A 72,089-nucleotide genomic window follows, 5' to 3' on the forward strand; every position below is an offset into this window, starting at 1 on the left:
ATTTCACATGACAATGTATCACATAGTCTGTTAGATTAAACACCAATATGACTTGCAGGAAAGAGCAAGTTTTACCTGCTGCTGGAAGATGTGTTTCAGTTCATAGTGTTCATCCTCACACACTAAATATAGTGAGAACAGTCTCTTCAAAGAAGCACTCCGTCCCATTTCAGAGGTCAGTAATGGAACAGCACAGCACTGCACTCTCCAACTAGGCTGAATCACTATATTTAAATAAAATACTAGCGCCATCTTTAAAAATACAGTCAATGACTGTGATGAACTAAGACAGGCACTATAAAGCTATCTGAACAAGAAGCCAGGAAACAGACACGAGGCCAATTGAAGTAGTAAAGGAAGAAACTACAGAATGAGCAATGTGACATGAGACAATACCTAAACCCTGTCAATCATACTGATTTTATATGATGGCACTTGCTCTCTTTCAGTGTACAGCAACTGAAATTACAAATGTTCTCCTCTTCTGTCAGAACATTGGATTGGTGTAGAACTTCACACCAATATATCCAATGCAAATCTCCATATATGACACAGCCAGGAAATTACCTGTCCCCACTCCTCTCCCCACTCAATATTTTTTGGAAAATAATTTCAATTTTTTGAGACCTAGTTTCCTAAAAATTACACCACTGAATGAATATTTCCAAGCTTAACAAACTACACATACTGAAAGCACTTGTGCAGCAAGGATTAATGGTCCGTGGCACCAAATAAAATAATCTTACATGGTTCACTAAAAATACAATATTGCATTAAAATAGATTGCATTGATAAAAGTGGTGAGGGACTGTAAGCATGAATCTGCCTGGTTTCGCTATAAATTTGTAGGTGTGGCTAGGAGGCAGACGGCAAACAATCCAATGCCATTCAACAATCACAGTACTATGTTGATGAAATGACCTTTCGTTGGTTGGCTGTTTTGGAGGCAGGAGAAGGATGAAACTAAGACGTCATTGGTCCCTTGGCCCTAATAAAACAATGCCACAAGTGTCAGAATAAATTGGATGAAACATAAAACACAAAACGCAAAGAAAGCAAAATCCACAAGAATGAAAGGAAGGCAACGAACACTAAAAGGAACAAAAGGCGACAAGAAAACGGACGCTAGAAACAGAAGAGAGTAAACCATGAAAGCAGATTAAAGTGGCTGGCTAACCACAAGAATAAAAAGGGGAAAGCCAACCAATTTGTAATTCATTAAAATCTCCACCTTAAAAGCACTATGCTGGAGGAAAGAGAAAGACAACGGACATGCGCTAAAACCTAGATAGAAGTATAAGACCACACCCACAGATAAAACGTAAAAGTAAATCAGCTGTTGAGGCATTGTCACCCAACACCGAAGGCAGGGTGCTAGGAAAGTTAAAAGGCTGCCGTAGAGCGACTAAGTGGGAAGTCCAGCAAGAGGTGGAAGACTGTCATTTGGGACCCACAGTGACACTGAGGTGGGTCCTCACAACGGAGTAGGTAACCATGTGTTAGCCATGTATAGCCAATGTGGAGTCAGCAGAGGACAACTGATTACCTGCGGGAGGCCTACATAGAAGTCTTCACACATTGTCTCATTGCAGTTCGTTGTGCATACTGTTATGCCATTCCGTCTCCCAAAGCAGGAAAACAATATGGTGTAAGAACACAGCTCACCTTCGGAGACGCCTATCTCCTGAAGCAGTTTCCACTTCGCCTCTTTGGCCAGCCTGTCGGCAAGTTCGTGTACTCGAGTCCACACAAACACGGGATGGCGGGACTGTTCCAGGAGATAAATGGACTCCGGAATGGACGCTACCAGTGGGTGGTGAGGTTACATTGGTCGATAGCTTGTAGGCTACCTAATGAGTCAGTACACAGGATAAGTGACTTGCCACGGCATGAGCGGATGTACTCAAGAGCACGAGGTATGGCTACCAGCTCAGCAGTGAAAACAGTGCTGCCAACTGGCAAGGAGTGCTGCTCAATATGTCCTCCATGAACATATGCGAAGCCTACATGACCATCAGCCATTGAGCCGTCGGTGTAAACCACTTGAGAGCCCTGGAACACGTCAAGAATCGACAGGAAGTGACAGTGGAGAGCGGCGGAGTTAACGGAGTTCTTTGAGCCATGCAAAAGGTCCAGACAAAGCTGCGGCCAGGGCGTACACCATGGAGGGGTATGTGAACAAACCAAAAGTAGAGGTGGGAAGGACGACAGTTTGGAGAGAAGGGACCACACACGAACCGCAATCGTTAGCCCCGATCTGCGCCACTGATGTGGGAGATGGACTGCCGCAGGCTGGAAAAGGAGACGGTAATTCGGATGTTCAGGGGATCTATGAATGTGTGCTGTGTAACTGGCGAGCAGTTGTGCACGTCCGATCTGCAGTAGAGACACCAGCCTCCACCAGTACGCTGGTAACTGGACTCGTCCGAAATGGCCATGTCACTAATGAAACCCCACAGTGGAGCAAAGAGACGAGTAAATACAATGCTGAAGGCGCTGCTGAACCATAAACCACACTCCCATAGTCAGTTCGGAATTGGACAAGGGCTCTGTAGAGCTGCAGCAGCGTTGGGCTATCTGCACCCCAATTGGTGTTGCTCAGGCAATGGAGGGCTTTGAGGTGCTGCCAGCATTTTTGCTGAAGCTGACTAAGAGCAGGAAGCAAAGTCAATCGAGCGTCGAAAATCAGTTCTAAGAGTTAATGATGATCCACTCACTGTTGTGGAGACTTAAGGTAGTGTGGATTCCGGATGAATGGTATGACGCCGACAGAAGTACATGACACAAGACTTTGCGGCTGAAAACGAAGCTGTAGCTCCCTGGAGGCGCCGCTCAGCAACAGTACTGGAGCAGCAGTACGAAATGCAGAAGTGGTCTGCATGCAGAGGTGAGACAGAGGGCCTGATACTTGCTGCTAGACCGTTTGACAGTTAAAAACAGACTCAATACAGAGCCCTGCAGGACTACATTCTCCTGGATATGGGTGGAACTATGGGAGACATCAACTTGGACACAGAAAGTACGGAGCGACAGGAAGTTTCGGATAAAAATCGGTAGTGGTCCCCGGAGACCACACTCATACAATGTAGCAAGGACATGATGTTGCCTAGTCGTGTCGTATGCTATACACAAGTCAAAAAAGATGGCAATCAAGTGATGCCATCTGGAAAAAGCTTTTCGGATGGAAGACTCGATGCACACACGATTATCCATCGTAGAGACCCTGGCGGAAGCCACCCTGGCATGGAGCCAGCAAGCCACGAGACTCCTGAACCCAACCCAACCGCCGACATACCATACGTTCCAGCAGCTTACAAAGAATGTTGGTGAGGCTGATGGGCCGATATCTATCCACATCAAGCGGGTTTTTACCGGGTTTGAACACCAGAATAATGGTGTGCTACCGCCATTGCAATGGAAAGACGCCATCGCACCAGATCTGGTTGAAGATGACGGGAAGATGTCGCTTGTAGTCAGATGAAAGATGTTCAATCATCTGGCTGTGGATGTGATCAGACAGGAGCTGTCAGGGCAACTTGCTAGAGCACTAAGGAGCTCCCACTCTGTAAATGGGGCGTTGTAGGATTCACTGCAACGTGTAGTGAATGAGAGGACGTTCCCTTCCAGCCACTGTGTGTGTGCAAAAGCCTGGGAGGGGTGGGGGGGGGGAGATTCACCGACGCAGAGGCTCGGGCAAAGTGGTCGCGTCGGTACATAGCTTGCCATTTATAGTAACACTGTGGATAGCTGTTGGGACCTAGTACCCGAAAAGACGTTTCATCTTTGCCCAGACTTGCGAAGGCGACATACGGCACCAAATGGTCTCAACATATCTCTCCCGTAACTCCTGCTTCCATCGTTCGGTAAGTTGGCAAACGCGGGCACGGAGCTGTTCAAACGCTGTGAGGTGCTACAAGGAAGGGTGCCACTTATGTCGCTGTAGAGCTCGTCGACGCTCCTTGATTGCTTCAGCGACTTCAGGCGACCACCAAGGGACTACCTTACGCCTCGGTCACCCTAAAGAGCGAGGGATCGCATTTTCTACCACAGAAACAATTGTGCTAGTCACCTGCTCAACCATCACATCGATGTTACCGTGTTGGGGAAATTCAGCGGTGGCAGCAGAGGTGAACGTTGCCCAGTCTCCCTTCTTCAAAACCAATCTGAGCAGATGTCCGTGTGCTTGACGCTGGGGCAGTGACAGGAAGATGGGGAAGTGGTCACTACCACACAGGTCATGTGCTCTCCAGTGGATAGGTGGAAGTCCAGGACTGCAAATTGATAAATCAATGGCAGAGTAACTACCATGAGCCACACTGCCTCTTGAGTACTGGGACCGCCACACATTTCAGAGGTTGAATTGCGACAGTGAAGTTTCAACATCTATGCCTTGGTCAGTAAGTTTGGTACTACCCCACAAGGGGGTTACGGGCATTAAAATCTCCCAGAAGTAGGAAAGGTTTAGGGAGTTGATCAATCGGAGCAGCAAATACATTCAGGGGTACTGCACCATCTAGAGGAAGATTTACATTGCGGACAGATATTTCTTGCGTTGTACTTACTGACAGTCACAGCTTAAAGAGGGGTTTGATGGAGCACATGTCCATTAAGGACTAGTTTAGGACATAAACGCAAACTCCACCTGACACTAGATTATAGTGTATATATGGATCCTGTAATATCACTTGCAGCTGTGGAGGGCAGGGGTCGGCGTTGCTGGGAACCAGGTTTCCTGGAGGGCAAAGCAGATAGCAGGTGTAAAGCATAACATTTGTCTTAGCTCTACCAGGTTGTGGAAGAAACCACTGCACTTCCACTGGAGGATGACATGAGATTGGGAAGGCATGGAACATCTATGAGGCAGTTCACGCCTCTGTCACCTGCTGCCACTGATTCATTGCCTGAGCAGTCTATATCCATTGTGTCTGAGGATCTGGCGAGATCAGGTAAACTAGAATCTCCACCCCATCCTCAGCCACAGAGCTTCAAGGTAGCGGTGTTGTGGGTGCCACCGCAATTTCCTTGGTCTTAGGGTTTTCTTTCTGGCTTTATCTCGCTTCCGATTGGGTTTCCCTGGCTGGGAAGCTTCCTTGGCTCAGTCTCCAAGGATGAGAGTGAAGCCCTATGACCAGCTGCTTTTGGGCTCTTCAGCCACTGGCGAGTTCCATCTTTCCCACTAGAAGAAACCTGGGAAGGGAGTAACCAAGGGACCCCTTCCTAGCGAGAGAAGCTGAGGATGACCTACGCTTTTCTGGCTTAGAAGCCCCCACCATCAAAGGGGCATGTGTCTTCTGGCTCGGAAAGGTGACATAGGTTGGCGGAGCTGATGGTGCCAGAACTGTAGAGGCGGCGTAAGGCGATGTCATACGTACAGGGTGCAGGCGTTAAAATTTTCTTAGTCTCAGTGTAGGTCAGTCTGCCCAGAGTTTTTCACTCCATAATTTTCCTTTCTTTCTGGAGAATCCTACAGTCAAGCAAGCAAGGCGAATGGTGCTCTGTGTAGTTGACACAGATGGGAGGCGGGGCACGTGGAGTATTGGGATGTGATGATGGCCGTCCACAATTTCGATATGTGACGCTGGAAGTACAGCAGGAAAACATACGGCTGATTTCAGCCACTTAAAGCACTATCAGGGGAGGGATATAGGGCTTTTCATTACACCGGCAAACCATCAAATTGTCATTCTAGGGCAATGTATCACGCTCAAAAGCAAAGATGAAGGCACCAGTGGCAACCAGATTATGCCTCAGTCCCCAGTGGACACTCTGGATGAAATATACTCGCCGCTCTAAATTGGCGTGCAGCTCACGTCGGACTGGAAAAGAAGAGCTCTGAAATGATACCCTGGACCATATTTAAGCTCTTATGGGGCGTGTTACAGAAAGATGGCCCAGGTTGTCAGAAACGAGTAACTCCCATGACTGGGCTGAGGATGCTGTTTTAAGATTGACGCAGATCTCATTTTGGACAAGCCCTCCACTTCCCTGAACTTGTCCTCTAAATGCTGAAAAAAAAAAGAGGATTCATCGTCATGACTACGCTTCATCACATGTCATCAGCCCTGTTGCCGCCCACCCTGAGCAGGGGCCCTCCCTTCAGGCGCCACCCAGCTGCAGCAAAGGCCACCTGGCAGGATAGCCATTGCTGGGAGTACCGATGCTCCAGCGGGATGGGCATTTAACCGTTGGAATACATGGGTAGTAAACGGTGCAGGAATCAGCAGAGCAATTCCTGTGTGGTCAGGGGGCTACTACCATCAGGGTACATGGCCCCACCAGAACGGGTTGGCTACCACGCTCTGTATCAGGTGCAAAGTAGTTCAGTCATAGTCAGCGCAAAAATACACTGAATAGTTCCTGGTGGAAAATGCGCCTAGGAAGGTGTCCTTGCCCAAGAGCAGGACTGCAGTGCAACGACGAGGAAGTGGGCTAAAGATATCAATGCACGATGGACACGATGCACCTTGTAAAGTGCCCTTCCCCATTTGGCTTCCCCCCTGCGGGTCCGGGGATTAGAATAGGCCCGCGGTATTCCTGCCTGTCGTAAGAGGCGACTAAAAGGAGTCCATCCCCCTCACGGGGGTAGTTAGCGCCTGCGTCCGGAGACGGACGGTTCCACGACCTATAATCGTGGTCTTTTTGGTTTTTCACTTCTCGTTTCTTCCTTCCTTCCTTTTGTTGGTTCCTTTCCTTGCTCTTCTCGACCTCACTGTCTTCCTTACTCATTCCCTTGACTTCTCCTTGCCTTCTCATTGCCTTTTTCTCCTTGCCTTCTCATTGCCTTTTTCTCCTTGCCTTCTCATTGCCTTTTTCTCCTTGCCTTCTCATTGCCTTTTTCTCCTTGCCTTCTCATTGCCTTTTTCTCCTTGCCTTCTCATTGCCTTTTTCTCCTTGCCTTCTCATTGCCTTTTTCTCCTTGCCTTCTCATTGCCTTTTTCTCCTTGCCTTCTCATTGCCTTTTTCTCCTTGCCTTTTTCTCCTTGCCTTTTTCTCCTTGCCTTTTTCTCCTTGCCTTTTTCTCCTTGCCTTTTTCTCCTTGCCTTTTTCTCCTTGCCTTTTTCTCCTTGCCTTTTTCTCCTTGCCTTTTTCTCCTTGCCTTTTTCTCCTTGCCTTTTTCTCCTTGCCTTTTTCTCCTTGCCTTTTTCTCCTTGCCTTTTTCTCCTTGCCTTTTTCTCCTTGCCTTTTTCTCCTTGCCTTTTTCTCCTTGCCTTTTTCTCCTTGCCTTTTTCTCCTTGCCTTTTTCTCCTTGCCTTTTTCTCCTTGCCTTTTTCTCCTTGCCTTTTTCTCCTTGCCTTTTTCTCCTTGCCTTTTTCTCCTTGCCTTTTTCTCCTTGCCTTTTTCTCCTTGCCTTTTTCTCCTTGCCTTTTTCTCCTTGCCTTTTTCTCCTTGCCTTTTTCTCCTTGCCTTTTTCTCCTTGCCTTTTTCTCCTTGCCTTTTTCTCCTTGCCTTTTTCTCCTTGCCTTTTTCTCCTTGCCTTTTTCTCCTTGCCTTTTTCTCCTTGCCTTTTTCTCCTTGCCTTTTTCTCCTTGCCTTTTTCTCCTTGCCTTTTTCTCCTTGCCTTTTTCTCCTTGCCTTTTTCTCCTTGCCTTTTTCTCCTTGCCTTTTTCTCCTTGCCTTTTTCTCCTTGCCTTTTTCTCCTTGCCTTTTTCTCCTTGCCTTTTTCTCCTTGCCTTTTTCTCCTTGCCTTTTTCTCCTTGCCTTTTTCTCCTTGCCTTTTTCTCCTTGCCTTTTTCTCCTTGCCTTTTTCTCCTTGCCTTTTTCTCCTTGCCTTTTTCTCCTTGCCTTTTTCTCCTTGCCTTTTTCTCCTTGCCTTTTTCTCCTTGCCTTTTTCTCCTTGCCTTTTTCTCCTTGCCTTTTTCTCCTTGCCTTTTTCTCCTTGCCTTTTTCTCCTTGCCTTTTTCTCCTTGCCTTTTTCTCCTTGCCTTTTTCTCCTTGCCTTTTTCTCCTTGCCTTTTTCTCCTTGCCTTTTTCTCCTTGCCTTTTTCTCCTTGCCTTTTTCTCCTTGCCTTTTTCTCCTTGCCTTTTTCTCCTTGCCTTTTTCTCCTTGCCTTTTTCTCCTTGCCTTTTTCTCCTTGCCTTTTTCTCCTTGCCTTTTTCTCCTTGCCTTTTTCTCCTTGCCTTTTTCTCCTTGCCTTTTTCTCCTTGCCTTTTTCTCCTTGCCTTTTTCTCCTTGCCTTTTTCTCCTTGCCTTTTTCTCCTTGCCTTTTTCTCCTTGCCTTTTTCTCCTTGCCTTTTTCTCCTTGCCTTTTTCTCCTTGCCTTTTTCTCCTTGCCTTTTTCTCCTTGCCTTCTCCTCCTTGCCTTTTTCTCCTTGCCTTTTTCTCCTTGCCTTTTTCTCCTTGCCTTTTTCTCCTTGCCTTTTTCTCCTTGCCTTTTTCTCCTTGCCTTTTTCTCCTTGCCTTTTTCTCCTTGCCTTTTTCTCCTTGCCTTTTTCTCCTTGCCTTTTTCTCCTTGCCTTTTTCTCCTTGCCTTTTTCTCCTTGCCTTTTTCTCCTTGCCTTTTTCTCCTTGCCTTTTTCTCCTTGCCTTTTTCTCCTTGCCTTTTTCTCCTTGCCTTTTTCTCCTTGCCTTTTTCTCCTTGCCTTTTTCTCCTTGCCTTTTTCTCCTTGCCTTTTTCTCCTTGCCTTTTTCTCCTTGCCTTTTTCTCCTTGCCTTTTTCTCCTTGCCTTTTTCTCCTTGCCTTTTTCTCCTTGCCTTTTTCTCCTTGCCTTTTTCTCCTTGCCTTTTTCTCCTTGCCTTTTTCTCCTTGCCTTTTTCTCCTTGCCTTTTTCTCCTTGCCTTTTTCTCCTTGCCTTTTTCTCCTTGCCTTTTTCTCCTTGCCTTTTTCTCCTTGCCTTTTTCTCCTTGCCTTTTTCTCCTTGCCTTTTTCTCCTTGCCTTTTTCTCCTTGCCTTTTTCTCCTTGCCTTTTTCTCCTTGCCTTTTTCTCCTTGCCTTTTTCTCCTTGCCTTTTTCTCCTTGCCTTTTTCTCCTTGCCTTTTTCTCCTTGCCTTTTTCTCCTTGCCTTTTTCTCCTTGCCTTTTTCTCCTTGCCTTTTTCTCCTTGCCTTTTTCTCCTTGCCTTTTTCTCCTTGCCTTTTTCTCCTTGCCTTTTTCTCCTTGCCTTTTTCTCCTTGCCTTTTTCTCCTTGCCTTTTTCTCCTTGCCTTTTTCTCCTTGCCTTTTTCTCCTTGCCTTTTTCTCCTTGCCTTTTTCTCCTTGCCTTTTTCTCCTTGCCTTTTTCTCCTTGCCTTTTTCTCCTTGCCTTTTTCTCCTTGCCTTTTTCTCCTTGCCTTTTTCTCCTTGCCTTTTTCTCCTTGCCTTTTTCTCCTTGCCTTTTTCTCCTTGCCTTTTTCTCCTTGCCTTTTTCTCCTTGCCTTTTTCTCCTTGCCTTTTTCTCCTTGCCTTTTTCTCCTTGCCTTTTTCTCCTTGCCTTTTTCTCCTTGCCTTTTTCTCCTTGCCTTTTTCTCCTTGCCTTTTTCTCCTTGCCTTTTTCTCCTTGCCTTTTTCTCCTTGCCTTTTTCTCCTTGCCTTTTTCTCCTTGCCTTTTTCTCCTTGCCTTTTTCTCCTTGCCTTTTTCTCCTTGCCTTTTTCTCCTTGCCTTTTTCTCCTTGCCTTTTTCTCCTTGCCTTTTTCTCCTTGCCTTTTTCTCCTTGCCTTTTTCTCCTTGCCTTTTTCTCCTTGCCTTTTTCTCCTTGCCTTTTTCTCCTTGCCTTTTTCTCCTTGCCTTTTTCTCCTTGCCTTTTTCTCCTTGCCTTTTTCTCCTTGCCTTTTTCTCCTTGCCTTTTTCTCCTTGCCTTTTTCTCCTTGCCTTTTTCTCCTTGCCTTTTTCTCCTTGCCTTTTTCTCCTTGCCTTTTTCTCCTTGCCTTTTTCTCCTTGCCTTTTTCTCCTTGCCTTTTTCTCCTTGCCTTTTTCTCCTTGCCTTTTTCTCCTTGCCTTTTTCTCCTTGCCTTTTTCTCCTTGCCTTTTTCTCCTTGCCTTTTTCTCCTTGCCTTTTTCTCCTTGCCTTTTTCTCCTTGCCTTTTTCTCCTTGCCTTTTTCTCCTTGCCTTTTTCTCCTTGCCTTTTTCTCCTTGCCTTTTTCTCCTTGCCTTTTTCTCCTTGCCTTTTTCTCCTTGCCTTTTTCTCCTTGCCTTTTTCTCCTTGCCTTTTTCTCCTTGCCTTTTTCTCCTTGCCTTTTTCTCCTTGCCTTTTTCTCCTTGCCTTTTTCTCCTTGCCTTTTTCTCCTTGCCTTTTTCTCCTTGCCTTTTTCTCCTTGCCTTTTTCTCCTTGCCTTTTTCTCCTTGCCTTTTTCTCCTTGCCTTTTTCTCCTTGCCTTTTTCTCCTTGCCTTTTTCTCCTTGCCTTTTTCTCCTTGCCTTTTTCTCCTTGCCTTTTTCTCCTTGCCTTTTTCTCCTTGCCTTTTTCTCCTTGCCTTTTTCTCCTTGCCTTTTTCTCCTTGCCTTTTTCTCCTTGCCTTTTTCTCCTTGCCTTTTTCTCCTTGCCTTTTTCTCCTTGCCTTTTTCTCCTTGCCTTTTTCTCCTTGCCTTTTTCTCCTTGCCTTTTTCTCCTTGCCTTTTTCTCCTTGCCTTTTTCTCCTTGCCTTTTTCTCCTTGCCTTTTTCTCCTTGCCTTTTTCTCCTTGCCTTCTCCTCCTTGCCTTCTCCTCCTTGCCTTTTTCTCCTTGCCTTTTTCTCCTTGCCTTTTTCTCCTTGCCTTTTTCTCCTTGCCTTTTTCTCCTTGCCTTTTTCTCCTTGCCTTTTTCTCCTTGCCTTTTTCTCCTTGCCTTTTTCTCCTTGCCTTTTTCTCCTTGCCTTTTTCTCCTTGCCTTTTTCTCCTTGCCTTTTTCTCCTTGCCTTTTTCTCCTTGCCTTTTTCTCCTTGCCTTTTTCTCCTTGCCTTTTTCTCCTTGCCTTTTTCTCCTTGCCTTTTTCTCCTTGCCTTTTTCTCCTTGCCTTTTTCTCCTTGCCTTTTTCTCCTTGCCTTTTTCTCCTTGCCTTTTTCTCCTTGCCTTCTCTGGTCTCCGCCTCGGCGTTTGAGACAGTCTGTCCTCTTTCTCCCTCTCTCTCTTCTTTTTCCTCTTCTTCCTTCCTCCCTGTGCGTGCCTGAAGGCCGACCCACGCGTTCGCACGCGTAGCCGGTGACGGGGTAACGCGTAATTCCCCGCCCTGGGTAGACATGTAAGGCACGCGCGTACCCCCTGGTAAAGGCCAGGCCCGGGGAGGGGTGATTGCCTGAGCTGATACCTTCTGACCATGCCGATTGGCCCTCCGTCTGTTACTCGGGAGGTGTGACCTGAGGTGTAAACATTCACCTAAGGCGGGAGTGCCCTCTGAGAGGGTCCCCACAAGGAAGGAGCGCGCCATCGGGGACGCTGGCAATCATGGGGGATTCCTCCGCAATGGATTCTACTCCATCTCTTTCGACTTCGACTCAAAAACGGAAACGTGACCAGCCAACAGTGACAAAAGTACTACCGCCTGCCCCACAATTCCTCGTAGTTTCTCGATCTGAGGACGGACAGGATTTTTCCTCTGTCAACCCTTTCGTTATTCAGAAGGGCGTAGATGCCATAGCCGGATCTGTCAAATCTTGTACCAGGTTGCGAAACGGCACCTTATTACTAGAAACTGAGAGTGCCTTTCAGGCACAAAAACTGCTTCGGGCCACCCTCCTGTACACGTTCCCTGTCCGGGTGGAGGCCCACCGAACTTTGAACTCGTCTCGTGGTGTAGTGTATACTAGCTCCCTCGACGGATTGACTGATGAGGAGCTTCAATCATTCCTCGCTGAGCAGGGCGTGACGGCTGTCCATAGGGTCATGAAAAAGGTCAACAATGACCTTGTACCGACCCGGACAATTTTCTTGACCTTCGATAGTGTTAAGCTGCCATCGCGCATAAAGGCGGGCTACGAGGTTATTTCTGTTCGCCCCTATGTCCCGACACCTACGCGCTGCTACCAGTGTCAGCGTTTCAATCACACTAGACAGTCTTGTTCCAATGCGGCTAAATGTGTCACTTGTGGCAGGGATGCCCATGAGGGTGACTGTCCACCTCCGTCTCCTCGTTGTGTGAACTGTCAGGGTGACCATGCCGCATCCTCCCGCGACTGTCCTGTCTATAAGGAAGAACGCTGTATCCAAGAAATTCGGGTCAAAGAGAAAGTGTCCACCTCGGCTGCTCGCAAGCTATTGGCTAGTAGGAAGCCCATGCTGCTCCCAGCGGGGAAATACAGTACTGTCCTCGCCTCTCCTCGGACTACCCGGGAGGTAGCAACCCAGACATGCGATCTGACCTTCAGCACCACGGTCGTCCGTTCGGCCGGTGCTAAGATCGCGCGGTCGACGTCTCCTCTTCCTCCCATCACCCCACAGACACGAGCACCTTCCTCAGCTTCTGCTAAGACGAAGACATCGAAGTCAGATGCACGGGCCTTCAAGAAGGAACCATCCCGTGCAGACTTCCTCCGTACCTCGACCTCCCAGCCTTCGACCGGTACTTCCACTACACGTCCTTCTAAAAAGGCGCATAGGAAGCACAGTTCTCCTTCTCCGCCACGGCGCATTCCTTCTCCTGCGCCACCCAGCGGTTGCCGCCCCAGGCCGTCATCTGTTTCGCCTGGCCGCACCGCTGGTAGCCGTACATCTGGCCGTTCACTGGCGGAGGCAGCTCCCCCTCCCGGCCATCCTCCCGAGATGGCCGATGACCCTATAGACCACATGGACGATGACTGTCCGCCTACTGATAGCGGCGGCAGTGCTCGCTCGAAGCCAGGCCCTAAGCGGCCTTCGAGGTGATCACTTCTCTCATCTTCCTTTTCTTACGATGGCACTTATTCACTGGAATATTCGCAGCATTCGCTCGAACCGAGAGGACTTGAAGTTGCTGCTCCGCTTGCACCGTCCACTCGTCGTAGCCCTCCAGGAAACGAAGCTACGCCCATGCGATCAAATTGCCTTGGCACACTACACCTCTGTGCGTTTTGACCTACCCCCTGTGGTAGGTATGCCAGCTCATGGAGGGGTTATGTTGCTGGTCCGGGATGATATTTACTACGATCCCATCACGTTGCACACCGGCCTGCAGGTAGTGGCCATCCGCATTACTCTCCCCACTTTTACGTTTTCCTTTTCTACCGTTTACACTCCATCTGCTGTTACCAGGGCAGACGTGATGCAACTTATTGCTCAGCTACCTGCACCATTTTTGTTAACTGGAGACTTCAATGCCCACCATCCCCTTTGGGGCTTTCCAGCATCCTGCCCGAGGGGCTCCTTGTTAGCAGACCTTTTCAACCAGCTCGATCTTGTCTGCCTCAATACTGGCGCCCCTACTTTTCTTTCGGACACGTCTCACACCTATTCCCATTTAGAACTCTCTATATGTACTCCCCAACTTGCACGCCGGTTTGAGTGGTATGCACTTTCTGATACATATTCGAGCGACCACTTCCCGTGTGTTATCCATCTCCTGCAGCATACCCCATCTCCGTGCTTCTCTAATTGGACCATCTCCAAGGCAGACTGGGGGCTCTTCTCTTCCAGGGCGACCTTTCAGGATCAAACCTTTACAAGCTGCGATCGTCAGGTCGCACACCTCACGGAAGTCATTCTCGCTGCTGCTGAATATTCCATCCCTCACCCTCCTTCTCCACGTCGCGTACCGGTCCCCTGGTGGACCGCAGCATGTAGAGACGCTTTACGTGCTCGTCGACGTGCTTTACGCACATTTAAACGCCACCCTACAGTGGCGAATTGTATCAATTATAAACGATTACGTGCTCAGTGTCGTCGTATTATCAAAGAAAGCAAGAAAGCCAGCTGGGCTGCTTTCACAAGCACCTTCAACAGTTTTACTCCTTCTTCTGTTGTCTGGGGTAGCCTGCGCCGGCTATCTGGCACTAAGGTCCACTCACCAGTTTCTGGCTTGAAGGTCGCGAATGACGTCCTTGTGGCCCCTGAGGCTGTCTCCAATGCCTTCGGCCGCTTTTTCGCAGAGGTTTCGAGCTCCGCTCATTACCACCCTGCCTTCCTCCCCCGCAAACAGGCAGAGGAGGCTAGGCCACCTAACTTCCGCTCCTCGAATTGTGAAAGTTATAATGCCCCATTCACCATGCGGGAACTCGAAAACGCACTTGGCCGATCACGGCGCTCTGCTCCAGGGCCAGATTCTATTCATATTCAGATGCTGAAGAACCTTCCTCCTGCGGGTAAAGGTTTTCTTCTTCGTACATACAATCGCATCTGGATTGAGGGACACGTTCCCGCATGCTGGCGCGAGTCTATTGTTGTCCCGATTCCTAAGCCGGGGAAGGACAAGCACTTGCCTTCCAGTTATCGACCTATCTCGCTTACCAGCTGTGTCTGTAAAGTGATGGAGCGAATGGTTAACTCTCGATTGGTTTGGCTGCTCGAGTCTCGACGCCTACTTACCAATGTACAATGTGGATTTCGTAGGCGCCGCTCTGCTGTTGACCATCTGGTTACCTTGTCGACCTTCATTATGAATAACTTCTTGCGGAAGCGCCCGACCGCGGCTGTGTTCTTTGATTTGGAGAAGGCTTACGACACCTGTTGGAAGGCGGGCATTCTCCGCACCATGCATACATGGGGCCTTCGCGGTCGCCTCCCTCTTTTTATTCGTTCCTTTTTAATGGATCGACAGTTCAGGGTACGTGTGGGTTCTGTCCTGTCCGACACCTTTCGCCAGGAGAATGGGGTGCCACAGGGCTCAGTCTTGAGCGTCGCTCTCTTCGCCATCGCGATCAATCCAATAATGGATTGCCTCCCAGCTGATGTATCAGGCTCCCTTTTCGTGGACGATTTTACCATCTATTGCAGCGCGCAGTGTACACGTGTCCTGGAGCGCTGTCTTCAGCGTTCTCTTGACCGTCTTTACTCCTGGAGTGTCGCCAATGGCTTCCGTTTTTCTGCCGAGAAGACGGTCTGTATTAACTTCTGGCGCTACAAAGAGTTTCTCCCACCGTCCTTACGACTCGGTCCCGTTGCTCTCCCAATCATGGAGACAACCAAATTTTTAGGCCTTACATTTGACAGGAAACTTAGCTGGTCTCCACATGTGTCCTATTTGGCCGCCCGTTGTACCCGTTCTATAAATGTCCTCCGTGTTCTCAGTGGTCTGTCGTGGGGAGCGGATCGAACCGTCCTACTTCGTCTATATCGGTCGATCGTCCGCTCCAAGCTGGATTATGGGAGCTTCGTATACTCCTCTGCACGGCCATCCATCTTACGCCGCCTCAACTCCATACAACATCGGGGTTTACGACTTGCGATCGGAGCATTTTATACCAGTCCCGTAGAGAGTCTTCATGCTGACGCTGGCGAATTGCCACTCACCTACCGGCGCGATATACTGCTTTGTCGGTATGCCTGTCGGCTACTGTCAATGCCCGACCATCCGTCTTATCGTTCCTTTTTTGACGACTCTCTTGACCGTCAATACGGGTTGTATGTCTCTGCCCTGCTACCCCCTGGAGTTCGCTTTCGTCGCCTCCTTCAACACCTTAATTTTTCACTCCCTGCAACCTTTCGAGTGGGCGAGAGCCGCACGCCACCTTGGCTCCAGGCTCAGGTCCGCGTTCACCTTGACCTCAGCTCGCTCCCAAAAGAGGTCACCCCCGGTTCGGTCTACCACTCCCGTTTTTTGGAACTTCGTTCGAAGTTCATCGACATGACATTCATTTATACAGATGGCTCTAAGACCAATGACGGGGTCGGGTGTTCCTTTATTGTCGAGGCACAAAGTTTCAAATACCGGCTCCATGACCATTGTTCTGTCTTCACAGCTGAGCTCTTTGCCCTCTACCAGGCTGTTCTTTACATCTGCCGCCACCGACATTCTGCTTATGTCATCTGCTCAGATTCCCTGAGCGCCATCCAGAGCCTCAGTGATCCGTACCCAGTTCACCCTTTCGTACACCGGATCCAACGCTCTCTTCAGCAGCTGGTGGACGTCGGTTCTCCAGTTAGCTTTATGTGGGTTCCTGGCCATGTCGGTATCCCTGGGAACGAAGCTGCAGATGCCGCGGCCAAGGCTGCGGTCCTCCAGCCTCGGACAGCTTTTTGTTGCGTCCCTTCGTCCGATTTTAGCAGGGTGATTTGTCGGCGCATCTTATCTCTGTGGCATGCCGATTGGGCTGCACTTACCGACAACAAGCTTCGGGCCTTAAAACCTCTTCCCGTGGCTTGGACGTCCTCCTCACGCCCTTCTCGGCGGGAGAAGGTCATTTTAGCCCAGTTAAGAATTGGACACTGCCGGTTCAGCCATCGCCATCTGCTGACGGCTGCGCCGGCGCCGTTCTGCCCATGTGGGCACTTGCTGACGGTTAGACACATTTTACTGTCCTGTCCAGATCTTAACACACTGCGCCTCGATCTTAACCTGCCAAATACTTTCGATGCCATTTTAGCGGATGACCCACGAGCAGCTGCTCGTGTTCTTCGTTTTATCAATTTGACAAACCTCGCTAAGGACATTTGATGATGCTGTTTTTTAATCCTATGCCTGTCAGTCTGTCTTTTATCGTGTTTTCCCTTTTAGTTGTTGTGGTCAACTTGTGCCTCACGGTGTATTCTTAGAGTAGTCAGGGCGCTAATGACCATTGAAGTTGTGCGCCCTAAAACCACAAAAAAAAAAAACCCATTTGGCTTGCTCTTCGATAAAATTTTGAAGAATGGAGGTCAAACCCTACAGGGGACCATGACATAAAGGCCAAAATGTGTGAAGCTCCTTTTAGTCGCCTTGTACGACAGGCACGAATACCTCAGACCTAACCCCCAGACCCGCATCCCCAGACCCGCATGGGGGTAATGACATTTTTGTTAGTGCATGTGTCAAGAGGAATTGCTATGAAAATAGTCGGTTCAGCAATATAGTCTGTTGTCAAAAGGGGAAGGTATGATGAATATTTATTGCAAAATGTATTCTAGTTTACCAAATTTTAACTCCACGATGCAATGCAACCAATACTTCATAGGAATTGTCAATTGCTTTCTAAAATAAAATGTCATACAAGACATTTTGTCATGTATTTTTCCTTTATTCGCCCCTAAAAATGGGTTACAATAAATAGAGGATTTTTAGCAACAAATTATGGCCACAAACGGACAAGGTCCTAAAAATACATACCAAAAGTTGGTGACTAAATTACATATTTGATTTTAAATGGAAAAAAATATAATTTAGATGATTAAAGGATTCTGCTATATTGGATTACACACACAATTTTAATATTTTTCATGTTACGTCAGACACTTACAGCTCAATAGTTCCTTATATATGGCGAATCCCTGCCAATAGTCCATTTCTTGTCAGTACCCATAAAGGCAGTCCAGTAAAAGTCGTGAAGAGCTGTACATCTGTAAGGTTCTTCAAACTCAATTTGAATTGTTTTTGACAAATCCCCAAAAGATATTCTTAATACTAATTGTTTTGTTCTGTGGCACAAAATCTACGAGGGCAGTTCAATAAGTAATGCAACACATTTTTTTTCTCGGCCAATTTTGGTTGAAAAAACCGGAAATTTCTTGTGGAATATTTTCAAACATTCCCGCTTCGTCTCGTATAATTTCATTGACTTCCGACAGGTGGCAGCGCTGTACGGAGCTGTTAAAATGGCGTGTGTAACGGATGTGCGTTGGAAACAACGGGCAGTGATCGAGTTTCTTTTGGCGGAAAACCAGGGCATCTCAGATATTCATAGGCGCTTACAGAATGTCTACGGTGATCTGACAGTGGACAAAAGCACGGTGAGTCGTTGGGCAAAGCGTGTGTCATCGCCGCAAGGTCAAGCAAGACTGTCTGATCTCCCGCGTGCGGGCCGGCCGTGCACAGCTGTGACTCCTGCAATGGCGGAGCGTGCGAACACACTCGTTCGAGATGATCGACGGATCACCATCAAACAACTCAGTGCTCAACTTGACATCTGTTGGTAGTGCTGTCACAATTGTTCACCAGTTGGTATATTCAAAGGTTTGTTACCGCTGGGTCCCTCGTTGTCTAACCGAACACCATAAAGAGCAAAGGAGAACCATCTGTGCGGAATTGCTTGCTCGTCATGTGGCTGAGGGTGACAATTTCTTGTCAAAGATTGTTACAGGCGATGAAACATGGGTTCATCACTTCGAACCTGAAACAAAACGGCAATCAATGGAGTGGCGCCACATCCACTCCCCTACCAAGAAAAAGTTTAAAACCATACCCTCAGCCGGTAAAGTCATGGTTACAGTCTTCTGGGACGCTGAAGGTGTTCGATGTCCTTCCCCATGGTCTAACGATCAACTCTGAAGTGTATTGTGCTACTCTTCAGAAATTGAAGAAAAGATTTCAGCGTGTTCGTAGGCACAAAAATCTGAACGAACTTCTCCTTCATGACAACGCAAGACCTTACACATGTCTTCGCACCCGAGAGGAGCTCACAAAACTTCAGTGGACTGTTCTTCCTCATGCATCCTACAGCCCCGATCTCGCACTGTCGGATTTCCATATGTTTGGCCCAATGAAGGACGCAATCCGTGGGAGGCACTATGCGGATGATGAAGAAGTTATTGATGCAGTACGACGTTGGCTCCGACATCGACCAGTGGAATGGTACCGTGCAGGCATACAGGCCCTCATTTCAAGGTGGCGTAAGGCCGTAGCATTGAATGGAGATTACGTTGAAAAATAGTGTTGTGTAGCTAAAAGATTGGGGAATAACCTGGTGTATTTCAATGCTGAATAAAACAACCCCTGTTTCAGAAAAAAAGTGTTGCATTACTTATTGAACTGCCCTCGTAATAACGTCATATATGCCCATGTAAGAACCTAAGAACAGAAATACGAAGGAGGAGTTAAAAATGACCACACATTAAGCCAAATTGACAGAAACAGACGGCTAAAACTGACTTCCCCACTTAGAAACGTCCATAAAATACTCCACAGAGAGGACGGAGGTCCTGAACTGAAGATTCCACCATATTGCTACGATGGATAAGAGAAACGCAGTTGACGATCTGCACGTCGTTTGCTGTGAGTTACTGGCCATTTTAGCGAACATAAATTGGACTAGGTGGTTAAAAATGGGCGTTTGGTCAGGAAATGGTGATGACAATGAACACAAAATGGTAAGGGATTACCACTTAACAAATGATATGGCTAAAATTACAGTGGCCAATATGCGACCTAGGGTGAAAGGGTCGAGAGGAGGTTGGCCAAACAGCTGAGAGGTTTAATTCCCATGAAAGGAAGATCAGTGGTGTTGCCAAAGGGATGCAATCTGCTGACAGATGGCAACACAGATATTGGAAGCAATGGGAGACAGTGGGCTGTGGTAGGATTGCAACAATGGCAACAGTATTGTTTCAGACCAGACCAATGTGATGAGGGACACAAGCGTCATAGTGGCTCAATCGAGAGTGAGGAAGAGGAGCTTTCTGACACATTTCACTAAAGGATGGATGGTGTGTAGCACAGGGAGGCTTGGAAAGGCACCGATTCGATGAGTCAATTAAAAAGCCTGTCACACTAGATGTACTGCAAGGTGTGATACAGGTCAGAGCAGTGCTGTAAATACTACGCAGTGTAAAATACCAAAAATCATTGATGATGGTGTTAGGTATGCTTTCGTCATTGGTACCAGTCTGAGAGACACCGGTGTACAGAAAGTTACTGTTGCTAAGTTCGGTGTGAAGATCGAGAAATTTACAGCGATAGATAGAATCTGAAGTAGTATCCTTAGGAAGTGAATTAAGTCAAAGGTGAACATGGGCTGCTTGCACGAAGCCAAGGTGGTTAAGGATTCACACCCATTAGGAATGTGGCAGGTAGTAACACACTGAAACTGTAAAGTGAACTCCAGGAAGTAACAGATGAATGACACATCCCATACTGGCAATCGAGGGAGTCATCAAAGGAGGCGGCACAGGATGGGGTCCAGGCATTGCAGACAAATAGCATGTCCATCTGCTGAGGAGAGCATCACATCAGTATGACGGGGGTAGTTTGACCGCTTCTGTACACAGACTGGACTAGTGTAAAATGCACAAGTGTTGAAATAGGTACTACGATGGTGGAGTGTATTTAGGTGGCATAAAATGGAGACATGCAGAGGAATAAATGAAACACCACTCTCATCTGTTTGCATCAATCCCTTCTCTGTTTGAAACTACACTGTGGGTGTGATCCACTCCTTACAAAGTATCGCAGAGCACACACAGGACATTGTGACCTGGTACTGCATGTGGCCAGGTAAGACACATGGGAAGCTTACGAAAGTATTGTCAAACATGAGCCCCAGTAATTTCGTAGTTTCAGCAAACTGAAGAGCAGCAGGCCAAAGAGGTGAAGACTGTTTGTGGAGGAGACCCAATGAGCTGCCAGAAATTCATATTTTATCAGTGGAAAAGCAAAAGCCAATGTCAATGCTCCATGAGTGAAGACAGTTGAGACAATGCTGAAGATGCTGATCAAGGAGAAAAGTCTGTGGAGAACTGAAATAGGTTGCAGAATCACGTACAAAGAGAGAGCTGGAGATGCAAAGCATGAGACAAACCATAGTAGGGATAACGGCGATAACAAAGATGACGCTCAGGACGGAACTCAGAGGCACACTGTTTTCCTGGATTAAGCTGACTGACAGGGAAGAACCCACGCATACTTCAAAACTCTGTATTTAAGAAATTCTTGAAGGAAACGGGGCAATCGGCCTCGGCGGCTCGACGTGTAGTGAGTACAGAGGATACCAGCCCCCAGAAAGTGTCATTGGTTTTCTCCAATCTCACCATAGTCTTTCATTTCCACAAAAATCGTTTACATAATGGACTGAAGTCACAAGATGGTCAACTGCAGACCAGCATGCTTTAAATCCACTTAGATTTATGCCTTTCTGCTGTGGTGGCTTTAGTCTCACAATCTACTAACCACTGTACAAACTTTCCATCACCTTGTGAACACAGCTAGTGAGAAAAGGAGATAGCTTATCAGGCTTATATATGGGTATGACAGTGGCTTCACGCCAGTGTCTGGTAAATGTCCCATCTGTCCAGATGTGATTGTACATATGATGGAGAAAGTCTTGACCACAAAAGAAAGGTTCTGCAACATCTGAATGTGAACTTAATCCGGCCCAATGTGAAAAACGAGGACGAGATGAGAGCATAATCTACCTTTCCCTACATAAAAGCAGCATTATAGCAGTCACGATTCTGAGAGAAGGGATTCACCAGAGCCTACTCCACTTTTTTCTGACAGAAGGGAGGGTGATAGTGGGAGTAGCTTGGGATCTCCGCAAAATAGCGGCCCCAGGTACTGGAGACAGCGAGAGTCCACAATGATCTACTATGGTCTGGCTGGAAATAGGAGTGGACCTAGGTCCCAGAGAGCTATCTGAGGTTTGCCCACACGATGGAAGAGGCCCCCCAGGGGGTGCACAACTCTTTTGTGGACACGAGCGTAGCGAGCACGGGACCCCGAGCTAATGTGGCCCTCCTTCCTTTCCGGGCTGCATACCTTCCCTTCCCTCTCCGCATCCCTCCCCTTCCCCCATCTTCGCCCCCCCCCTCACCTCTGGCTCTTTCCTTCCCTTTCTCCCCCTCTGGGAGTATGGTTTGTGCCTACGTCCGGAGACGGACGCTCAAAACTGTTCCAAATTAATTGCTTTTACACTTGCAAGTCCTCGTCCTTCCTCTGTCCTTCTTTTCCTTCCCTCTTCTCCTTGCCCTTTTCTCCGCTGCGGCGTTTGAGACCCCCTTTTCTTTCCTTTCCCTTTCTCTTTTTTCCTCCCTGTGCGTGTCTGAAGGCCGACCCATGCACTTCCATGCGTAGCCGGTGACGGGGTAACGCGTAATTCCCCGCCCCGGGTAGACAGGTAGGACACGTACGTACCCCCTGGTAACGGCCAGGCCAAGGGAGGGGTGATTACCCGAGCTGATACCTTCCGAAAGTGCCGATTGGTCCCTCCGTCCGTTTGTCGGGAGGTGTGACCTGAGGTGTGAACAATCACCTAAGGCCGGAGTGCCCTCAGAGAGGACCCCCACAAGGGAGGAGCACGCCATCGGAGACGCCGGTAATAATGGGGGATTCTTCCGCAATGGTTTCCTCACCTTCCACTATGTCTGCTCACAAACGTAAGTTCACTGAGTCTCAGCCACAGACGGTTCTTCCATCGTTGCCACAGTTCCTTGTTGTTTCTCGGTCTGACGAAGGTCACGACTTTTCCACGGTCAACCCTTTCATTATTCAGAAAGGTGTCGACGCAATTGCGGGTCCTGTAAAGTCTTGTTCCAGATTACGGAATGGCACCCTGTTGTTAGAAACACACAGTGCCCTCCAGGCTCAAAAATTGCTGCGTACTTCTCTGCTCCACACCTTCCCTGTCTGGGTGGAACCGCACCATACCTTAAATTCCTCGCGTGGAGTCGTTTATACACGCTCCCTCGATGGATTGTCTGACGAAGAAATTCAGCACTATCTGTCTGACCAAGGCGTCACGGCTGTTCATCGGGTTATGAAAAGGGTTGACTCGAACATCATTCCAACCCGCACTGTCTTCTTGACATTTGACAAAGTTCAACTCCCATCAAAAATCAAAGCAGGCTATGAGATAATTTCCGTTCGCCCTTATGTCCCAAACCCTACGCGTTGCTATCGATGTCAGCGGTTCAATCACACCAGCCAGTCCTGTTCCAATCCGGCCAAATGTGTTACGTGTGGCAGGGACGCCCATGAGGGTGCTTGTCCACCTCCATCCCCTCGCTGCATCAACTGTATGGGTGACCACGCTGCTTCCTCTCGAGATTGCCCTGTTTTTAAGGACGAAAAGCTGATCCAGGAAATAAGAGTGAAGGAAAAGGTGTCGACCTTTGCTGCTCGAAAGTTACTCGCCAGTCGACAGCCCACCGTGCCTCAGAAAGGAAAATACAGCACTGTCCTTGCTTCTCCTTGGCCAACAAAGGAGGCGGCCACGCAGACTTGCGACCTCACATTTAGTACCACGGTCGTCAGATCGGCCAGCGCAAAGATCGCCCGTTCAACCTCACCTCTTTCGCCTGCCCACTCTATGGCTCACCCTTCGTCGGGTTCTGCTAAATCTCGAGCCCAAAAGTTATTGCCAAGTCTTCAAAAAAAGAGCATTCTCGTGAAGAGTTTTTACGTACTGCAACTTCACAACCATCGGTTCCTCCTTCATCTAAACATACCTCCAAGAAGGCTACGAAGAAACACAGTTCCTCTCCTTCTCCGCCAAGGCGTGTCCCATCTACAGCACCACCTGGCGGAAATCGCCCTCGGCCATCTTCTGTGTCGCCGAGGCGCACTGTTGGTGGCCGGTCAACTGGCCGATCGTTGGTGGCAGGAGCTGCTCCTGACCAACCTATGGATCAGGATCTTCTGCCTTCGACTGAATGCCATTCCATGCAATCGGTCGCAAGCTCTGAGCAGTCGTTGAGTTGACAGCACCCTTGGTCACGTTCCTCCATTTTCTGTTCACCCTATGTCCATTATCCACTGGAATATCCGCGGCATTCGCGCCAATCGGGAGGAATGGTTATCCTCTTACGATCCTACTCGCCGGTCATCTTCTGTCTTCAGGAAACAAAGCTGCGTCCCCATGACCGCTTTGTTCTCCCTCATTTTCAGTCCGTCCGATATGACCTCCCCTCTGTTGAAGGCACTCCAGCCCATGGAGGACTCATGATTCTGCTCCATGATACTCTCCATTATCACCCAATCCCCTTAAACACTTCCTTCCAAGCTGTCGCCGTCCGTCTTTCCCTTTCTGGATACACGTTCTCTCTTTGTACGGTATACATTCCATCGTCTACACCAATGGCACAAGCTGATCTCCTTCATCTTCTTGATCAGCTTCTACCCCCATATTTGCTGGTTGGGGACTTCAATGCCCACCACCCGCTTTGGGGATCTCCCCATCCTTGTCCACGTGGCTCACTATTGCTAGACGTCTTCCACCAAGCGGATCTAGTCTGCCTCAACACTGGGGTCCCCACATTTTTGTCTGCCTCCACGGCAAATTTATCCCATTTGGACCTTGCGGTCGGTACTGTTCCGCTAGCTCGGCGCTTCGAATGGTTCGCCCTTGATGATACACACTCGAGTGACCACTTTCCATGTGTTCTTCGACTGCAGCCTCAACTGCCATATATGCGCTCGCGACGCTGGAAGTTTGCCCAAGCCGATTGGACACTTTTTTCGTCTCTCGCGACATTCGATGACCGGTGCTTTCCCAGCGTCGATGATGAGGTCACACATTTTACCGACGTTATTCTCACAGCTGCGGAACGTTCAATACCACGCACCTCCGAATTGGCCCGGCGCCCTCCAGTTCCTTGGTGGAACGAGGCATGCCGTGACGCAATACGTGAGCGGCGACGTGCTCTTCGCATTTTCCGTCACCATCCAACTATGGCCAACTGTATCCGATATAAGCAGCTCCGTGCGCGATGCCGTCGCGTCATCCGCGATAGCAAGAAGGCAAGCTGGAAATTCTTTACTAGCTCATTTAACAACTTCACTCCCTCCTCGGAAGTTTGGAGTCGGCTTCGACGGTTCTCAGGCGCGCCTAGTTTCTCCCCGGTCTCTGGGCTCACTGTCGCGCATGATACCTTAGTGGACCCCGTCGCAATTTCTAACTCATTGGGTCAGCACTTTGCTGAGATTTCGAGCTCTTCAAATTACCTGCCAGCGTTTCTCCCGAAGAAACGTGCAGCGGAAGTGCGACATCTTGCTTTCTCCTCTCAAAATAGCGAAAGCTACAATACTGTTTTCTCCATGCGCGAACTCCAACATGCACTCTCTTCTTCTCGCTCCTCCGCCCCAGGACCGGATGGTATCCATGTCCAAATGTTGCTGCATTTATCAACCCATAGCCTGCGTTACCTCCTTCGCCTTTATAATCGAATATGGACAGACAGTACCTTTCCCAGGCGATGGCGGGAAGCTATTGTCGTTCCCGTTCCGAAACCTGGAAAGGACAAACATCTCCCCTCTAGCTATCGCCCCATTTCTCTCACGAGTAGTGTCTGTAAGGTTTTGGAGCGTATGGTGAATTACCGTTTAGCTTGGTGGCTGGAGTCCCGCAGTCTTTTAACACCAGCCCAATGCGGATTCCGAAAGCATCGTTCTGCTGTTGACCATCTTGTTGCTCTCTCCACTTATATCATGAACAATTTTCTCCGGAAACGCCAAACGGTAGCAATATTTTTTGATCTGGAGAGAGCGTACGATACCTGTTGGAGGACAGGCATCCTCCGCACACTGTTCTCTTGGGGCTTTAGAGGCCGGCTGCCCCTTTTTCTTCGCGAATTTATGGCAGAGCGCACATTTAGGGTGCGGGTGAACACTACTCTCTCCCGTACTTTCTCCCAAGAAAACGGGGTACCCCAGGGCTCCGTGCTGAGTGTTGTACTGTTTGCCATCGCCATTAATCCAATTATGGATTGTCTCCTTCCTGATGTCTCGGGCTCCCTCTTTGTGGACGATTTTGCGATCTACTACAGCTCTCAACGGACCAGCCTTCTTGAACGACGTCTTCAGGGATGTCTCGATCGCCTCCACTCGTGGAGCATCGAAACCGGCTTCCGTTTCTCACCCAGTAAGACCGTTTGTGTTAATTTTTGGCGACGTAAGGAGTTTCTTCCGCCCTCCTTACATCTAGGTCCTGTCAACCTTCCGTTTTCCGACGTCGCTAAATTCTTGGGTCTTATATTTGACAGAAAACTGTGCTGGTCCTCCCACGTTTCCTATCTTTCGGCTCGCTGTCTGCGTTCCCTTAACACCCTCCGTGTCCTGAATGGTACCTCTTGGGGAGCGGACCGAGTGGTCCTTCTCCGCCTCTATCGCGCCTTAGTGCGCTCGAAATTGGATTATGGAAGCATAGTCTACTCCTCTGCTCGGCCGTCTATTCTTCGGCGTCTCGACTCTATCCACCACCGTGGATTACGTTTAGTGTCTGGAGCTTTTTACACCACCCCTGTGGAAAGCCTTTATGCTGAGACTGCTGAACCTCCGCTGTCCAATCGGCGGGCAGTCCTTCTGAGTCGTTATGCTAGCCATCTGTCTTCCATGCCTGCTAATCCAGCCCATAACCTTTTTTTCGACGCCTCCTTTGATGTCGAGTATGTAGGCCGCTCCTCCTCCCTACTACCCCCGGGAGTCCGCTTCCGTCAACTGCTCCATTCTCTTTCCTTCCGCTTTCCTAAAACCTTCTTGACAACTTGGGGTACAGCACCGCCTTGGCTCCGTCCCCGGATCGACTTGCTCAGAGACCTATGTCAATTTCCCAAAGATGGTACCCCTACACTTGTTTACCGTCGGGCATTTGCTGCTCTATGTGCACAAATGACGGAAGCCACATTTATTTACACCAATGGCTCGAAAACATCGTTAGGTGTAGGGAGTGCCTATATTGTTGGCGACACCCCAAATCACTTTCGGCTTCCCGACCAGTGTTCGGTTTATACTGCGGAGCTTTACGCTGTTCTCCAGGCTGTCCACTACATCCGCCGCCATCAGCGGATACAGTACGTAATCTGCACAGATTCTCTCAGCTCTCTCCTAAGTCTCCAAGCTCTTTACCCTGTGCACCCTCTGGTCCACCGGATTCAGGACTGTCTGCGCTTGCTCCACCTGGGGGGCGTCTCAGTGGCGTTCCTCTGGCTCCCGGGACACGCTGGTATCTGTGGAAATGAGGCGGCCGATATAGCGGCCAAGGCTGCAGTCTCTCTTCCTCGGCCAGCTCTTCAGTCTCTTCCGTTTACCGATCTACGGAGCGGTTTATGTCGCCAAGTTACTCATTTATGGCATGCGCATTGGTCAACACTTCCCCACAATAAATTGCGGGAAGTGAAAGCCCTTCCTTGCGCTTGGACCTCTTCCTCCCGAACGCGTCGTCGGGAGGAGGTAATTTTAGCTTGACTCCGGAGAGGGCACTATCTTTTTAGTCATCGACATCTTTTAAGCGGTGATCCTCCCCCACTCTGTCCCCACTGCTCTCAGCTGTGGACGGTTAGACACCTTTTAATTGAATGCCCCTATTTTAATCCGTTACGCTCCCGTCTACAGCTATCGCCTGATCTATCGTCGATTTTAGCAGATGACACACGCTCAGCTGACCGTGTTCTACAGTTTATTAGTGACAGTGAAATGACGTCAGTCATTTGAAGCTTTTTTTTGGGGGACAACCAACCCCTTTCTATAGTGGACTTTTAAGCATTCCTTCTGCCTTTAGTTTCTCAAATTTTCTGACTTTGTTTCCATTGCTGCTGATTTTAAATTTCGTTTTTTTCCTGTTTTCTACGTCACGGGCTGGGCGCTAATGACCATAGAAGTTTTGCGCCCTAAAACCACAAACAAAAAACAAAAAAAAAAAAAGATGGAAGAGGGAGTGGAACTGTTCAAGGACATAATAAATAAAATCCAGCTAGCTTCTTTGCTATCTCTAAAAATGTGATGGCACTGCAGTCACAACTATTTACAGCAAATAGTTCGCCACAGTAGGATGACAGTTAAAAATGTGGAGAGCACATTTCTGGATACGAATTGCATTGTACTATCTCAGTCCATGAAGGGACCAGGACATGGCACAGTAAAGGTGACGTGTGAGGAATGGAATTGAATGTTCTGTGGCAGTAAGGATAACGTTTGTAAGGTATTCTACCTGGTCAGCACAACTGGGGAAATTATATTCATCGGACGTCACCAGGGAGGATTAAAGGCTCCCTAGCTGACTTGTTCGCCACGCTCCCCCTGCCACTCCTCCTCTTGGGGGACTTTAATGCCCACCACCCTTTATGGGATGGGACCCATATCTCGGGCCAGGGTAGGAACGTTGAGGCTATCTTGGCACAGCAGATATTTGCCCCCTTAACACTGGTGCTCCCACATTTTAGCTTGAGTCATGGCACATGCTCGGCCATTGACCTCTCTTAGTAGCCCAGGTCTTCTTCCATACCACAGTTGGAGGGTCCACGATGACCTCTGTGGTAGCGAATACTTTCCTATCTTCGTTTCTCTTCTTCAATCCCAACCCGCCGATGATTTGCTACGATGGTCCCTTCATGGAGGTGATTGGGCAGCCTGCAACTCAGCTACTATTGTCATTACTCTGATTGCTGGTGACATTGAGTTGGCAGTGGACAAGGTCACTATGGCCATTGTTTCTGCTGCTGAGGCAACTGTCCCCTGCTCTTAAAGTACCATACGGCGTAAGTCAGTCCCTTGGTGGACACCAGAGATTGCAGGAGCTATCCGGGACCGCCGGCGAGCCCTGCAACAACACCGGCGTCATCCTTCCCTAAAGAATCTGGTTGCCTTTAAACGGCTGCTGGCCCGGGCTCGGCGGTTAATCTGGCGGAACAAGCAGGCCTACTGGGAACGATATGTTGCCACCATAGGTTCTCACACCTACCCATCTCAGGTGTGGTCGCGGGTATAGCAGATTGTTGGCTTTCGCCCTCATGCATCTGTCCCATGCCTTTCTCATCGGGGTGCACTTTGTACTGACCCAATCGCCATCGCCGAACATCTGGCAGAGTACTTCGCTCGAAGTTCCACGACAGCAGGCTACAGCACAGAATTCCGAGCCATTATAGAGCAGGCTGAGCGTACGCAGTTGTCACTTCGCACGCACCGTTGGAAACGATACAACGCCCAGTTTAATGAACGGGAGTTCTAAAGTGTCCTTACAGCTTCCCCAATACCACTCGAGGTCCAGACCGAATTAACAACCAGTTTCTTCTCCATCTCTCGGCGCACTGTCAGGGTGAATTACTAGCCCTGTTTAACCGCTTCTGGATGGAGGACGTTTTCCCAACTCTTAAGCAGGATAGCTGAATCCTGCTGCAGACCCGCAGGTGGTTGATAGCTATCGCCCTAGCAGCCTTACTAACGTTATGTGCGAACTCCTGGAACGGATGGTGAGTCGGCATGTCATCTGGATACTCGAAGATTAGGGTCTCCTAACCCAGCAACAAGGGGCTTCCGTCAGGGCTGCTCAGCGATCGACAATTTAGTCTCGCTAGAGTCGGCTATTCGTACAGCTTTTACTCGGCGAGAACATTTAGTTGCTGTTTTCTTTGATCTTCGGAAGGCGTACGATACCACCTGGCGCCTTCATATCCTTGGCACGCTGCACAAATTTGGCTTAGTCGACTACAGACTTTTCTACGGAATTTTCTCTCCAATCGCTCCTTTCGAGTTAGTTGGTACTTATTTTAGCTCTGCACATATTCAGGAGAATGGTGTCCCGCAGGGCTCAGTTCTCAGTGTTCCTCTCTTTTTTGGGGGCAATTAATGGTGTTGCGGCTGCAGTGGGCGCATCGGTCTGTTCCTCTCTATATGCCAATGACTTCCGTCTTTATTACAGTTCCCCAAGCATCAGTGTCGCTGAACGGCGGCTGCAGGGAGCTATCTGTAAGGAACATGTTTGGGCATCCAACCATGGTTTTCAGTTCTCAGCCTCTAAGACCCGAGTGATGCATTTCTGTCGTCGAATGGTCCACCTCAATCCAGAGCTCGACCTTGCCAATGAACTCCTTCGTATTGAGGAGAGGCATCACTTCTTTGGCATGCTGTTTGATGCTCAGCTCACTTGGACACCTTATCTTCGCGAGCTTAAACAACGGTGCTGGCGGCACCTCAACATCATTCGCTGACTAAGCCAAGTAGTTTGGGGGCCCCAAGAGCAACCCTCCTACAGCTCTATATGGCCTTGCTGCAGTCCAGTCCTGTCTCGACTACGGAACTGTAGTGTAAGCAGCACCTTCAACTATGCAGGTCCTCCACCCAATTCTCCATTGTGGCGTCAGACTGGCGACAGGTGCCTTCCGCATTAGTCCGGTCACTAGCCTTCTTCTAGAAGCTGGAATCCCTCCACTACGATTCCGCTGACAACAGTTGCTTGCGTCATACGTCGCCCGGATCCATGCCTCACCCGACCACCCAAACTGCAGGCTCCTTTTTCCTTCTTTTGCACTCCCCTCCCCACGACGGCGGCCTAGGTCGGATCTCCCGATCGCGGTCCGCGTTCGTTCCCTTCTCTCGTCACTAGAGTCCTTTCCCCTTCTTCCATCCTACCGGCCATCTTATTCTACCCCTCCTTGGTCCCTACCTCGCTTGCAGCTTTGCTTGGATTTGTCGTGCCACTCAGTCCTCCGTTCCACCTGCCAGTCTTCAACAATTCCTGGCTCTTCTTGCCTCGTTTCGCGCTGTAGATGTAGTCTTCACCGATGGTTCTGTGGTCGATGGACGCACTGGGTTTGCTTTCATGCATGGCGTGTACGTTGAGCAGCATTTCCTGCCTTGTGGGAGCAGTGTTTTCACTGTGGAGCTAGTTGCTCTTTATCGTGCACTCGCTCACCTTTCCTCCTGCCATGGGGAGTTATTTGTCATATGCAGTGACTCAGTGCTTTGCAAGCACTCAACTAGCGTTTTTCTCGGGACCCTTTCCTGCGCGGTATTCAAGATGGTGTTTTTGCTCTCGCCGAGTTTGTGTGGTCCCCGGGCCACATCGGCGTTCCAGGAAACGAATGTGTCGATCGGTTGGCCAAGCAGGTCACCACTTCGCCACCCCTGGAGCTTGGTCTGGTGGAAAGAGACCTCCGGTCAGCCCTACATCGCAAGGTCCGCGATGTCTGGAGCTCTGGATGGTCTGTCTTGAACACGCCAAATAAGCTCCCCACGGTCAAGTCGTCCACGGCCGTATGGAACTCATCCTTGAGGGGCACACGTAGGGACTCAGTTCTGTCGTCTCTGAATTGGACATATGCGGTTGACCCACAGGTCTCCCCTTCGCCGTGTGAACCCGCCCAAGTGTCGCTGTGATGCAGGGCTGACAGTGCTCCATCTTCTGACGGATTGCCCCATTTAGCCCCCTTGCTGCAGTCCTTTAATTTACCAGCTGCACTTTAATTCTAGGTGACGATGCCACTATAGCTGACTCAGTTTTACGTTTTATCTGTGCAGCTGGGTTTTATCACTCGCTCTAGTGTGGGCGCTCTAGCTTGGTTTCTCAGGCTACACCCACTCCAGCGACTTCTTATTGTTACATGGATACCAAAATAGTGCCTTTTATGTTAACAAGTTGTGTTAGTACTTCTATCAACGCTTTCCAGCTGGAGGTTCTTCGTTTGTAGTTGAGTGGTTGACCTTTTACCTGATGCATCAACCACTTAGTCTGTTTTACTCTAGTCAACTATCTGCTCTGCTCCTTTTCAGTGTCCTCTATTTTATGTTATTGCGGTGTTCATTTTAGCTCTGTACCCCTTGGTGTTCTCCCCCTCTGGGTGCAGAGGTTACGCTTTTACTATATAGGCCTTTTACAAGTATGTCTGTTTCAAACAGGGGACTGATGACCTCGATGTTCAGCCTCCATCAAACCCCAAAACCAACCAACTACTTAATGGTGTGCGCTCCACCTCACACCGGCCTTTGTTTGATGGGCCATGACCCGCCATAAACTGCAGCTACAAACGGTTGCTCACAAGCCTGACATGCTATGTATGCACATGCGTAAGACAAGGGAAGTTACTTAACTGCGCATGCGCATACGAATACGAGGAAGTTTATACATGGGTCGGGGCTAAATAGCCCATATATTCCCAACCGCGGATCAACGTATATCAAAAAATGAAATGCATAGAAAAAGAGACGAGCTAAATAGGAGATGAAACCTAAAAATAACAGCACACGGTTTCTTATGCTAGTAAAGAAACTTAGATATGAAGCTACCTATGACAACAGGAGGAACTCTTAAAAACTCTACCTAAAGCCAGTAGTTAGCGTGGGGGGGGGGGGGGGGGGGGTGGGCCTGAGGTGTTCAACGGGCCAAAATCACCATCGTAAAAGAAAAATTAGGATAAAAGGAACAACCGCGCTCGCCAATCGGCGCGCGCGTGTTATAATCCCCAGATCATCAGATTTACATCTATGAGGAACAAAGTAAAGCCGCGAAACCTTCAAAAATTTTCTATTTCTTAGTAGGAGTTGGTAATTGAGGATATTGTCCTTAACATGTTGCAGATGCTCAAAGATCTGTATGTCTTCCAAAACATCCAGTTTTAAGCCCTTAACTTCAGCATGAAGTAACTCGATATTAACAGGGCCGTTCGGCGCATGAATCGTTTTCACAAGGTGTTCGGCATAAGTAGAGCCCTTAGTACCGTCGCCACTTCCAGTAGGAGTATGCTCTTTATACCTGAGACCAAGAGCTCGCCCCGTTTACCCGATGTAACATTCTGGATAATCCACGCACGTTATTTTATATACTCCTGATTGGGAAAGTTTATCGCTCTTACTATGCAAGGAGTGAATTAAATTCCTATGTAAACTATTATTAGTAGAATAGGCGACTCTGAAATTATGGGCTCTCAGTAAACGCCTCAATTTGTAACTTATATTGCCTATGTAAGGGATAGATATCGTTGCCACCTGTTTGTCATCTATCGCATCCCGTAGGTTGGAAGACTTGTTGTTGTTGTTGTTGTTGTTGTTGTTGTTATTTTCTTGTTATACATCTCTTATCAACTGAGGCCTATAGCCATTATTTATAGCAGTGTTCTCAAGTGTGGCCAGTTCTGTTTCTACCGCATCTGGTGTAGGAGGGATAACTGTAACTCGATGGATATTAGAATGAAAAAGGCGATCTTATGGGCGTACGGATGGGCCGAGTCTGCACGTATATTATTATCGGAAAACGCGTTTTTCCGAAAAATATTAAATTCACTGCGGTTGTCAACTACAGTTAGAGGTCCAAAAAATTTAAGGGCCTAGTATCGGATTCTCACTCAATTGTAAAACTGATATTATGGTGAAACTCATTGAAAATCGAAATAGTATGGTCTACATTATTTTGAGAACCGTCAGTTACTAACAGAATGTCGTCAACGTATCTTTTGTAAAATTTTATTCTCCTAAGAATCTATCACTGGCAAAAAATAACTCTAAGTAGTTAATAAAAATTTCTGATAAAATCCCAGCTAGGGTGCTTCCCATAGACAAATCTGCTGTTTGTAAGTAAAGTCTCCCATTAAATGTAAAGTAGTTGTTTTAAAGCGATCCGTAGCAGCATCAACTCATTGACCTCTTTATCCAAAAGTTTATGGTGACGTAAATTGCACTCTAGTATTTGTAGTGTTTGGTCGACCGGTACATTAGTATAGAAACTTATTACGTCATATGGTATTAGTTTAGAATCTTCAGAACAAGATACCCCGCGTAAGCTGGTAGCTAAATGAATGGAATTTTTAACGGAATAGTTTTTACTAAAGAAATTTTCTTTAATCCTAGTATGCAAGTATTTCGCCAGCTTATGATAGGCACTCCCGTACTGTGAACGATATGGCGAAGTGGTTGATTTAACTTATGAACTTTAAACTGGCTTCTCAATTTAGGGGCTTGTGATTCATGTTTATCAACCACTTTTTTCGGAACTCTGTCAAATTTTTAGTATTTTGGATCCCAGTTCTAATTTCATTTTGGAGACTAATAGTGGATCTTTAAGCATAACCATCCCGTTGTCATTGAAAAAACCTTCGCTCTTGTCTACACATTCTTGCTTTGTGGATGTAACTACGAAGTTTCCCTTATCGGCTTCAGTGACAACAGTATCCTTTTGTATTTGTTTGCGGTTAATACTCCTTAAAACCTTATTTGTGTTATCCTCTTTATATGCACTGTGTTCGGCCTTACTCATAACTTTGTAGGCCTCATAAGCCAATAGTGTTAGTTTCTCGTTAAGCATTTTGGCATAATCTAGACAGATTTTCAAGTCAACTATTGTCTTCTCGAACTTTCGGATTTGCTGTGCTAGGCTCGAAATTAAATTTTAATGCTTTGGAGAGTAGAGACTCCTCTTAGACACAAAATTGAATTTCTGTCCAAGAATTTTCTAGGTTCAGCTGTAAAATTAGTGTAATTTTGTCAGCACGTTCGTAACTAAGTTAGCAACTTTTTTGTCATGTCTGTTGGCAAACTCTTTTATTTGTAGAGCGAACCACTCATTTGCCCTAAACCAAAAAGCATTTATTTAAAAGTTAAAGCGAACAGAATCAAACTTCGAACTTTCTAAATACAACATATATGCTCTTTCATTCAAAATCCTTCTTGGCATATAAATCGGAGATTTTAGCATTAAATATTTGGTAACGCAGCTTCTTTCTAAAGACTGGCATTTTAAGGCAGGATTTACCTATGAAACCATCAACAAAACTTTGAGAGGTTGAGCACTCTACACTGTTTAATAAAATCAGTAGCCATGCCTGCCTTAGCCCTTTTCAGAGTAACATCTAAGTATCTACTTGCTGCATCCGGCACCTCGGCTGGTACGAATTTAAGAAACTTCAACATCTTTTAATCTGCCACCAAGATCGTAAATGGCGCGCGCTCTGCGTTAAAGCTCAGAGCTAGACGAATGCACTATTAGTTAACAACACAGGTTCTCACCAACACGCAGTCGTTCTACATGGATCCGTCGTACCACTGTTATGTTCTTCCCTGCTGTCCAAACATTCCTGGAGTTCGAGGTAAATGTCCATTGTTTCAAGATAAATACGTACTTTCCTTGAACATGTGATCAAAAATGATTTATACAACAAAACGTACTCAGAAACACACCTGAACGTATAATCGCTTTTGCTGTTTTTCGTGTTAGTGTTCCACGATTATGACAAGGAAGCATAATACCTCAGTTTTTGCGCCCTAAAAAATAAGACAAATCATGTAGCAGGACCTCCTACATAGTTTCGAAAGAGAGTTTATCGTATGGCCCAAGGTAATCCAAATTTCTTAAAAACTGTTGTTGGGGCATCCAGTGTAAGAATAATGGGCAGTGGGACTAATATCGATCTTAGACGGAAGCAATTCTGGAGAAATTTCTGGCTGCTGATATTGTCCCGTAATGACATGGTACCCTAGATTTAGTCACGTTTTGAAGCTATAACTTTTGGGCTCAGATTACATGCGTCAGTCTATAGAGAAGGCCCTGTCACCAGACATCGTGGGCTGGAAGTAAATCAGAGCAAGCCAAAGATGTTTCCATATTCTGAAAGCCCACTCCAATCCGTACTGCGAGGGCCAGGGTTTAAACAACACAGCTTCGTTCGGGGCGAATGCTGGCTTGTTCGACCAGTCCTGCTAAACAGTATCCGTTCCAGAGGTCGCTGCATCACAATAAGCAGCGAATTGTGACGAAAGGTTTGTGCAAGATGTGAAGCTTCAGTTGGATTTGGGTGAGCAGCCACCTTCGCTCGTTTAAGTTCTTCGGGGCACGTTTCTAGTCTCCAGTAACGAGGTCACGAAATTTGCTAACCATGTCTGAATACATTTCCCGGACTAGATGACTCTGGGAGTAGCTCAACAGCCAGAAGATTGACTAAGTTTGTCTCCATTATTGACGCTGCACTCTCTTCATAGGTGATGTCACAAAAATATTCAGTGTCGTATATGGCTGCTGCTTTTGTCTTGGAGCTCCTGTTTAATAAGTGTTACAGTCTCTCGGTGATACGCTTCTTCAGGGGTTTGGCAACGTGCAAAGCAATTTTGTGAAGTGTTAGAAAATGTTGCCAAGTCATATGGCTGGCTCCAGCTCCTAATTGTTGAAGCAGGATACTTAGAACTTCTGGATACTTAGAAGTGGTTGGAGACTACTCAGATTATAAATTCATCCCTTCTTGCAGTATCCACGCTGTGCTTCAGTTAATCAGATAATCGTAACCGCCACTTCGAAAACCATTGTGGTGATCCTCACATTTCTTGTGCCAGCCTAGAATATCTTTCCCGATATTCTCAGGACATGGGCTCATTCGTCGATGTGGTAACCGCTCGTACTAAAGTCCTGCAGATACCAGCAGACGGTAGAATCCAGTCGAGGTACTTATCGAGGAAGACGTTCCAATCAGCATTTTTGGTTCAGTCTGGACTGAGGAATTACTGTTCATTAGGTTGGTGCACAAGCTAATGGCGTTTCTGTTTATCATGTTGGTATTTCGGTTGCTAAGGATTGATGGATTACTTTTATTTGTAGTTCACTTGGGTTTCCATAATGGTATTTTGTCATTGGAGGGATTGGAGCTGTGGAGCTAGAAAATGCAGTGCCATATGGACAACTTGCAATTTCGTCATGTCCTCCTGTTTGAGTTGCGTAGTGGAGTGACAGCAGCGGAGGCAGCCAGAAACTTGAGCGCTGTGTGTGGAGATGATGCCACTGGACAAAACACGACAAACGGTTTCCTAGTTAAAAGGAGAACCGTTCCGTCATTAGTGACAGTCTCCAGGTACAGGAAGACCTTTGGGGGATTAAAAATCTTTCACGCATTAATCCACACATGATTCACGTCAGTGTACAGGAGGGATCGTAAACGTGGTGAACTGTGATCATTCCGCCATCGTGAGACATTAGCATGCAATGAGAAGGATTAAATGTGGGTTGTATAGGTACTGCATGCTCTAAGCCAAAATCAGGCGGTTGTCATATGTGCATCTGTATGCTCATGATAAATTTTGCTCGTGAATGACACCGAAGATTCCTACTCTGTATCGTCAGTGGTCACGGGAAATGGTATCTTCATGCTAACATGAGAAAAAGATGAATGGTTAAGTTCAAACAAGGAAGCACTCCGCTTACAAGGGCATGCGCGCTTCCATAAAAGATAATTTATTCATCTGGTAGAACAGGGACGATGTGGTGTGCTACGAATTGCTTCCCCGAGGTCTCGCCATCACTGATATTTCGCAAAAACTGAGACGTGTTGCAGACGCAAGCCAACGACAACAGACTGCCTGAAGTGATTATACTCCATAACGCCCGCCCACATGGTTAGACTGACAAAAAAACTCTATACAGGAATTGCGCTACGAAGTCATTGAACACTCACTTTATCTTCCATTCTTAGATCGTTGAGATTTTCCACTCTATCAAACTGCCTCCAAGAAATTTCCTTTCATGAGACTGTCTCCTTAACACCATGTTATTCGTACAGCTGCGGAATCGAAAAGTTACACCCTGCGTTGGCAAACAGATTTAAATAGCAAAGGATAATATATTACGAATTATGTTTATTAAAGTTACACAAAAATGCTACAGACTTAAACAGCAACCTAATAAATCAAATACTTGAGCTGATTTGTTCTAAAGCAAGATAGTATTAAGAGGGAAATCTGACAATGTTTTCAGTTGCAGCGACAAAGCTATGCTTTCCATCAGCAGTGATATAACGTAAGTCTGACTAGAAGCCATTTTCCCAAGCTGTTGAACTGAAGGAATCGGAATATTCAGAATTGAAAGTAAAATGGATGTTGTTTCCATTTCCTCCTATTGAAGAGTTATTCTACACTAAAGGAAAAATGCAACAGCAACTAGAAAGGGATGTTAGAGATAAACAAAAGCTTATAGTCGTGTATCCACATTGTGGTCTTTCAAAATAAACAAAATTTGACCTTAATATTGCAACTCTGAGTCTGACGGTACGTAGCTAAGTTTTGGCTTGTTTCGTTGTGTAGGAGCTGTAATACCTAGTTGCCGCATTACAGGCCAAATACTGCTGAGTCTACCGTATACAATATGAATACACATGAATCGAATGGCCGAAGGTTCCTATTACTCGGCAATTGCGAATTTTGAATGTAACATAGAAAGTGAAAGGTGGCAATTAAAATCTGCAGGTACTATTTTCAAGACTTTAAATGATGAGTACGATAGCAGAAGTGCCTTGAAGAATGCAATTTATACATGCAAAACGACTTTATGTGTCGATGGTCCAGCAATTAATTAAAATTTTAGTTGAATAACAGGGAAACAACTGATTCCTGCTTCACGTAATCAGTTATGAACATAGCTCGCAAGACATTTACTATTAAACGCATACTACGTCTTCACTGCAGAAGCCACGGAAATATCACAAGTTGGCACTACGAAATATTATCTTCCGCGACCATTCGCAAAATGCTAAACACTCTAAGTATTTCCGGCACGTCCCTGTCCAGCACTCCGTGTCGTGTGCGACGCGATGCTGCTGCCCCACCTCCATACAGTCTCTCCACTGACCTCGGTAGTCGCCTACCGTAGAAACGAGCGCTGTGATTGACTAGAGCGCTTCCGCAAATTTCTCAAAGCCAACGAACACACAAACACATTGAAACACTTACAAAATACTGGATTTACATTTAAATGACTTAAAAATAAATAAATATTCGTGTGGCTCGACCATAAACATACTGTAACACACATTATTAAATACATGAACAAATCACACACACATGAAACGAATGGAAACAAAAGTAGGCCAGTAGCCTAATGTCTCTGCTTTCTAAAACTCTGTAAATATATGATCAATTTCTTCTTGAATGGTATATATCGGATATAAACAAAGGCCTAGATGGATAAATACATTTTTTCGTGTAACCGTGTCCGCAGCTCATGGCCTTGCGGTCTCGTCCTCATTTCTCGAGCACAGGGTCCTAGTTTCGATTCCCGGCAGGGTCAGGGATTTTCACCTGCCTCGAGATGACTGAGTGTTCTTGTTGTCCTCATCATTTCATCATTCATGAAAGTGGCGAGATGGGACTGAGCAAAAGTTGGGAATTTGTATGGGCGCTGATAACTGCGCAGTTGCGCGCCGCACAAACCAATCATCGTGTAACGCGATTAATAGTGATCGGCCATTTTGACATCAATAATTCATGTTACATACCTGTAATTCATACCAATTTAGGTTTACACCAATAGCTTTCTGAACACACATCGATCGAAAAAAATCGGACGAACGGTTTAGATTTTAGAAATTCGTTGCTGGCTGTTGTATAATTTGCAGTCAGATACTAAACCTTAATGTAATAAAGATATTGAAAATCTGATTACACCATCAGAATCGTGCTAATAATGGTAATGTACGTGTTTCTTTTTAAGGTACCTCCGGCTATTAGTTTCTACATGAACTGTGAAATGTCTGCCATTATGGTTTCACAAAGGCCACCATCTTTGGCACTGCCAGCATACAAATCTCCTTAGCCACAAAGCCCATTCTTTGACACCGCTTCAACGTGGAATTCCCAGCCACGCGGTCGGCCTGGACCACGCAGTGTGGCTACCCCTGTTCCCGTGGCTAGTGTTGGGCACCACGCAGCTGCTGACGAGCCGCTGCTTGCCGAGTGGCCCGTGCGACCATGCCAACTCTGAACTGTGAATATTTTCAGGGCGCCACAACTCGCCCATTGCATTACAACATCTGAAAGATATCTCTTCAGATATCGCTCCATTCGCGTAACAGCCACTAGTGGCTCCACTGTAAGGATACAAATCAGGTTTGCTTCAAATAGACGCTGTAACGGTCGTTAACTTTACTTTCGAGATTGGATGTGATACACTGACGTTAGTAGAAAATGCCTTTCAGGCGATGAAGACGAACTGAGTTTGAGGGAACACATGTAGTAGGGCTACAAGAAAACTGATATTCCTTTTGTGATTTGCAGAAAAACTTAAAAGGAATGCGACCACTGTCCATTATTGCTGGTAGAGGTGGTCATGGGCATCTATAGTCACAAGACCATGCTTCGCACCACCATGTAGCGCTACCGAGAAGATGTACAGCTTTGCTGCATGGTAGTGCATGAGCAGCAGGAGTTGGAGCAGCTGTTGGCACCAGCGACACGAGGATCTGGCCCAAATTGATTACTTAGAGCTTTAGCGTGTGTTCCACTCATGCCAAACCATCGCCATCTGCAACTTCAGTGGTGTCAAGGGAGAGCTCATGGGGGGGGGGGGGTTGGGGTGGGCAGTAGTTAAGTTCCCTGAACAAATGTTCCTACCCTGGTGCCATGGTGGATGAGAGGTCAGTTGAGGGCCGGCGACGAGCCTGTCTGCGAGCTAGACACACTGGACCAAAACCTGAGGTTTTCATTTAGGGTTAAACTTAGTATGATGGCAGTACGACTGCCCCACGTAGCCTGACATCAGATTTGTACATCAGTCTGAAGATTCTACCTGTTGACTACCATTCCCGAACAGCACTATAGAGGGAGATTACAAACAGAACAATGCTCGGCCACATGCCGCTGTTGTAACCCAACATAATCTACATAGTATAGATACATTGCCTTGCCCTGGGCGATCACCAGATCTATCTTCTATTGATCAAATACTGGAAATCATCCGAAGACAGAGCCCCCCAGGGGGTCCACAACTCTTTTGTGGATACGTGTGTAGCGAGCACGGGATCCCGAACTAATGTGGCCCTCCTTCCTTTCCGGGCTGCATACCTTCCTCTTCCGCATCCTTCCCTCTGCCCCATCTTCGCCCTTCCTCCCCTCACCTCTGGTTCTTCCCTTCCCTTTCTCCCCCTCTGGGAGTATGGTTTGTGCCTACGCCCAGAGACGGACGCTCGTAAATCTACCGCATTCTTCGGTTCCTCTGCTTGTATGTCTTCATCCTTCCTTTGTCCTTATCTATTCCTTACCCTTTTCTCCGCTGCGGCGTTTGAGACCTCTCCTCTTCCCTTTCTCCTTCTTTGTTTTTCCCTTTCTCTCTCATCCTCCCTGTGCGTGTCTGAAGGCCGACCCACGCATTTCCATGCATAGCCGGTGACAGGGTAACGCGTAATTCCCCGCCCTGGGTAGACAGGTAGGACACGTACGTACCCCCTGGTAACGGCCAGGCCCAGGGAGGGGTGATTACCCGAGCTGATACCTTCCGAAAGTGCCGATTGGTCCCTCCGTCCGTTTGTCGGGAGGTGTGACCTGAGGTGTGAACAATCACCTAAGGCCGGAGTGCCCTCAGAGAGGACCCCCACAAGGGAGGAGCACGCAATCGGAAACGCCGGTAATAATGGGGATTCTTCCGAAATGGTTTCCTCACCTTCCACTATGTCTGCTCACAAGCGTAAGTTCACTGAGTCTCAGCCACAGACAGTTCTTCTATCGTTGCCACAGTTCCTTATTCTTTCTCGGTTTGATGGTCACGACTTCTCCATGGTCAACCCTTTCATTATTCAGAAAGGTGTCGACGCAATTGCAGGTCCTGTAAAGTCTTGTTCCAGATTACGGAATGGCACCCTGTTGTTAGAAACACACAGTGCCCTCCAGGCACAAAAATTGCTGTGTACATCACTACTACATACCTTCCCTGTCCGGGTGGAACCGCACCGTACTTTAAATTCCTCGCGTGGAGTCGTTTATACACGCTCCCTCAATGGATTGTCTGACGAAGAAATTCAGCACTACCTGTCTGACCAGGGCGTAACGGCTGTTCATCGGGTTAAGAAAAGGGTTGACACGAACATCATTCCAACCCGCACTGTCTTCTTGACATTTGACAAAGTTCAACTCCCATCGAAAATCAAAGCAGGCTATGCGATAATTTCCGTTCGCCCTTACGTCCCAAACCCTACGCGTTGCTACCGGTGTCAGCGGTTCAATCACACCAGCCAGTCCCGTTCCAATCCGGCCAAATGTGTTAAGTGTGGCAAGGATGCCCATGAGGGTGCTTGTCCACCTCCATCCCCTCGCTGCATCAACAGTTTAGGTGACCACGCTGCTTCCTCTCGAGATTGCCCCGTTTTTAAGGACGAAAAGCTGATCCAGGAAATTAGAGTGAAGGAAAAGGTGTAGACCTTTGCTGCTCGAAAATAATTCGCCAGTCGACAGCCCACAGTGCCTCAGACAGGAAAATACAGCACTGTCCTTGCTTCTCCTCGGCCAACAAAGGAGGCGGCCACGCAGACTTGCGGCCTCACCTTTAGTACCACGGTCGTCAGATCGGCCAGCGCAAAGATCGCCCGTTCCACTTTTGCCTGCCCACTCTCTGGCTCACCCTTCGTTGGGATCTGCTAAATCTCGAGCCCAAAAGTCAGACACCAAGACTTCGAAAAAAGAGCATACTCGTGAAGAGTTTTTACGTACGGCAACTTCCCAACCATCGGTTCCTCCTTCATCTAAACATCATACTTCCAAGAAGGCTACAAAGAAACCCAGTTCCTCTCCTTCTCCGCCAAGGCGTGTCCCATCTACAGCACTACCTAGCGGAAGTCGCCCTCGGCCGTCTTCTGTGACGCAGAGGCGCACTGCTGGCGGCCGATCAACCGGCCGATCGCTGGTGGCAGGAGCTGCTCCTGACCAACCTATGGATCAGGATCTTCTGCCTTCGGCTGAATGCCATTCCATGTTGCCGGTCGCAAGCTCTGAGCAGTCGTTGAGTTGACAGCGACCTTGGTCACATTCCTCCAATTTCTGTTCACACTATGTCCATCATCCACTGGAATATCCGCGGTATTCGAGCCAATCGGGATGAATTGTCGATCCTCTTGAGATCCAACTCGCCAGTCATCATCTGTCTTCAGGAAACAAAGCTGCGTCCCCATGACCGCTTTGTTCTCCCTCATTTTCAGTCTGTCCGATATGATCTCCCCTCTGTTGAAGGCACTCCAGCCCACGGAGGACTCGCGATTCATCTCCATGACTCCATTATCAGTCAATCCCCTTATTCACTTCCTTCCAAGCGGTTGCTGTCCATCTTTCCCTTTCTGGATATACCTTTTCTCTTTGTACTGTATACATTCCATCGTCCACACAAATGGCACGAGCTGATCTCCTTCATCTACTTGGTCAGCTTCCACCCCCCCTATTTGCTGATTGGGGACTTCAATGCCCACCACCCGCTTTGGGGATGTCCACATCCTTGTCCACGTGGCTCACTATTGCTAGACGTCTTCCACCAAGCGGATCTACTTTGCCTCAACACTGGGGTCCCTACATTTTTGTCTGCCTCCACGACAAATTTATCTCATTTGGACCTTGCGGTCGGTACTGTTCCGCTAGCTCGGCGCTTCGAATGGTTCGCCCTTGATGATACACACTCGAGTGACAACTTTCCATGTGTCCTTAGACTGCAGCCTCAACTGCCATATATGCGCCTGCGACACTGGAAGTTTGCCCAAACTGATTGGACACTTTTTTCGTCTCTACCAACATTCGAAGACCGTCACTTTCCCAGCTGCGACGATGAGGTCACACACATTACCGACGTTATTCTTAGAGCTGCGGAACGTTCAATACCACGCACCTCGAATTGCCGCGGCGCCCCCCAGTTCCTTGGTGGAGCGAGGCATGCCGTGACGCAATACGTGAGCGGCGACGTGCTCTCCGCGTTTTCCGCCACCATCCAACTTTGGCCAACTGTATCCGCTATAAGCAGTTCCGAGCGCGATGCCGTCGTGTCATCCGCGATAGCAAGAAGGCAAGCTGCAAATTCTTTATTAGCTCATTTAACACCTTCACTCCCTCCTCGGAAGTTTGGAATCGGCTTCGACGGTTCTCAGCCGCGCCTAGTTTCTCCCTGGTCTCTGGGCTCACTGTTGCGCATGACACATAATTGACCCTGTCGCAATTTCTAACTCGTTGGGTCAGCACTTTGCTGAGATTTCGAGCACATCAAATTACCCGCCAGCGTTTCTCCCGAAGAAACGTGCAGCGGAAGTGCGACCTATTGCTTTCTCCTCTCAAAATCGCGAAAGCTACAATACTGTTTTCTCCATGCGGGAACTCCAACATGCACTTTCTTCTTCTCGCTCCTCCGTCCCAGGACCGGTTGGTATCCACGTCCAAATGTTGCTGCATTTATCAACCCATAGTCTGCGTTACCTCCTTCGCCTTTATAATCTAATTTGGACAGACAGTACTTTTCCCAGACAATGGCGGGAAGCTATCGTCGTTCCTGTTACGAAACCTGGAAAGGACAAACATCTCCCCTCTAGCTATCGCCCCATTTCTCTCACGAGTAGTGTTTGTAAGGTTTTGGAGCGTATGGTGAATTACCGTTTAGCGTGGTGGCTGGAATCCCGCAGTCTTTTAACACCTGCCAAACGCGGATTCCGAAAGCATCGTTCTGCAGTTGACCATCTTGTTGCTCTCTCTACTTATATCATGAACAATTTTCTCCGGAAACGCCAAACAGTAGCAATATTTTTTGATTTGGAGAGAGCATACGATACCTGTTGGAGGACAAGCATCCTCCGCACACTGTTCTCTTGGGGCTTTCGAGGTCGGCTACCCCTTTTTCTTCGCGAATTTATGGCAGAGCGCACATTTAGGGTGCGGGTGAACACTACTCTCTCCCGTACTTTCTCCCAAGAAAACGGGGTACCCCAGGGCTCCGTGGTGAGTATTGTACTGTTTGCCATTGCCATCAATCCAATTATGGATTGTCTCGTTCCTGATGTCTCGGGCTCCCTCTTTGTGGACGATTTTGCGATCTACTACAGCTCTCAACGGACCAGCCTTCTTGAACGACGTCTTCAAGGATGTCTCGATCGCCTCCACTCATGGAGCATCGAAACCGGCTGCCGTTTTTCTCCCAGTAAGACCGTTTGTATTAATTTTTGGCGACGTAAGGAGTTTCTTCCGCCCTCCTTGCATCTAGGTCCTGTCAACCTTCCGTTTTCAAACGTCGCTAAATTCTTGGGTCTTATGTTTGACAGAAAACTGTGCTGGTCCTCCCACGTTGCCTATCTTTCGGCACGCTGTCTGCGATCCCTTAACACCCTCCGTGTCCTGAATGGTACCTCCCGGGGAGCGGACCGAGTGGTCCTTCTCCGCCTCTATCGCGCCTTAGTGCGCTCGAAATTGGACTATGGAAGCATAGTCTACTCCTCCGCTCGGCCGTCTATTCTTCGGCGTCGCGACTCTATCCACCACCGTGGATCACGTTTAGTGTTTGGAGCTTTTTACACCAGCCCTGTGGAAAGCCTTTATGCCGAGACTGCTGAGCCTCCGCTGTCCAATCGGCGACCTGTCCTGAGTCGTTATGCTAGCCATCTGTCTTCCATGCCTGCTAATACAGCCCATGACCTTTTTTCGACTCCCCCTTTGATGTAGTGTATGCAGGCCGCCCCTCTTCCCTACTACCCCCGGGAGTCCGCTTCCGTCAACTGCTCCATTCTCTTTCCTTCCGCTTTCCTAAAACCTTCTTGACAACTTGGGGTACAGCACCGCTTTGGCTCCGTCCCCGGATCTGCCTGCTCCGTGACCTTTGTCGATTTCCCAAGGATGGTACCCCTTCACTTGTTTATCGTCGGGCATTTGCTGCTCTATGTGCACAAATGACGGACGCCACATTTATTTACACCGACGGCTCGAAAACATCGTTAGGTGTAGGGAGTGCCTATATTGTTGGCGACACCCCAAATAACTTTCGGCTTCCCGACCAGTGTTCGGTTTATACTGCGGAGCTTTACGCTGTTCTCCAGGCTGTCCACTACATCCGCCGCCATCAGCGGATACAGTACGTTATCTGCTGATTCTCTCAGCTCTCTCCTCAGTCTCCAAGCTTTTTACCCTGTGCACCCTCTGGTCCACCGGATTCAGGACTGTCTGCGCTTGCTCCACCTGGGGGGCGTTTCGGTGGCGTTCCTCTGGCTCCCGGGACACGCTGGTATCTGTCGGAATGATATAGTGGGAATGATATAGCGGCCAAGGCTGCAGTCTCTCTTCTTCGGCCAGCTATTCAGTCGATTCCCTTCACCGATCTACGGAGCGTTTTATGTCGTCGAGTTGTTCTTTTATTGGTCGACACTTCCCCATAATAAATTGCGGGACGTGAAAGCTCTTCCTTGTGCTTGGAGCTCTTCCTCCCGAACGCGTCGTCGGGAGGAGGTAATTTTAACTAGACTCCGGATAGGGCACTGTCTTTTTAGCCATCGTCATCTTTTAAGCGGCGATCCTCCCCCACTCTGTCCCAACTGCTCTCAGCTGTGGACGGTAAGACACCTTTTGAGTGCCCCTATTTTACTCCGTTACGCACCCGTCTCCAGCTGTCGGCTGATATATCGTCAATTTTAGCAGATGACACGCGCTCGGCCGATCGCGTTCTCTAGTTTATTAGTGACAGTGAAATGACGTCAGTCATTTGAAGCTTTTTTTGGGGACCACCAACCCCTTTCTGTAGTGAGATTTTTAAGCCTACCTTCTGCTTTTAGTTTCTCCAATTTTTTGAGTTTCGTTCCCATTTCTGCTGTTTTCCATTTTCGGTTTCTATTGTTTCCTAAGTCACGGACCGGGCGCTAATTACCGTAGCAGTTTCGCGCCCTAAAACCAAAACAAACAAAAATCCGAAGGCAGAGAGTCATCCACAACCAGCGTTAACATTACCTGTATTAACTAGGTGCAACAGGCGTAGAACTCTGTCGTACACACTGGCTTTAGTCACGTGTGAAACACACTGCATGCACGTTTGCATGCTTAGATTCAACATCCTGGCAGTTACACGGGTTTTCAATGTAACAGCATTATCGTTTGCAATGGCTTATTTCGAGCTAACGTTAACCTGTGATTCGCAATGTTAGTCACTTAAATTCGTCACCTAGACAAATGTATTCCTGAAATTTCATTACTGTAGTTTTTGGTGTTAGGTTTCTTTTACGTCAGTGTGTGTGTGTGTCGATTGCATCTTGTGCAGGACGTCAGTATCATTCAAGAACAGGGATTAGCAAGGGAGATCGTGGCGGTTTGCAGATATTACGTATGGTCACTTCTCCAATTCCTAATCAGATTTGACGAATATAGTTCATGGAATCGGATAGCAAGTGAGCATTCACGGTGTTACTCAGAACACGTGACTGCTCCGTAGACATTGTGAAACGTTGCTCTGACAATATCGTATTCCAGTATTTAGGACTAGAATGTAGAAGATGGGCTTAAACAGCACCTCCAGTAAGCTTTGGCATTTGGTTCTGGTAATGCTCTCAATGTTCAGTTGACATATTTTAATATGATCCCGCTTTTGCAGATGGTTGACCCTGGAAAAGAGCTTCTGATGTGCTGAGTCCTTACCCTTAATCTACAGTCGCTGTGCACAGTGATTCCTTATGGAATCAAAGTTGGTTACTTCTCATGTATCTGAAAAGATTCTCTAGCAGTCAGTTCCGTTGCTTTCTTAGCAGCACCCAAGCATCTGTAGGGCAAGTATAGGTTGTCACCTACTGGTGTGAAGGTACATCGATCCCTGAAATACTTAAAGAAAGATATAGCTCAACAGTTTAACAATTGACGGTTACCTTCGGTAAGCTGTCTACTCGAATGTTGCTCAAAAGAATGGAATGAGTCATTTAAGAGAAACTGGTGGGCATTTGATTTGAAGAGATTTAATATTCATGCATTTTACACGCTAATGGGAAGAAGTTAGTAAAATTCTACAGCAGCATACTTAACGTCTCTCTACAGCAGGGACCGATTACGTTAAAAAAGTCATATTTTTCTCACACGGAAGTAGTCGCGTCCAAAGGGTATGGTGACCGTGACGACAGATGAGAGTGAAAAAAGGTTAACAGAACCGCCGGTAAATATTCTCAGCTTTCTCAATTTGAAACGGGACATTCTTCGACTGCATCTACATATGACCCCGATCATTCTAATAAGCAATGAGCAAGAGAGAGACTCCCTCAGAGGATAATTCCGTGTGACGGTGAGTACCCAGAAGCCAAAAAGTCAGCCTTTGTGACTGTTTCGTATCTAATACGACAGGTGCTGAACCAAATCTGTTTTTAGACTGGGACGTTCCCTGTGTAGTTTTCAGTCTGTGAAAGCCCAGGAATATTGTGCTCGTTATTGTCACTGAGAATTTCTTTGGCTCTGTGACGTGATCTAAATTGCGTTAAATTAGTTGCTTAGGCGCGCAGGAAGGGAGGTACCAGCATACCAATTAATAACTTTCTATAAAATGCTATTACTGACTGTAGACGGGTGACACTAGTATTAAAACAGAACAAACATCAGAAAAGGCAAATTTACACTCTGCCCCCATTCACTACTGCTGGTAGATAGGCATAAATCAAAGATGTTGAAGGATATAGCACAGAAAGTACATAGATATTACTAGACTAACTCGGTTCATGACACCCAGCGCCAGGTGCACTTTGCCTGTATGTCTTCTAGGAGCAACAAAATTGTAAAGACTCAATTTTAAAAACATAATAATGTTGGAAACCAAATGACTCATAATCTGCTCATTAAGAGGATCTTAGTATTTGGTCTACAATACTTGTTTCACTGTATGAAACCTGCGACCTATGTACGTTTCTCCAGGAAGCATAGCTCACGACGCGCAAATTAGTCAGACGTACTCAATGTTACGTAGTGAGGATATTCAATGTTAGTTGGGCTTAGCTTGATTACAAAAACGCTTTACAATTTTTTTGCTTACACCCCTAATGTCAGATATTTAACGCACTGGAACAGCTTAAACTTCAGATTGCTTTACAAGTGAGTTCAAAACATGGGAGTTTGATTGCATAAGGAATCAGAGGTTTACTATTAGATTTCTAATTGCTATCAATGCTTCTGATGACTGAGGTTTTTCATGTTCTATATTTGGTCTCATATAATATTATCAACATATGCTCGATGTAAGACTTCTTCTCCCATGAGAACTACATTAATTTAAGTGAAACAAAATGCTATACGGTAATTGTGCACATCGTTATCCCGGATAGAGCAACGAAACTTGCTCATTACGATTATAGTGATAGTCGTAAACAGGTTTGTATTTAGTTTCTTTGTGCTAATGTGACAGCGCTACTAAATATGTACTTTTTGTAACTACTTACGCCATTCAGTGTATCTAGCTGCTTTAGCGCTTACGTACCCTGCTTCACTTCTAACAGGCAGAGAACTGTGCTGTTAGGTGAGTTGTACCAATAGGTCGGCTGTTCATATTCATTCGTTCAGTGCTGCAACAGCTTCATGCACTGCTTGGCGCAAATAGTAAGTTATTTACCACTTTCCATTGTAAACAGGCAATGTACTATACCGTTTCCTTTCATGCTAATAAGTCAGAACTAAATATTTAATTCATTGTAACCACTTATACTGTACAATGCATGTAGCTATTACAACGCTAAATACGCAGTTCGTAGTCAAGAACTGGTAGACTGTTTCATTGTACTTACGTCGGCACAAAGTGTGTAATTTCGAACAGCAAGGAAATGTACTGCTCGAATTAAGTTCTGCGCTTAAAGTTCAGAACCAAGCTTATTTTAATTGTGACTCATCTTTCTACATGCTACATTAGTACAAACCACCAATTAAAACTGTCGCTATGTAGCGTCATACTTGCATGTGCAGCGTCATCTGGCGTCATACATTGTACAGTCAGCAATATTAATAATAATGCTATGTTTTGCTGATTTTTAACATTTGTAGAAACATTACTGTTCTTGCACATTGCGTTGTATTTCCCTTGGTTTAATGCTTTTTGTAAGTCGTACGTGATTTCATACTATGGTTCTGCATGCGCAACATTTGTATCCTCACCTAATGATCAGCAATTTTATGTCCGTTACCATTAAAACATGTAAATACTACGTCCAGTTGTGCTGGTAACCATGTCTACTAGTTGCATGCAGTTTCCTGGCACATGTCCTCTTCAGCTTTGCAGTGCTTTCATAGTATGCCGATATTGGTTCTATAACTCATTTTTATGTCGTGAGTAATTGATTTAATTAAAACAAGTCTGATGACGAACGCCTCATTGCATTCAGTCAGTGACATTTTCAGTGAGCAATACAGCAATGTGCAGACTCAATAAAATTGATATTTGCAGCACTCCCTGCTACCATATAGCTGACCTTCCAGTGATACCATACGGATAGAAAAATTTATAGGGGCAAACTCAACAAATTTACTGTAACCATGCTTTTTTATGCCCTTTCATTATCTGTCGATTTTATTATGTACTGTATAAATCTTGCGTTTTTAAGCAATCCTCATCTCAGGACGGTCAAAGTAGGTAATTGTTTTTAGTTAAGTGCATTAGAGTATGAGCAGTTTGCTATTAATAATGGTAATTGTGTTCTAGGTGTAATCTGAACTGTGTATGTAGATAAATTAGCATGTTACTAGTCATGTGCATTTGAACTCCCCCATTTGTCACTCTGTTCCAGAATTTTAATCAGAAATTTATTGGCTTTGTATACGCTGAAGCGCCAAAGAAAGTGGTACCTATTCAAATACAGAGATGTAAACAGGCAGAATACGGCGCTCCGGTCGGCAACGCCTGTATAACAAAAAGTTCCTGGCGCGGCTGTTCGATCGGTCAGTGCTGCTACGATGGCAGGTTGTCAAGATTTGAGTCTGAACTTGGTGTTACAGTCGCCGCACGAGCGATGGGACACAGCACCTCTGAGGTAGCGATGAAGTCCGGATTTTCACGTATGACCATTTCAAGAGTGTACCTAGAATATCAGCAGTCCGGTAAAACATCAAATCTTTGACATCATGTGGCCGGAAACAGATCTTACAAGAACGGTGCCAATGGCAAGAAAATGGTTCAACGTGACAGAAATGCAACCCTTCAGCAAACTGCTGCTGATACCAATGCTGGGCCATAGTGTCAGCGTGTGAACAATTCAACGCAACAAGGGACACTGGACGGTTGACGAGAAACACGTTGTCTGGCTGGATGAGTCTCGTTTCAAATTGCATCGAGCGAATGGACGTGTGGAGACAACCTCATGAATCCATGGACCCTGCACGACAGCAGGGGACTGTTACAGCTGGTGGAGGTTCTGTGATGGTATGGGGCATGTGCAGCTATAGTGACATGGGACCTCTGATACGTCTACATACGATTGAAAAGTGGCCCATTTGTAGCCTTCCTGATAAATCGCCTGCATCTATTCATGTCCTTTCTGCATTCTGACAGACTTCAGCAATTCTACCAGGATAATACAACAACCAACACGTCCAGAATGGTAACAGTGGCTCCAGGGACGGTCTTCAGAGTTCATACTGCCGCTGACTAAAAGACTTCCCAGACATCAACCTTATTGAGCATATCTGGGATGCCTTGCAACGTGCTTTTCAGAAGAGATCCCCGCCCTTTCGTACTACCACGGATTTATGGACAGCCCTGCAGGATTCATGGTGTCACTTTCCTCCAGCACGCCTCCAGCACGACTTCAGGCATTAGTGGAGTCCACGCCACGTCCTGTTGCGGCACTCTGTCGTGCTCGCAGGGGCCCTATTCGATAGTTGGAAAGTGTACCAGTTTCTTTGGCCTTCAGTGTATTTCGTTCTGTTTAGGTTCAGTTGCGGATAGGTTAGTTTAGTCATTGTGCATAAGGAATAATCACAAGCAATCGCAGCATTACTATGCGTGCTGGTTGACTACTGCTATTGACCTCCCCTGCCCCCCCTATTGTCTAAAGTGCAGTACTACTCTCATAGGTATGAGACTACATCTGGAAGCTCTCATGTTGTCTTGCAATTAGTTGGCATACATATGCTTAAGATTCTTAAGTTTTTTTATACTCACTTACTGAAATGAAATGTCTTGGCAATAGTAGATACATCAGAAATATTGGATACATAAAATATTACTATATTCTTTAACATGACTTCATTGTACTGTGTTTTAGTATGTTCAATTTAATGATCAAGCGCATTACATTTTATTTTTGTGCCCTTCACTTACCTCTGGGTTTGTGCATGGCTCCTATGTTCATGAAGAATGTGCACTTCGAACATACAGTTCACTTTGGGAGTGGAGTGAAGATTAATTTCATAATCCCTTTATTGAACGTAATCAATTTAATTTTATACATTAATACGATCTTAAGTCATAATACTTGGCAGAAATAGTTCCATATTGCTATGCACATGTATACTCTCCATTTGTCCTGACAATGTATAACTTCAGAACTGCAAACTTATGATCACTTTTATATAAATTTTTATTGTAACAGTTTTTCTTCGTATATGTAGAAATGTAGGATATCTGATGTGATAAATATTTTTTGATAAGTATGTGAAGATGACAACGTAATCCCATTGGATCTTAAATTCCTTCTACTGTTATATTGGGTTTCTTTCACTTATGGTGTTTGTATACTACTGTGAGTGTGATCAGTGAATAAACTAGTAATAAGTGATTAGAAGACAGCATTGTAACGGACATTTCAAAGCCAATACTTGATTTTGTACTGATCGCCAGTATATGCAAATGTCGGTGTTTGAAGATAAAACACGTTACTGCTTAGAGATAGCTATAAAAGTAATTTTTTCTAACCTTCGATCTTTATGTAACCTCACCAATACCACATGAGGGTCCTACTCATTGCAGTATCTCACTTCCTCTTACTTTTTAACCTTTCCCAGCCTACCTCTTCTACTTGAGGAACGAACTGCTAGTTACAGAATCCATGGTTTTCTTAATTGTAGTTAATGATACCTGTTATGTTATCATTGTCTTTTTATGAATTTTTGTGTGTTCATATTATCAGTGCAGAGAACTCTCTGAAATATTTGCAATCAAAGAGTTCATCGTAACTGAAATTTGTATTACAAGTAGTCAATTGAAATTCCTGTCTCTGAAAGTAAACTGTAATATTACGTGAAAAGTTGCTGAGATTTTTAAATTAGTGTTATTTCTCACAAGCACTGTAATAAAGCCTGTTACAAAAATCCTCCACTTACTAGAAATGGTAAATGGTAGATACAGAAGCTGGTTTACAGTTGAACTGTTACGAATATTTTACTTTGTATGACCAGATCAAACAACTTGCATAGCCATTTCAACTATAACTGAGATTAAGAGAATTGTAACTCAGGAAATTATTTTTGGGTAAGGTGTAAACTCAATTTAGCTCTCGTTGTGTAACGATCACAAACTTTCAATGTCAAATAGATCAGCAGCATTACTAAATAAGTAACTTCTACAATATACAGTGTGCAGATGCATCTTTTAAGTTACCTTCTGTTAATCACCATTACTTTATAAGCAGTATTACAGAAGCGCAGTCAGACTAGAAATATTGCTTTAAAATAATTGACAACCTTAGGACATCAACGTTCCTTTCATGCAAATGGTCTTGCTGGTCACTGTTCACGAAGTCTGACTTTACTTCCACTTACTTCACGATCTTCTGTTTCCTTTTCTGTCGGCCTCTCTTGGTCAACTCTTGTTCTTTTCGACCCCAATGGTATTAGGTTGCGAGGCCAGAGGGTGTCTTTCATTTTCACTATTGCCTTCAATTGGGGAAGGGGAGGGGGGGGGGGGCGGCGGCGGCGGCCTCAGGACATGGTTAGAGAGGAAGCCAACGTTCCTGGGAGCGATCCCATCAGAGAAAGCCTGGCCCTCCAAGCTGGGTGTTATGCGATAAAGTTGGTAAACGATCCATGTAAGTGTTCATAGTCCAACGCCTGAAAATAATATTTGGATGTGAAGACTAAGCAAGAGACAGAACAAGCCATACTAGATGTGTAAACAGAACAGTAGGGTCAGCATGATCACTCACAATATCCCTAGTTCGTGAATAAAATGTGAATCACAGATGGAGAAGTTACTCTGCATCAGTAGTGAAGTAAATGGGATCGAAAAGGAAGCCTTAAACATAAAGAAGGTTGCTTCTCGGGATGTAAACCATGTCAAATGTTAACTGTTGCTGATCTTGGAGGTGTGATCACCAGTAGAAATATTGGAGCATATTGGAATCACACAATCAAAAGTTCCTGGAGTTGCTACAGGGACAATCCTGGATAGGTCCACAGCGCTGAAGTGACCTTGATGGCTAGTGAACAAATGAAAGTGAGACAGAGAAGACTGATATTTCAAAACTCCAGTGATATTATGTACCATGCCGTAGACCGCTGACAAGCAAAGTAATTTTGTGGTTGCCAGTTGCGAAGAGAAGACAATGTGAAGACGGGGATAGAACGCTGTGGTAGAGCATTGCTGTATCAGATACTGGTGTACTTCCTCCCAAAACAGTGTCTGCAGCACACAGCCCGCCAGATGGCACCATATTCCAAGTTCCGTGTCTGACCTCACGGACGTCTGCACTGATTCTCATCATTTGTATGTTGGTGGCTATAACTGGAAGAGTTGTGATCACTTGTCATTGAAGAAGATCGTTCCGCAGATCAGTCAGCAGGAATAAGAGAAGAGGTAAAGCCAGAACTTCCCCATGCTGTCGTTCACTTGACGAAGATGATGGTGGCGTCCGCTAAATGCAGTCCTTCCAGCCACTTCACTATCGCTACTGCCTGACCTGAAAGCACCCAGCTCATAAGACATACAGTGGAAGATGCAAGTTGCTGGCCAGCACCTCAGAAGTGGAAATCCGTTCCCGACGACTTACGAGCCTTTCAGCGAGACATTCCAGAGTTGGCTCTGGAGGGACAGTGATAGTTTAAAGGCCAGTGGCTCCGAAGTTAGCGACATCTCCCCCCCCCCCCCCTCCCCCAAATCACTCCCCTCCCATATCTTACGTACTTCATACTGTTGTTTACTGCTTCTGTACCTAAATCAGTTACATAAAATAGCAATTAAATTTTCGTGTTGAATATATATGTAAACTGAAATCACGTGTCGGATCTCCTAGTAATAGATTATTTCCTTAAGTTTGTTAATTATGTAAATGAAAATCAGTCAAGTCATTACATCACGTGACTGTAATATGGCTAAATGTGAAAATGTGACTAATATAGTTCTGTCATTAACACGTCAAATAGATTAAATTCATAAGTGCAAATGTATCTCACCATTCTAGAAGACGAAAGTTGTGTCGTCAGACGTAGGTAATAAGTTAGAATGGTCGAAAGAGGAGAGAAGTGGTGTAGTGTAAGTATCCTATTAGAGGGTGTTCTTCACCTAGAAATGTGTCGGTAGTCTAAAAAATCCAAGCAGATGAAACGCCCGTTGTATCCATAGTCGTTGAGATGGAGCTGTAGCTCCGAAACACATTGGGCGGATAGTAGAAAATAAGGATTTTTTCCTGTCTGTACTGAAAGTTGTCACTGATGTTACGTGATTTCCGTAAAATTCTGTTCACAACAAATAAGTTAATTGTAAATTGATATTATGCATGCGTTGTTACCAATGCAGTAACATGACTATTCAAAATATCGACGTGATGTTTCCATATATCTCTAATTTATTTGAGAAAATGCTGTGCCTGAACGTGGAAGGGTTCTAAATGTACCAGTAAACCTCTGAGCCTTAAAGACTCGAACTCTCATGTACAAAACAGCTTCAGTCGTCTGATTACTTTATAAATTAGTTACTGTTATAATAATTGTATGTCAAATTTAGTTTCAAACCTTTCATAAACTTTCCAAACGAACTTCATGTTCATAAGCGAGAAAATCACTGGGTGTTCCCATCCTCACATACTCGATGAGTTGTCAAGATACTTCCGTGCTGTCAGTTACGCTGCCTGTCACACAGTTTGTAACCGTAAAACTTAGTTTTGTTGTTAAACTTCTAACATGATATTATGCATCGTAATGTGCAGATCATGATAGCATTGTATATATTAAGTCAATTACGTGAAGTAATGCAACTCAAATTTGTTTCTCCTGGAAGCAGCTAGATTCTTAATGCAAAATCGACCAGGTCATCGGACTGTAGTAATATTTATATTGAATGGAAAGTCTGTCAGTAGTTGGATTAAAATAATCCTCCCATTTACCACTAGTAAAAAAACTCCAGCTGTGTAGTTGAGCACAAATGTTGTTGACGTAGCTAAGCAGCAACCTCTCGTAGCTAGAGGAGGTTGTAAAGCCACTTCCTACAATGGGGTGTATCTGACACCGGGACCACAGTGCCATCGTGTGTAATCAACACACGTCAAATAATGGTCTTACACTTCCTGCTGTGGGTTCGTCATCTGAGCACCCCATCTCAGATGTTTTGCGATTTCCAGTATTTTCTTACTTTCAGTGATTGTCCATATTTAGCTTTCAAATCATTCTGTACAAACCTTCAAATTCTGCTTTCCCTGATGTGTATCATCCCTAAAATATGTGGAAGGCTACCCGAGGTAAATGATAAATGAGGTTTTGTGCAAAGTTTGTAATATTGATCAAACTGAAATTTCCTTAGTGCAAGAAACTGTTACCACTTTCAGTAAATAATAAAGGTGTATCATTCTTAGCAGCCGATGAGGCTGTTGCAATGTAGTGAGCATTCCATCAAAATTACTGGTAATCGGTTTGAAGTCCAGTTCAGGGTTGGTCATTAACTTCAGTTCTGAGTGCACATCTCGCAGCTTCTGATTAACTGAATATCGAGCTTCTGTGCTGGTGTCCCATTCTAGCTGCTGTATCGTGCTCGGAGGGATGTGGTTACTGCACAAAGTTGTTGGGCATTGTGATGTGTAACTTGGATATTCGTGGTCTGTTACGGGGTCTTTGAAAGTACAGTGACGTAGCTGGAAAGCGATTACCCTGCGCATTTTAGGGTTAAAGATTTTCAAACCCAGTCATTCGTCAGGTCACTTTTGTCCTATAGCTTATGGACACATTTTGAAAACATGTAAGCCAAATTTCTTCCAATTTCTATTCGTCCTAGGGGCAATTAGGCCTAATTGTTATGTGGTATGCCGGCCGAAGTGGCCATGCGGTTAAAGGCGCTGCAGTCTGGAACCGCAAGACCGCTACGGTCGCAGGTTCGAATCCTGCCTCGGGCATGGATGTTTGTGATGTCCTTAGGTTAGTTAGGTTTAACTAGTTCTAAGTTCTAGGGGACTAATGACCTCAGCAGTTGAGTCCCATAGTGCTCAGAGCCATTTGAACCATTTGTTATGTGGTATAAAAGATTTAACATTATTTTGCGTGACTGTAGGTGTCTGACTAGGCACAATTATTTTAAATATGGAATGTCAGTTACTCTCAGTAGATAAATGATCTCATGTTTTACAGTAGTCAGTTTGTATGCTTTTGGCACTTGCTGGATGAGAACAGGAAAATTTTCTCAAAGTAAAATAAACGCAAAAAGAAATTAAGTAGGATGATCTTCAAAATCAGACCGAGCCAGGTGTGGGACGAGTTCACAGTAGAGAAGCGAAACTCAGAGATTAAAACGTGGGACATTGTATCGGAAACATGTTGCACACGCCAACGACCGCTTCGCGAAAGAACAGGCCTTCAGCAACTGTCGAGGGGACAAAACGCCGTCCGGCAGAACGCAGTAGCCGCTGTCCAGGGAAGGCGCGGCCAGGCCGCACTGCACGTCCAGAGCTCAGCTGCGGCGATACACGGCCCTGCAGGAACACCACTCCGGCCCTCGTTACACAGTGCCAACTTGGACCGAAGACAGTCCAGACTTCGTAGTATAGTAGGAAAGACACATCTGCTGCTAACCGCTGTCCGTTTCTACCTGCCCACAGCTCGGAGACACTCCTCGCTACTCCGTGAAAACGGCAAGCAGATGTCGCTTTTTGTTTTTTCGCTGTGGTGTTTGATCAGTGTCCTGACTGGGTTGCCGCAGCCCGCCACGATTTAATCTAGAGTATCACTTGCAACCCATGTCCTCTATTATTTGCTGGATGTATTTCATTCTGTCTTCCTCTACAGTTTTCGACCTCTACAGCTTTCTATAATACCACTAGTACCATGGAAGTCATTCCCTCTTACCAGATATCCTGTCATCTTGTCCCTTCTCCTTACCAATGTTTTCCACATATTCCTTTCCTCTCCGACTCTGCACAGAACCTCATTCCTTACCTTGTCAGTCAACCTAATTTTCAACATTGGTCTGTAGTTCATCTCAAATGCTTGGATTCTCTTCTGTTCCGGTTTCCCCCAGTCCATGTTTCACTACCATGCAATGCTGTACTCGAGACGTACATTCTCAGAAATTTCTTCTTCAAATTAACGCCGATATTTGATATTAGTAGATTTATCTTGGCCATGAATGCCCTTTTTGCCAGTGCTAGTCTGCTTTTGATGTCCTTGCTCAGTCCGTCAGTCGTTACTGTGCTGCCTACGTAGCATAATTCCTTAACTTCAGCTACTTCGTGACCATCGATCCTCATATTAAGTTTCTCCCTGTTTTTATTACTTGTAATTACCTTCGTCTTTCTTAGATTTACGCTCAATCCAAACTCCTCTCGTAGGAGCACAGCATTCACACCTAAATAAGATGCGTTGGTCTGCACAATGAAAGATTTCTGGAAAGCACACTGTAAGAAATGGGGTTAGCCAAAGCGGTCTTCACAGCATCATAGGCAGCCAGTTGCGATACTCCGCACCTGTCTTACGTAGGTCATTCAAGGGAATGGCTAATTGAGCAAAATGGGGCACGAACTTCCTTAAGAAAAATTGAGCATGCCTATAAAACCGAGCAATTATCTTCTTCTTCTGAGATGGAGAAAACACACACAAATATATAGACTGTCCTTGATCGAATTTGAACCTTTCAGCTGCCTTATGTGGTAGACTTACTTTAGACAGCTTAATTATGAGGCGACCAGCACGTAAACGAAGTAAGACCTACTCCAGATATTGGTGTTCGAAGAGAGCGCTGTAGACACCATCGTCCAGATAATCGTAAAGAGACTTAATTTCAGATCTCGCGAGATATTATCCAATAATCGGGAAACGACGGCTCCACCTGTGTGCAGGCCCAATAGAACTCTGTTAAACCGTTACAGTGGGAAGAATCTGATAAAATGCCTGGTTCAGACTGAAGACCGTAAAAATCTTTGTCTTCGTAAACCTGGTGATACAATGGCGTAAGTCGGTAACTGAACAGGTTGCAAAATAACCTTCACATTCAATTTCATATAAACGAGCAGGCGGTACCCAGACAACTCTTTCAGGACTAGAAACTTTGACGAGGACGAGGCAGGAAGAGATGCAGATGGTCTAATTACTCATTCCTCAAACACTTCGTCCACTATGTGTCGTAAGGCCTGCCTTGCACAGTGAAAGCAGATACGGGGATTGCCTAACTGGAACATAATTAGTCAGCCGTTTCTTGTAAAGGATGGTATTGGTGACGGACGATTTATTGACCAAGAAGTCGGGGAACTGAGTGAGAACTTCAAACAGCCACTCAGACTCCCCTCTGGATAAATGGCTCACGCCGAACCTCCCCACATCTACATTCTTATATCCAGTCACAACTTGACATGAACATGATCTGAGTTTGTCAGTACAAAATCTAAAGAAAAATGCTTTATCAGCTTCATCTATAACTAAGCCCGCTCGCTGGATCCAAACGCAGCCAATAACTAACTGCCTGAAAGATATCTAGTTACTAATACTTGAACTAGCAACGAAAAATCTTGTGCAGACAAATCACTTTACCGTAACCCATCAGGGATATCATCTGTCCGTTGACAGCACGATGTCCTTGTAAAGTGAGCTCCAAGCAGAACACGGGCGTGAAAGATTACGATACGACCGGTAGTTGTAATCTCACCCTCCCACACATCACCATTAGCTTCCATTCTTTGTACAATTTTGGAAAACAGTGAGATTACAGAAGAGCAATTTTTTTACTTACCTTGATTATCTCGTTGTTTTAGATAGCTGTCCTGTCTAAAACTTTCTTGCAGCTGAAAATTTCGATTTCTTAGGTTCGTTAAAAGAAAATAACTGAACAGTTTCCTTTTGCTATGAACATCCTTTTGATACCATTCTTCTAAATCACACACACTCCCATGTTAAACCAATAAATACATTGTCGCTTACAAGGTCAACAAAATGCATGTTTCCATCAGACATGCCGACCACTCCTTACATACTCTGCGGTACCCACAATATCCCAAAGACTTCATAAACGAAGAGTTGGCAAAACAAAAGAAGAATCACCACTAATATATCATTTCATTAATTAATCCAGACATCAATAATTAGTATTAGATTGTGCAATAAATGCGAATTTTAAGTATGCAACAAATTTTGTAATTTCAAATAATTTCCAAAAAAAGCCATTTTAACTGTTACTACCAATCGTGACAATCTTTTTTTATACATGTTACCCTGACATACAACATATACAAAATAAAATGAATTCTTGTAATGAGACAGCTGATACAGTTTTAGCCTATGAGAAATTTGAGATTATACATGGTATCGGTTATGTCTATAAATAAAAGTAATGTCTCAGGAGGAAGAATATTCATTATGTAGTGCAACGATAAGATATTACTGCCGGACTCCAGTAAGTTGTAGACTACACAAACAACCAAAGTACTTCAATAATGTGTGGCAACTCATCCAAGGTTAGCACATCCAATCCCTGCACCAAGGTACATATAGGATGGAAGAGCTTAGCAAAAGGTCATCAAAGTCATTTACTACAGCCCCAGTAATTCATACGTTGCTGTACATACCACCTTTATTTTCTACGCTAGTCGAAAAACGTATGGAAGAAACTGCAGAAAGCTTTCTTACCAACATCTGTAGATAAAGTTACTGGGTAGCTGTAGGTAGTGCCTTGATTTTCTACCGTAGGCGAAAAACTTACAGAACCCACCGGAGCTTCCTTACCAGCATTTTGGAAGCAACATCGTGAGGGTGTAGATGAAATGCCACTCTTCCATACCTGGAATTCAATAAGTAGACGGCCGTGCAAAGCAAGTACCGAGGCATGCAGCTAATGGAGCTACTATATATATGATTAGCTCCCTCTTAAAGATATGATACCCATGCTCACGAATCGATTGTCTATGGACTGGTAAGAGTAATGGTCACAGACATCGAAAATAAATGGCGATCACTACACGTTAGTTCATCCAACAGTTCAGTGTGTTCCAGGGTATCACAACTACAGTATGGCTGAAAATTAAACATTGGAAGTTCAACAAACACTTGCATCGACTCGAGAAGTGTCATCCAACCACTGACTTCTACGATGTCCTCTGGGCACGTATCACATTAACCTCCTTAGACGTAATCTTCGGGCTGTTTGTCATGTGTTCCCAGTCAGCCTCCGAAGTCCGTTAACATCGAACGCTGTAGCAACATACAACCTGCCGTACGAATTAGACAACAGTGCCAGCATCAGAATATAGCTCCCAGTAGCTAATTAATGCTTAATGTACTTAGAAGCCAGAAGGCCTAAGCTCAATTGACTGTATCTGCTACTCTGCAGGATATGGAATGCTCAGTCTCAAATCATGTCACTGTGTACGTTCTGTGTGTACTTGCCTGTGTACTTGTGTATCAATGCGTGTGGCTGTAATAACACTTTAGTTCTTGTTAACTGTTCTGCTGTGCTGTTCTGTTCTGTGTAGACAGAACTTCTAGACTTGTACAGACATTCAATTGTCTTTCCAAAGCTTTTGAAACAATTGTCAGAACATACAAAAAACATTTCATTGTTAGTCATTATTGTGGACTGACTGGCAATATCCCTAATTTGTACCAATGGCGTGTTATTTCTTCTGTTAGCTGAAGAATTTTTATAGCATACCAGCACTGTGTCTGTTGTGTTCGATTTTCGTCCTGTTCACTCGTTTTCGTGTACTGATCGTAAATCTTGTTTCATGTCGAATCCGATACTTGCCAATCTTGTGTTACATCGTACCAGGACACGAATTCAAATAACGTCTTCCATGAACTGTCGAAACCAACTGTAATAACGTTTCCTGTGTTTGGTTGGCTGTATGTGCGCGTTCCGAAAGCCAAGAAATTAAAAAATATAGTTACGCCTCTTATACTTTCTGCTGTATTCGTACACTTGCTGCAGGGACATGCAAGGATCAGGCAATGTGCTATCATGGTGCAATGTACTTTCACAGCCCTAACACTTCTACTGCTCTACTGGTCATTCCTGAACGATGGATAGCTCCCGCCAAATGCCAAATCCAACGTTAAGGAATTTTATTGGACTTTAAAGGGTTTCATGTGTCAGCTTCGTACATGAACTTTACAAAAGATCTTGGGCTAATTTATGGTGTAATGCAGGTATAAGGGTGGCACACATGAGAGAGTAGCCTGACCACAGTGTGTCTGGAAACCAAAGAGCGACCAGCTGAGTCCCACCTATCAATCTCTATCCAGTTCTCAAACGCACCCACTAATGGCTGATAAACACTCCTTTAAATGAGGACTGTATTTTTCAGAAAAGTCACAGAGGACACCTTTTACATTAGACTGTGGAACACGAATATTGTACTTCAGGAACAGAAAAGCAGTTTCAAATTAAGACACTTGAATATGTCGTAAAAGCAGCTGGTACGAGGACAGGCGGTACCAGTACTAAGACATGACTGTACCAGTTTACAACTGGGTTACTGATCATCCATCGGGGCTTGGCTACAGACGATTCATACAGAAGTTTGGCACACCTCTGGTCAACGATAAATTATGACTCTAGGTACGAAACTCTTGCAACAATTGTGCATACACTGTCGTGAAATATGGGCCATGTAAACGTCCTTTGAATACCAAACGCTGCCCAGGGATTATCCTGATACAACGTAACAAGACACACACGTCCGGCACTTCGTCCTCATTCGCAGCGAGGTATCTACCAAGGTCCTGCATGAATACCGAAGGGAGAGAGTGAGTGGCGAGCAATGAATCGACATCCCACAGCCATCCCACTTCGCCGGGGCGCGGACTGGACGATCGCCGTGACCTTTGGAGTCCGCCACGTCCTGGATTAGGGAGTGGGTGTGAACTTAGCCAAATTCGACACCGCACACTGTTTGAGCCTAGTAGTTAGGATTCATTCGTAGAAAATAGTTTTTATGGATAATTTTGAAAGACCTGCAGTGATTTCCAGATAAGGCCAGCCCAGTGCAAATGGCACGCCCACTGGGATTAGCTCAGTGGACACGGCCAAGATAGAGGTTTGTATTTTGCTGGAACATTTTTAACGCTGCAGGACGGTGCTTGGTAGAGTAGTTAGCATAGTAGGTTGAACAGTAGGCTTGAACAGTGAGTAGCTAGCTTTCCATCCTGTAGTTAATATTTAGTAGATAAAAGAATAGCAAATGTTGCTTGGTAATCAGTACATTGTATGTAATTAGGACCCAAGTATGAGCGTACGGCACTGGTGGCCGGGAGACCCCTCGCGGGGCGGTTCGGCCACCGCAAGTTCCTTAACGCCACTATGGCGACTTGCGAGTGAATGAGGATGAAATTATGATGAAAAACACACAACACCCAGTCTTCTCGAGGCAGACAACATCCCTGACCCCGCTGGGAATCGAACCCGGGACGCTGTGCGCGGAAGCGAGAACGCTACCGCAAGAGCACAATCCGCAGACAGGACCCACTAATCTTTTTGATGAATAAAGATTTAAAAAAAGGCTCACACAGCCTTAGACCCTAAATCTGTGGTACGGAGAAAACCCCTATATTGTCATTTAAACCATAACTGTATTAAGCTTCTTCGCTATTGTGGAAGGTTATAACAACCTTTCATTTTTCAGTTTTGTCTTCTCTCAGTTCACTTACTATCATTGCATTTTTTCTTGTTGATAGCTCTAATTCTGTAGAAAATGCGTGCCCTTGTGAAACATTCCAGGAAAGATCAGAGAAAAGCTAACGTTATATAAGATAGGCAACGTAAATCCGCATCCTACGCAATACCTTCAAGTGACCAGTTAGTACGCTGTGCTTCCATAAACAGTTGATACAGAAAGAGCCCTGAATCACTTTTTGAACATGATTTAATTTCCGTAACTCAGTGCTGTATCCTGTATTCTTTTGTCCGTAGAGCCTGTTTCTATTTTCATAATTTCTGATTACTAGCGTAGGCACGCATTGTCACACAGCAGTGGGTTTTCGTGGTTAACGTTTTGTCTAGTAGCAATTTCTTCGTTAGTCGTTAATTTACTTCCGTTTTCCTGTAAAATATTTTCAAATTCCTTGTGGTAGCTCCATTTTTGTGTCGGAATATTTCTCTCATTAGGATCAGTACTACGTCCTGAATCAGCAGTGGATAGATCTAGAATTGGAACAGCATCACTCTACCTGCAATTAGAACGAGTAGTCAACAGTTCTTTTCGGATCTCTTCCGTAATCGCAACCCAAAGAGCATTTTGAACTGGAAGCGAATCTGCAAGTTTCAAGCACTTGTCTATTTACTTTTTGTCTCACCGCTTCTAGGGCTCGTAGCAAATGATTATTTTTCACTTAAGAACTAACTCTAAAAATCCCTCAACACGCCGATAATTACGCCGTAACTCTGTATTCAGTCACCAGTCGCTAATAAAAATTAACATTGACGCAAGGAACTAAGCTTTCGCTCGAAAATGCAATTACAACACAGAACATAGTGGCAATCCCGGGCTGCTGAGCGCTGTCCGGGTCCACTTCGACGCCGGCGGTGCTGCTCGCTACTGTGGACACACCTCGTGATCCCTGCCGTGCAATCTAGTATCCATGCACGCACCCTACTGACAGAGAAATCTTGAAAGGTCATTTTTATTCGCCATTTCACCTACATATTCCCCAAGACGTTTTGGCAACTTCGTAACCATTCAAAAGAACATGAACCTGTGGGAATATCAGCACCTATTTTGTTGCCACATCTACCCACCATTTTCTTTCGATTCATAAGTGAAACCTGAGTCTGATCCACACATTCGGTTAAAAATATATACTACTCCAAATAACATAGCAACAATGTAACAGTGGAGTCGCTGAAGGGAATTTAGTAGTAACGCACACTTTTCTAGAAAACTTGTGAACAGACAAATGAAAATTTCTGCACTAAACGTTGATGCTTCTACAGCTCGTTCCGAATTTTCTGCCTGAATGTTCAGCAGAGTTAAATTGTCTACTTCAAAGCCATTCGTGAACCATACTGACACATATTTAGTGTCGCTTCTTAAATTCTATTTCAGAAATCTTCATTCCCATTTTTGAATCAAAAATTAAATGTGCTGCCGAATCACTCGCAAAAACAGTACTGCAGTGTCAAAATATCTGTGGCCGACATTTCACCATACCGAGACTGTTATGGTTCATACATAGGGCAGGGAGGGCTCTAGAGGCGCTGAGCGCCCAGCTTCCCAAGCCAGACAACCCCGACAGAAAATAAAGCAAGAGGTGGAAGCCCCATCACGTGACATGACGTGCGCAGATGGTGTGTCTTTCGCAATGTGGAATGTTAGAGGACTGACCAACACAGAAAACGAGTTAAACCAAGTACGCAGGAAGGAGGTATACACTGCAACAACAGAAACTAAGAGAAACAAAAGATCTGACGGACTACACGATATCTTACAGTGGCGTCCCACAAAGAAAACGAGCTAGTGCTGGAGTGGCAATTTGTCAACGATAAGTGGAGAAGGCAGATTCGTGAATTTCTCATAAATGAGTCAGATTTCATATTCCAAGAGATCACCTAACAGTAAAAGCTGTCTACAGCCCAGAGGAGGAAAAGATGATCCTCAAAGTGAACAAAAATCAACAAGAGACCATCGCTGGTGATTTTAATGCAAGCGTTGGAAATGTACCTGCACCAGTAATATCAGGCTTATTTGGAGAAAAGACGATTGATGATAATGGAAATGAACTACGCACGGTTGTCTCCAACAATTTTAAAATTACTATGACATTTTACAGACACAGTAACAAGTTTACATGAAGTGCACGAAGATTGTCTGTGATTGACTGCACTTTGATTAATGATACAATGAAGAATCTGATGTGAGATACATATGTTTATAGAGGACGAGACATAGGTAGTGACCACTTCCATCTACTCAGTAAGATAAGGCTACTGCCAAAATAGGAGACAAACTCCTAAAGAAACCACACCACGAGTTGTCGGAATACAGTATTAGGAAACTTAATCAGTACTGACTAAAATGAAAGCTTGCTTTATTACCAGTCAATAAACACATCGATATAGAATGAACTATCAAAACCAGATCATTGAAGAAGCCCAAGAAGCACTTGGTAGAAAGAAGAAAACAGATGGGGAAACTACTCAATTTGGAACACAGAAATTAAAGAAGCGGTTAAAGAAACACATTGCATGTCTGAAGTTTCTACAGATTAAAACGTCAGAAAGTTTGCAGACGTACGAAATAAAGCAGAATGCTGCCCAACAATTGCTGTGCAAAGCACACCAACCGTCACGGGACCCATTCATAAGTCTTAGAACACGATGAATATGGCAGACAGCAATGTGCATACGAGGTCATGAAAGCCCTCAATAAGGGAGAAAAAGACGCTGCCTCACTGAACATTGTACTCAATAATCAACGGGTCTATTATACAGATCTGTGTTGTACACTGAAGGCTGTAAATAACACTCGAGAAAGTATGTACAATGAATCAGTAGATGCATTTACTACGGACGAGCAACACGTTTTGAAAGGCATGACATGCAGGAAAAAAACATAGATGGAATACGTGCAGAGCTAATTAAATATGGAGGGTTACCACTAAATAAGACATAACAATTAATGGAATGTTGGTCGAAATGCAAGATCCCCAGACCATTGGTACAAAGCAGAAGTGATCTCTTTCCAGGAAAGGGAAACACGGTGATTGTAGGAACTATCGCGGCGTAAGTCTTCCAAACACTGGCTACAAATTAAACAGATAGATAAATAACCGCATGCAGAATGTTTCAGAAACTATTATTTCTGAAGAACATAATGGTTATAGGTCGTTTATGCAAAGTCATTGCGGTTGTAATAAGACATCGGAAAACACACACAATTTAATGTAGAAACCCATATCGTGTTATCGATCTTCAGAAGGCCTTTGGACGTGTGAGCCGTGATAGCCTATGGAAGATTATGTCCAAACATTGATATACGTACCATCTAACAGAGGTAGTGAAAAGTCTTTACAATACCACATACATTGCAATAAATACAGGAATCGATTAGAAGAAATAATTATTAACCAAGGCGTTAGATAAGAATGTGGACTGCCACCTATCCTTTTTAACACTACAGTGACATTATCGCAAATGCAAATGTAAAGTAAACAAAGGAATTAACGAAACGAATGAGCAATATCTGAATGTATTTCAGACTGACCTCCAAAGACCAGTGTATCAGCTAACAAAGATCAATATACCAGCTGAAAGGAAATACATCTTCAGAATTACTAGTAACAAAACAAAAATGGCATTCTAAGGAAAATCGCCAGTCAGGTCAAAAACTGTTTCCGATAATTCAGTTTTAGAACAAGTGTCTCAACTCTTATTTAGGCTGCGCTGTAAGTTTTGATTTGGACACTGATATTGAAAATAAAATACAGAAATTTCAAGGTCTCTGTGGCGCCGCTAGCAGAATACTGGCCTATAAAGCATAAAAAGAAACAGTCGTGATATTCTATAAAGTAACGGCGGTTCCGGTGTTATCCTAAACAATCTAAATTTGTAATTTTCTTTTCCTTTTTGTGGTAAACGAGATGGGGTTCCTAAGAAAGACAAGGGCTGCACAAGAAGATATGATTAAAAACGAAGAATTAGAACAGATACATTCACAGCATGAATGAAAAAGTTAAAAAAAAATATCGTGAAGATTGGGAGCATACAACTCAAGGGAATTCCAGGTCACAGAATTCTTCATTCGATTGTGAACTACAAGCAGAATGGGAGATATTAGGACTGGGAAAAGATGGGTATGAGTTAGTTTGAAAGGTCGTAACAGGCAACAGCCACATCCTTTAAAGGATGATAGTGTGTGTAGGTAGCTTGTGGGATTTCTTTGCTTAAAACAGCTTGAATACGTCCATGAAAATCACTGGTAGGTGCAGCTGCATCATGTGATTAGTTTGTGATCAAACTAAATTAGGGTTGATAGTTTTTTCTTAATGTAGGCCGACGAAGAATAAGCGACAAAAGTTTTACAGGTTCGAAGACTAGGAACGTATCGTATAAGTTAGCACCTAAATAGTACCGAATGACCATATTTTCTCAGTTTCCGAAAAACCCTTTTGACTCTTGCAACTTCAGAACAAAATACTGGGATTCTTTCACTTCATGTGAGGCATTCTGGAATATTGCTAAGATTCTAAGAATTTTATTTGGTGTACCGTGAGGTGTTTATTTTTCCCCTTTTAGGTTCACGTTTTTCCTAAGACAGATCCTTCCTTCAAAGTTCCAATGAAAGGAAAATAATTGATGTGCACTATCTTTCTACTCATTATGAACTCTCCAAACAAGTCCCTTGAGAGCTGTGTATCGAAGTAAATCGGCAGTCGCTTCCATCCCTCCTCCGTTTTCTTGAACGTCTAGAACATACCTTCCATCTAGTAGAGCAGCAACCGTTACATTCACTCCAACCTATTACTTGCAAGTTATAGAACACGAGAACGTATAACCCCTGAACTACAACTGCAAACCTTGTGATTAAAGTAACAGGATATACACACATTTTGTCATGTACCAGTATAGTTCTACTGTTCATTACAACGGAATCAGAATGGATGCAATTCATCGAGTTACAACACAGAGTGAGTTCAGTAGATGGCAAAATGCATAGCACTGTTCACGGGATTACCGAAAGGTTGCGGTCCCACCTGTCTGCTTTGACTCATGATATGAAAATACCGGCAATCTGGGTTTCAAGCATAAAGAATATGTCCCTCAGTGCCACTCACAGCATCCGCGAACAAACTGAGTAACATGCGCAATAATGACTACTAAAAGCTCAAATTAACAGGCCAACCACGAGAAGTAGAAATTATCGGTGGGGACAAAAGACTGTAAGAATAATCACCTTTCCAGACCAATATTAACCCAAAAATCTAGCACACGAAATTCTGCACAGTAAGCACAACCCAAATACGCAAAACAAAAACCAGTGGTATTGTAACTTCGCTTGACCAGTATTGCTCGAACGAAACCCTCGATACCAGATACCCACACACATCTCTGAAAACTGATAGCGCATATTTCACTTGGTCATTATGGCAGAAAAAAGAAAGCCCATAATGACAAAAACACACTGAAATCGTAAAAACCCGTTACGTAAACCTTCACTTACAATATCTAACAGTAAGGCCACAGTAAAACAAACGATCCCCCTGCGGGTTCGGGGGTAAGAATAGGCCCGCGGTATTCCTGCCTGTCGTAAGAGGCGACTAAAAGGAGTCCATCCCCCTCACGGGGGTAGTTAGCGCCTGCGTCCGGAGACGGACGGTTCCACGACCTATAATCGTGGTCTTTTTGGTTTTTTCACTTCTCGTTTCTTCCTTCCCTTTGTTGGTTCCTTTCCTTGCTCTTCTCGACCTCACTGTCTTCCTTACTCACTTTCCTTGACTTCTCCTTGCCTTCTCATTGCCTTTTTCTCCTTGCCTTCTCATTGCCTTTTTCTCCTTGCCTTCTCATTGCCTTTTTCCCCTTGCCTTCTCATTGCCTTTTTCTCCTTGCCTTCTCATTGCCTTTTTCTCCTTGCCTTCTCATTGCCTTATTCTCCTTGCCCTCTCATTGCCTTTTTCTCCTTGGTTCTCCTTGCCTTCTCATTACCTTCTTCTCCTTGCCTTCTCTGGTCTCCGCCTCGGCGTTTGAGACAGTCTGTCCTCTTTCTCCCTCTCTCTCTTCTTTTTCCTCTTCTTCCTTCCTCCCTGTGCGTGCCTGAAGGCCGACCCACGCGTTCGCACGCGTAGCCGGTGACGGGGTAACGCGTAATTCCCCGCCCTGGGTAGACATGTAAGGCACGCGCGTACCCCCTGGTAAAGGCCAGGCCCGGGGAGGGGTGATTGCCTGAGCTGATACCTTCTGACCATGCCGATTGGTCCCTCCGTCTGTTTCTCGGGAGGTGTGACCTGAGGTGTAAACATTCACCTAAGGCGGGAGTGCCCTCTGAGAGGGTCCCCACAAGGAAGGAGCGCGCCATCGGAGACGCTGGCAATCATGGGGGATTCCTCCGCAATGGATTCTACTCCATCTCTTTCGACTTCGACTCAAAAACGGAAACGTGACCAGCCAACAGTGACAAAAGTACTACCGCCTGCCCCACAGTTCCTCGTAGTTTCTCGAACTGAGGACGGAAAGGATTTTTCCTCTGTCAACCCTTTCGTTATTCAGAAGGGCGTAGATGCCATAGCCGGATCTGTCAAATCTTGTACCAGGTTGCGAAACGGCACCTTATTACTAGAAACTGAGAGTGCCTTTCAGGCACAAACTGCTTCGGGCCACCCTCCTGTACACGTTCCCTGTCCGGGTGGAGGCCCACCGAACTTTGAACTCGTCTCGTGGTATAGTGTATACTAGCTCCCTCGACGGATTGACTGACGAGGAGCTTCAATCATTCCTCGCTGAGCAGGGCGTGACGGCTGTCCATAGGGTCATGAAAAAGGTCAACAATGACCTTGTACCGACCCGGACAATTTTCTTGACCTTCGATAGTGTTAAGCTGCCATCGCGCATAAAGGCGGGCTACGAGGTTATTTCTGTTCGCCCCTATGTCCCGACACCAAGCGCTGTTACCAGTGTCAGCGTTTCAATCACACTAGACAGTCTTGTTCCAATGCGGCTAAATGTGTCACTTGTGGCAGGGATGCCCATGAGGGTGACTGTCCACCTCCATCTCCTCGTTGTGTGAACTGTCAGGGTGACCATGCCGCATCCTCCAGCGACTGTCCTGTCTATAAGGAAGAACGCTGTATCCAAGAAATTAGGGTCAAAGAGAAAGTGTCCACCTCGGCTGCTCGCAAGCTATTGGCTAGTAGGAAGCCCACGCTGCTCCCAGCGGGGAAATACAGTACTGTCCTCGCCTCTCCTCGGACTACCCGGGAGGTAGCAACCCAGACATGCGATCTGACCTTCAGCACCACGGTCGTCCGTTCGGCCGGTGCTAAGATCGCGCGGTCGACGTCTCCTCTTCCTCCCATCACCCCACAGACACGAGCACCTTCCTCAGCTTCTGCTAAGACGAAGACATCGAAGTCAGATGCACGGGCCTTCAAGAAGGAACCATCCCGTGCAGACTTCCTCCGTACCTCGACCTCCCAGCCTTCGACCGGTACTTCCACTACACGTCCTTCTAAAAAGGCGCATAGGAAGCACAGTTCTCCTTCTCCGCCACGGCGCATTCCTTCTCCTGCGCCACCCAGCGGTTGCCGCCCCAGGCCGTCATCTGTTTCGCCTGGCCGCACCGCTGGTAGCCGTACATCTGGCCGTTCACTGGCGGAGGAAGCTCCCCCTCCCGGCCATCCTCCCGAGATGGCCGATGACCCTATAGACCACACGGACGATGACTGTCCGCCTACTGATAGCGGCGGCAGTGCTCGCTCGAAGCCAGGCCCTAAGCGGCCTTCGAGGTGACCACTTCTCTCATCTTCCTTTTCTTACGATGGCACTTATTCACTGGAATATTCGCAGCATTCGCTCCAACCGAGAGGACTTGAAGTTGCTGCTCCGCTTGCACCGTCCGCTCGTCGTAGCTCTCCAGGAAACGAAGCTACGCCCATGCGATCAAATTGCCTTGGCACACTACACCTCTGTGTGTTTTGACCTACCCCCTGTGGTAGGTATCCCAGCTCATGGAGGGGTTATGTTGCTGGTCCAGGATGATATTTACTACGATCCCATCACGTTGCACACCGGCCTGCAGGCAGTTGCCATCCGCATTACTCTCCCCACTTTTACGTTTTCCTTTTGTACCGTTTATACTCCATCGTCATCTGCCGTTACCAGGGCAGACGTGATGCAACTTATTGCTCAGCTACCTACACCATTTTTGTTAACTGGAGACTTCAATGCCCACCATCCCCTTTGGGGCTCTCCAGCATCCTGCCCGAGGGGCTCCTTGTTAGCAGACCTTTTCAACCAGCTCGATCTTGTCTGCCTCAATACTGGCGCCCCAACCTTTCTTTCGGACACATCTCACACCTATTCCCATTTAGACCTCTCTATATGTACTCCCCAACTTGCACGCCGGTTTGAGTGGTATGCACTTTCTGTTACATATTCGAGCGACCACTTCCCGTGTGTTATCCAACTCCTGCAGCATACCCCCTCTCCGTGCTTCTCTCATTGGACCATCTCCAAGGCAGACTGGGGGCTCTTCTCTTCCAGGGCGACCTTTCAGGATCAAACCTTTACAAGCTGCGATCGTCAGGTCGCACACCTCACGGAAGTCATTCTCGCTGCTGCTGAATATTCCATCCCTCACCCTCCTTCTTCTCCACGTCGCGTACCGGTCCCCTGGTGGACCGCGGCATGTAGAGACGCTTTACGTGCTCGTCGACGTGCTTTACGCACATTTAAACGCCACCCTACAGTGGCGAATTGTATCAATTATAAACGATTACGTGCTCAGTGTCGTCGTATTATTAAAGAAAGCAAGAAAGCCAGCTGGGCTGCTTTCACAAGCACCTTCAACAGTTTTACTCCTTCTTCTGTTGTCTGGGGTAGCCTGCGCCGGCTATCTGGCACTAAGGTCCACTCACAAGTTTCTGGCTTGAAGGTCGCGAATGACGTCCTTG

The 72,089-nt window shown here is 45.9% G+C and overlaps 1 protein-coding gene across 1 annotated transcript; it reads right to left on the bottom strand.

Moving 5' to 3' along the window:
- Positions 1-6,899: 6,899 nt before the first annotated feature.
- Positions 6,900-51,427, bottom strand: LOC126452317 (axoneme-associated protein mst101(2)-like). The gene is made up of 2 exons (XM_050091060.1): positions 51,412-51,427; positions 6,900-10,924 (listed from the first exon to the last, which is right to left on the bottom strand). Exons 1-2 carry the CDS (start codon positions 51,425-51,427, stop codon positions 6,900-6,902), a joined length of 4,041 nt encoding a protein of 1,346 aa, XP_049947017.1.
- Positions 51,428-72,089: the final 20,662 nt, after the last annotated feature.

Source organism: Schistocerca serialis, unplaced genomic scaffold (assembly GCF_023864345.2).
Source record: "Schistocerca serialis cubense isolate TAMUIC-IGC-003099 unplaced genomic scaffold, iqSchSeri2.2 HiC_scaffold_849, whole genome shotgun sequence".
NCBI lineage: Eukaryota > Metazoa > Arthropoda > Insecta > Orthoptera > Acrididae > Schistocerca > Schistocerca serialis.